Source organism: Alosa sapidissima, chromosome 15 (assembly GCF_018492685.1).
Source record: "Alosa sapidissima isolate fAloSap1 chromosome 15, fAloSap1.pri, whole genome shotgun sequence".
Lineage (NCBI taxonomy): Eukaryota > Metazoa > Chordata > Actinopteri > Clupeiformes > Clupeidae > Alosa > Alosa sapidissima.
The window spans coordinates 20,212,408-20,273,355 of record NC_055971.1 but is presented as its reverse complement, the minus strand read 5'-3'; the positions used below and the strand labels follow the sequence as shown (position 1 = coordinate 20,273,355).

At 42.5% G+C, this 60,948-nt stretch overlaps 2 protein-coding genes and 1 long non-coding RNA gene across 3 annotated transcripts in view; 1 reads left to right on the top strand and 2 right to left on the bottom strand.

Moving 5' to 3' along the window:
* Positions 1–3,681: 3,681 nt before the first annotated feature.
* Positions 3,682–26,165, bottom strand: kcnj5 (potassium inwardly rectifying channel subfamily J member 5). Its single transcript, XM_042064385.1, has 4 exons — positions 25,950–26,165; positions 18,080–18,162; positions 15,104–15,977; positions 3,682–5,910 (listed from the first exon to the last, which is right to left on the bottom strand). Exons 2-4 carry the CDS (start codon positions 18,140–18,142, stop codon positions 5,522–5,524), a joined length of 1,326 nt encoding a protein of 441 aa, XP_041920319.1. The 5' UTR covers positions 18,143–18,162; positions 25,950–26,165; the 3' UTR covers positions 3,682–5,521.
* Positions 26,166–49,494: 23,329 nt separating this feature from the next.
* Positions 49,495–55,855, top strand: LOC121684469 (ATP-sensitive inward rectifier potassium channel 1-like). Its single transcript, XM_042064532.1, has 2 exons — positions 49,495–49,646; positions 54,340–55,855. Exon 2 carries the CDS (start codon positions 54,361–54,363, stop codon positions 55,480–55,482), a length of 1,122 nt encoding a protein of 373 aa, XP_041920466.1. The 5' UTR covers positions 49,495–49,646; positions 54,340–54,360; the 3' UTR covers positions 55,483–55,855.
* Positions 55,437–60,948, bottom strand: part of LOC121684470 — a 9,121-nt gene continuing 3,609 nt past the window's right edge. Inside the window, exon 3 of the long non-coding RNA XR_006023143.1 lies at positions 55,437–55,520. This is a non-coding gene — a long non-coding RNA (uncharacterized LOC121684470). The remainder of the gene's footprint in view (positions 55,521–60,948) is intronic.

The window sequence follows — 60,948 nt, the reverse complement described above, 5'->3', positions numbered from 1 at the left end:
GGCCAACGCATCACCGGTTCCTCACTCCCCTTCATCAAGGCCATCCAGGGCAAGTGATGCTTGCGTAAGGCGCGCAGCATCATCAAAGACTGTTCTCACCTCAACCACAGACTGTTCACCCCACTCCCCTCTGGGAGGCGTTACAGGTCTCTCTGCACCCAAACCAGCAGGTTCAGAGGAAGCTTCTTCCCTGCGGCTGTCACCCTACTGAACTCTAGCTGTGCATCCCGGTGACAACCAACCAACTAAGCCCCCGCCCGATGCCTCCTTGCCTGTGCCTGTTGAGGTGTCCACCATGACCATGGAAACCTTGACGGGGGACACCCACCCCCCGCGGACAATTGCACTACCCTATCCCACCCATAGTGTTCTATTTATTTACAAATGTACATACTGTAATTACCCTTTTACATGGCATTTTCTACTGCTCTTCATACTATTCATCCTGCACATACACGTATTCTTACTACTGTTATGTTACTGTTTCTGCAGTACAGTACTGTTACCACACTGCACATAGCTGTATACTGTACATATATGTCTATATGGTTCATACTGAATATCCATATTTATTCTGCTAATACACTGCACATATTTATACCTAATTTATATTACTCTAAACCACCTTCTGTAAACCAACTGTATACTACTGTTTACACCGCATATTTCTTATCCTGTCTATGCACCACCTGTCTTTGTGTATCACATTGCATTTTTCTGCTTTTTTTGCACTTCTAGTTAGATGCAAACTGCATTTTGTTGTCTTTGTACTTGTACTCTGCAAAATGACAATAAAGTTATCTAATCTAATAGTGCCAACTATTTGTGTATATTCTGCAAGTAAACTTTACTATCCAACATAAAGTACCCTTTACAACTCAAAGTAACGGTAACTCATTTAATAGTAGTAAATACAACTTTGTTTCAAGTAAGCTTTACTTGAGGGCATGAAGTAAACTTTACTAGTTGGAAGTAAGTAACCAGAACTTTAAAGTCTTAAGTAAGGATAACTTCTTCTAAGTAAGCATTACTTGTAGACATCAAGTAAACATAACTTGGAAGAGAAAAGTTTTGTTTACTTAACTTATTTAAGGCAACGAGTTTCCACCCTTTTTTCAAGTAACCATTACTTATTATTTTTTACAGTGCAGGAACTACTCTGGGAGCTTAACGAGCGCAGCTGACTTTAGGCCATTATGACATCACAGCCATTCAAGTCTATGGGGGAAAAATGAGCTTTTTAACATTTTTAATCCCCTATTTCTCAAAAAGTATAAACTTTTAAAAAAATCTGAAATAATAACTCTCTTTTTAAAAAAATCTGAAATAATAACTCTCTTGCCCCCAGACCTTCAGAACGGTTATTTCAACATGTTTGTACGTTAAGCGGTTAGAGTCGCATTCATTCTTGAAAAGGTAAAAAGAAGGTTATAATAATAAGAGGAAGCCAGGAGATTTCAAGATAGTGGATTCCATCCTCTATAATAATTTGGAAACAAAATGTATCACATTTTGCTTCACATGTGTCACTATGAATCCAGCCAATCAGATCCTGGCATCTTTATAATGACCACATGCTGCAGCAAATGTCTATGGTGGCCCTGACTTCCAAACTGAATGGGTTTGCTAGAAGCCATGATTAGGTGTTGTATCAACTGGAGCTCAGAGATCACTCTTGTCTCAGCCCCTTTGTTTTGTCCGTCATTTCAAATGTAACAGTAAGTGCAGTGCAATGACATCAGATATGTGACTCTAATTACACTTAAACTGACTACCGGTATTTATAATATTTTTCTATGACTGCTTTAGAGTGAAATACTTGCATTAGCACTGCTGATAAACGGACAGATCATAAACAGATCACACTGTCCCCAAATGACCAGAGCAAAGGCCAATTTATTGTTCTGGCGACCATGGCAGCACAATGTCAAAGATATGGATGTTGTGGAGCTCGCTGCATACATAAAAAAAACACTTTACTTGACAGTATTGACATAAGAGTGACATGACACTGTCATGAACACATGACACTGTCATGACACATGAACCCTAACCCTAACCCTAATCCTAACCCTAATTTGTTATGACAAAAACCGAATGACACTTAATGACAGAAGCATTATGTCCTACACGTTTATGACTTGTTTATGACACGTTCATGACAGTGTCATGTCACTCATATGTCGATACTGTCAAGTAAAGTGTAACCAAAAATTTAAACCAAAGATTAAAGTGCTATGTGCTAAAATCTTTGTTTGAAACTGCACAGACAGTCACATGCTCTGATTGGATATCAACTCAAAGTACTAGCGGAGTTCTATTATTCTTCTACAGCATGCCTGGCTGCGTTAGCTGCAGTACTTGGTGACGGTACTGTATGTGAAAACTTGCCGGGTTTTAGAGTTAGAGCCACAGTTAGATTAGATGTCCTTGACAGAAAAAATACAGTTTAATGCTTATACACATTTCCATGTGATCTGATTACTAATGTATAAGATTATTAATTCATGATTTAGACCTTTTTTCTACTTCCCTTTATTCTTTTCCTATCCACGTGTTTCCACATTGTATTCAACCTTTCTCTTTCTAAAGTGTGTTCATATGTACTCCGTATCTCTGTGCTTGAGAAACAATGCAGCCCATTATAAATATTTGTTGCTGTTTGCACAGTTTCCAAAAATCTTTGTCTTCTTGACCCTTCATTACCCAGTGTGATTGTTTTCTGCGTGTACTGTATAACTGTGTGTGTGCATGTACTGTATGTGTGTTTTGGTGTCTGTTATTTTTGAGTGTGTGAGGGTGTATGAGTTTGTTTATAATACAGTACACAAAGGTCAGTAGATAGACCCATCACTGCAGTGCTCAAGCCGATAAAATAGAATCCACCCACTCGTTTTTTTCCCTCTTTAGGTTCATTTTTCCTCTTCAACAGGATGTTCTGTTCTCTATGTATTTGTTAAAGACCACTGGGTTTTCTTTTGCTCATCATCAGTATGCATTATTTAAAGGTGAGGGTGAGGAAATTGCATGTCTAGCATCTTTAGGAGTGGTAAGGTAGATACTTCTCTATCGTAAGGTAGATATGATCAGTTTAACCTTCAGTAGCTCTCCATCAGCCCCTTTCTTCACACGCACACACAGATCCAGATTTATCCTCCAACAAGCTTTTCTTTGGGAAGCTTCCTTTACTGCCTTCTGGTGAGGCAGTTTGAGAAATATCCTATACCATACCTGCCTGCCTTGTGCAAGGCCTGCAGATAAAAATGTTGTGTTTTTGACTTTACTCGTTCTTTCATTGCATTTCTCAGAATTTGTGTACAATGCTCACTGCTTAGATCTTTACAAATATACATTGCCATTGTGTACATTGTTAAGAATTTGGTCTCCATCATGTTATTGAAAAATGTGAACTATTTCTTTGATGACTTGTCAAACTTAAAATGTAGGCTAATACATGTTTTTTGTGTTTCAATACTAAGTGCCCTTGCACCAAACAAAAGCAGTTATGAAAGCAGTACTACTGTATTTTTGTCAGTACAGTCCGTTTCTCTCTCATTGTCTTTCTCCCTCCACACACACACACACACACACACACACACACACACACACACCACACCACACACACACAAAGTGTTATTCAACTGAAACATTTAAACCAAAAATAGAATCTTTGGGGCCATTTCAGAGTTTATTTCCATGACAACACAGAAAACGGATAACATACTGGTTATGGCAGATGTTTTATCTAAATATTATGGATCACATAATTTATGCAAATGGCATAAATATTGTGCCATGTTCTCACAGTGAATTAAACGTGTTACAGGAAGAAATGGCTGCCTGTATTGGCATTTAACAGATAGATGAATGGAACTTTGACTTCATTAAAAACAGGTTATAAATAATTGCAAAGACTTTCTATCTTAAATATCGGCAGATTTCTACACAGTAAAGATTTAGGTTGAAGCTTTTGGTTGAAATTAGCATGCCTTAAAAAATACCCTGTATTGAAATTGTACGTGATTTTCTCTGTCAGAATTGCGTCATGCTCATTTAAGACAAACCATTATCTCTGAATAAAGAAGAATAGATGGAATAAGGGGTTGATTGAGACCAGGGGAGTAATGGCATATTAACATTGATTATGCCTTCTCTCTCAAAAGCAAAGGCAACTGCTCAAGCAGTTGCTTGAAAGGAGGTACAGCTTTGGGTCTCATTAAATCCTATTCAGCTATATGTCAATTCAAACTTCTTATCAACCAATATAAGTAATTATCAATAAATAATTCAGTCATGAGTCTGGCTCTGTATTTTTTTTCTAAACCTTTCTCAAATTATTCATAAATAATAATTAGGAAAAATTAAAGCATATTCTGTACTGATAAAAACCTGTGTTAAATTCGTAAAGAAAAGAAAATGTGGCAACACCTTTGAAAATGTGTTCTATGTACACCTTTGAACCGCACCGTTTAAAACAGGATATGTGTGGCGGAACAGAAAAGTATCAACCAGACACAAACCCTGATGCCTGTATTTCTTAAACAATGGGCGAGGGGCGGATGTTGTGCTTCTGTTTACCATCTACTGAGACACTGTATCGACTTGCCATATATTTGGTTAAAATAAGCATGGACTCATTGTGAATAATTCATAGCTCTGCCACATGAGATGGCGCATAAGGTTGTGTGATGGATAAACATACAGTGATGAAAGAAAGAAAGAAAGAAAAAAAAAGTATGAAAGAAAGAAAAACAGAAATAAAGAAGAGAAAAGTTATGGCACAACACCATATGCTTCCACAGTTAACACCAGCATTAAAGCACAATCTCTCTACTGCCTTGCGTTTTTGCAGTGGTGAAGGGTTGATCGAAACTAATGAGTCGAAAGAGCCTGAAACCTTTCCTGCGCTTTCTCAGGGCCACGTAAGGAGATAGGGGTGAGGCGAGGCGAGGGTGGGCTAATGGAAGCTTAAACAAGGGTGCCACCACGACCACAAGTCTCTGAAGAGGAACAACTGCATCATTCGTATGCTGCAATGCTGATATTGGTGGATTATTATGGTGACCTGTTCAGCCTTGTATTTATGGCTACCTGCACACCTCTTTGGGTGTCAAAAATATAGGTGGCTGACTGGTGTAGGAAAAGATCGTCTGACAGAATGCGACTGTGTGTGTGTATGTGTGTGTGGTTATGTGTGAGTGTGAGTGTGTGTGTGTGTGTAAGTCTGTGTTAGTGTTTATCCTGTGTCTGTATGTTGTACTAACTTGTGTGTATATATGTCTGTCTTTGTAAGATTATGTGAATAAGTATAATACCTATGTCTGTATGTGTGTGCATGTGTTGATGTCATTTAAAATGCAGTGTAGCTTTCCATATACATTAGGTAGTCATTCTAGAGACGGGTATTGCATGAATATTGCGGGATCATCTCCACATAATGGGATGGAACAAAGCTTTTGCTGTACGGTCTACAAGTAGCACAAGGTCTCTGAGTCTGTCTGGACTTGGGGCCTGGACGCTCTCAGGCCGTCTCCTCCATGGTGGCGGCCATGCCATTGTTGGTCTCACTCCCTCGCTCCTCCGCCTCGCCCTTCTCCTCCATTTCCGTCGCGGTCGTCGTCTCCTCTTCCTCGGTGGTGACGAGCGGGTCGCGGAGCGAGGCAGGGTTCTGGGAGTGTGGCGGTCGGGGGTCGGGCGAGAGGAGCGAGAGCTGGGGGAACAGCTGGCTGTCCCTGAGGCGGGCGGCCAGCTCCTTAGCGCTGCACGAGGGCGTGCTGGTCTCGTAGATGTCGTGGAAGTTGTTGTAGTCCACCTCGTAGAAGCCCTTCTCGAGCGAGAGCACCGGCGTAAAGCGGTAGCCCCACAGCACCTCCGTGTCCAAGTAGGAGCTACGTGCCTGGCAAGTCATCCCTGAGGAGGAGGGGTCACACACACACACACACACACACACACACACACACACACACACACACACACACACACGGGTAGAGACAGATGGTAAGGGGAGAGAAATGATTAATGCTGGGGGGTTTCTTTACCCGGCTACACGCCTACACCAACAGTTTTATGATTTTGCAGCATCTACAAGAACCCCCTGTCCATCTCTAAGATTCTTAACAACGAGAATTCGTCAGCTCAGCATTTTGAAACATTCATGATCTGTCAGGGTGACTGATTCAAAACAAAGTCAATACTATAACTGGCTCAATTTAAAAAAAAAAAAAGATTAGAGATTAGATTTACAGCAACATGGAAAGGAAAGGAATGATGAGAGCAATTTGCTCCTCATAGAGATAGTGAAAATATCTATAATAGTCTCCTAGTAACAATTGTCCTCCCATTTAAAATGGAATCAATTAAACAGGGAGAACAGAAGCCATTGTGGACTGAGGCATTTGTAGGAGAGGAGCTAAACTAGCAGCCTCTCACAAGTGATTATAAGAGTATGAGCGTTTGTATTGATTATACCAGTATGGGTCTGTAGTAAAAATTATTTGTAAGAACATACTGTATACAAATGTGACTAACTTCATCAGTCTGTCTGCCTCATATTTGCACTAACTGACGATTGTGCCTGGTAAAGACACGCCTCGACCATTTGCAAATCAAGTCTTTTGTCATGTACGACGGCCCAGCTTTTGCCAATTAAGCATGCATATGTCCGGGGAGTTTCTGAACTTTTCCACTGGAGCAGACAAAGAACCTACTAACAGCATAAAAAGCAGTGGCTTACGGCAATCGTGAGGTGACTTGAACAAGGCAACTTATTTCACATTCTCCTCCGAGCCGGCTTGTAATAAACCTGGGAGCGTCTCTCTTTCTTAACACATCTCAGTTCAGTTTTGTTTCCACGTCATTTGTAATTCTCACCACATGTCTATGTGTTGACTAAATCACATTGCAGGCCTGGAAAAGGAATATACTGGATGAAACGTTCCCTGGACAACATCTCAAGACCCTACATGAAATATTAAAAAATCATGTGTTTTATACAATTAGGTGTACTCTTAACTGCCATTTTATGTATGTAAACACATGTATTGTTTTTTGGTTTGTTTGTTTGTTTGTGTTTAATCCAGCGAAGACCTTACATATTCATGGTAATGTCATGGCCGCATGGCAACGTTTACAAATTCTGAATGTCAATGTGCTCACGCTTCATTATGCTTTACACCCTGATATCATTGAGAGTCGGAGCACTCAAGGAATGAGAAAGCCTGACCTACTGTGGATATCACATCCAAGGTCACACGCAAACCCTCAACATTTACACAACAACAAATCGCGACAGTGTCCTGTTTTCAGTCCCAATTCTGAGAATTTTGAAAGCTGGCGAAATAAGCAGCATGGCTGAACATCGAGTTTGCTCTGCGTCTTTAAAACAAAAGCGACATCAGCACCCTCAGTGTTGTGCAGCGTAATGCCTCACTGAGCCCACTCTCACTCTAAAGCCACAAACCTCCCACAACCCAACTACGCACACACACGCGCGCGCACACACACACGTACGCATGCACACACACACGCACATGCACACACACACACATGCACAGACGCACTCACTCACGCACACACACGCACGCACACACACACAACCGAGTTTTGATTAAACAAAAGATAACTACATCACACACACACACTGCAGTTTGAGCAGACCCAGTGACGATAAAATATACTCTGCAGGGCTTCTGAATTGTGCAGTCAAGAACCTGCTCATGAAATTCCACAGCAGTGAAAAATTCAAAAGAGAGTGTTTTTTTTTCCGAGCTTGCAGGAAGACCACTGAGTTTGAAATTAAAATGCTGGAAACAGGTCTTCCCTCGCAGGCAGGCTCAGGTGCTTCTGATAGCAGCCGGCAGAAGTGAAGAACTGTGTGTAGGAGTGTGATGGGGCTATACGGGTCCCTACTTAACATTTTATTTTCCCTGTAAATTACAGCATGTCTATTCAGTGTGTGGGTGTGCGCATATGTGTGTGTGTGTGTGTGTGTGTGTGTGTACTGTACGCGTGTATCTCTGACTGAGTGTGCTCATAAGTATGTGTAGAGTGTGTGTGTGTGTGTGGGTGTGTGTCTGTGTGAGTGTGATTCTCATTGTGTGTCTCTATGTATGTGTGTGCACTGTACGTGTCTATGTGCAATACAGTAGTCTGTGTGTGTGTGTGTGTGTGTGTGTGTGTGTATGTAATTGCATGTATGGAGCCTACTTTACCCTGTAAGCTAGTTAAGCATCTGTACTGGGTGCCGGGTGCTTTTGTCCTTATAAACAGGAGGCAGCACTCGGGGGGCCGAGGTTCCTCTAGCTATTTGTGGAAAGTAGTGGTGACACCGATCCCCAGGAGCCTCTCTGCTGGGAGACATGCTCCCACCCAGACCACCACCACTTTCTCTCCAGGTGGAATGAGCCTCTCACGAGGGGGTGGATGAGAGGAGAAAGTGCCTGCCATTTTAATTTTAAATTTATATGCAAATCAGAGACGGAACAGGATGCTGACACAGAAAGGTGATTTGTCAACTTTTCAGATAAACTTAGCCAGAGAGCCGTTCCAAAGAGCGCTTTGTTCAAAGTACAAAACACAGCAGTCGCATTCAATGAGGTGTTAATCTGAGGGATGCTGGAATCTGTGACAGCTGACTCCTCTCAACCATGCTTGGAAACTTGATGAGACTTTAAAGGACTAGAATTAGCCAAAGCTGCATTTCTTCTGTGGGCTCTTATCAATACGGATTAGTTAATGGCATCAGTCCAGACATTTTATTGTTTATCCTAAGAAATCAAGACCAGATCCCAGATTATGCTGTATAAGAGACTGACTGTAATGTCTTTTCTCATAAAATCGTCCACAGGTCGAGTGTGAATGGGACTTTCAGTACTGACTAATGCCACATTTTATAAACAAGGCCCACCTTTAGTCTTTTTCCTGGATGTGCATTTGAATTCTGCATCTGACTCTCGGCTGCAATTAAATTAAATTAACAATCAGAATCTCTTTCATATAGTAGGCTTCTACTACTAATGACATTTCCCTTTGCACAATCAAATAACTGTAAACCTCTCGAGATCAAATTGTTAGTTAGCCTTTGCAGTGATTCAGTGCAGTGTGGAATTGTCATCTGCGTATTGCCTTGTATGGTATTACTCACACTGCAGGCTGGCTGTCAGACTTTCTACGGCCCCTCCATCAATCTGAATTTAATACCACTCTCTTCGTGGGCGCATAAGCTGTTAGCACAGTGATTACATGGACTTGTAAAAGATGCTTTCCCTCAACATCCAGTAAGCATAATGGAGTGGCAAGCCTCTCTCATCCATTTTTAACCAACAGACAAAACTGTCAAATCAAAATGCACGAGAGCCAGGCGAGAAAAAAAAAGAAAAAAAAATCAATGTCCGTAGGGTGTGTGACCTTATTACGGCTTGAGGTTATTAGCTTACCACCGAACATCGGTACTAAGTCATCACTGCTTCGCAGGAGCAGAATTTTCAAATTGACACCAGTTGTAGTTGCATCATTAATGGCTTAATCCTGGCAAATTGCTCACCAGCCCGGCGTATGAATCCCTTGACGTGACCAGTGGAGTCCTTGTTGGTAATTTACACAAGATGCATGGAATCAATGACATTAGCAGGAGTCGTGCATATTTCCCCCACCCATTGATTTCCAATAGTATGGCCAAACGCCACTTAACTAATTATGACTGGGTGCATCATTTGCATGTGTCTCCCTTTACTGCTAGATGAGACAAGAGTGAGTTTTAGATGGTGGCATGGTTTTAATGTTCTGTGACAGATGAATTGTTGAATACAGGTCTGGAAGGTAAATGCATTATGAGAAATACATTTTCTAGCCTCTGTGGTTCGCAAAAACGCTTCAGACAGTGATGATGGTTGATGACTTGTGAGAGGGGTATGCCACTGATGTGAAGCAAAGTCGTTGCATTGAGGATGAGCAATTAATTAGAAGAATCAATTTTAGACCAAGATTAGTATTAGTATAATCGGACTACTCATCCACTAGCCGAAAGCTCAGTGGATGTGTCACGTGTTGTGATGAGGAGGAGCAATTCTACAATTTTGTGGAAAACTGGGTACTAATAACCCTCACCATGAGAGTGAGTATCATCGCATGCCAGTCACAAAAAAAAGTTTCTGAAAAAATGTATATGGAACAAAGCAGGAACAAGATTCCATTCAGCAGTACTTACCCATTTTCCTTTTCAGCTATTTCCACCTACAAAATAACCAAGCCCATGGTGTGGACCACTCTGACAAGCTACGGATGTTTTTTCGCCTCAACTCACCAGTCAATTTCAGTCTCTCTACAGTGGGAAGGGCTTTGTGAGACCAGATAAGAGCATGGTGAAATTCAAGGGAAGACTTGCTTCAGTACACTGCCCCCCCTCCTCCTCCTCCCAAATCAACAAAATGTGGTGTCATGGCAGAAAGAGCTGGTCACTGGCCATGTCACAAACGTCCACCTCCACAACGGGGCGTAAGAGCACACGCCAGAAAGGTCTGGCTCATCATGTCCTCACAGAGTCTAATCTGCCCAATTTCATGGATTTCGTCTGCAGTGTGGAGTTTTAACTGGACACAAAAGGGACATGGACTGGATGCCTGCAGCACTGTTTGTCAGAAAGGGACTCCAAAAACGCTGAGCACGTAAATGTTGTTGGGCAAATATGAAGTCAAAGTTGTCGCAAAGGATGACCTCACTCTCTGCGTTTGGCAGGACACTGAGGCTGTCATGCTGCTGTGTAATTGTCATTATGCCACTCAGAAAGGGCCAAGAAACATGAGTGCAAACCAAGGTTGCAGTGTCAGGATGCCATTCTGACTACCAAAAACACATGAAAGGCGTGAATCTGCCGGATCAGATGGTTGGGTATTATCAATCCCAGCATTGCTCAAAGAAATGGTGGAGGAGGTTCTTCTTCTTCTCTTTGCTGGTAGTCAGATGCAAAGGTTGCTGGAGGAAAAATTTTTCCAGACTTGAGTACAAGAGAGGCTGGAGGAGCTGGTGCAGCAATGAGAGTGGCAGCCAGGAAAGCTCTTCAGCTAACAGAACCTGAGGGAGCCACACCTGAGCGTGACAGGGTGGATTAAAATCTCACCCTGCTATCAATGTTGCAGGAGTAACTGGGGGTGTGCTAGACACTTGAAGAATGTTATGAACCAATGTCCTGGTTCTCCACATTTTAAAACCTTTCCTCCCCTACCCCTGTCCCCCATCGCCCGCCCCCTTGTCTGCTTTTTGCCCGTGCGCCTGTCCGTGGCTTTGTTCGCTGGTTCCTCTGGTGTTGCTCTATTTCCAATGCCTTCAGCACTAGTATGGTGCCGTATTGCAGAGTTGCATTTGAGCTATGGTACCCACATGTGGAGAATAGCCGCGCTGAACAGCACGGATCGCCTGTATTCTAGACTGTGGGGGGAGGCTCATGTTAGATTGTGTGGCTGGGTGCAAACCAGACTGAATTAGAAATGTACCCCCAAGTTACATGAGCATGTAAGAAACTGTGTAGAATGCAGTGTGTGTGCTGGAAGTGGCACTGATGCTCGTGTCAATGCTACAGTACTGTCTGTGGCGGCAGGCAATGAAACAAGACTGTACACACAGAGAGATGTGGTAAGGACATCCATCAACATCTTCACTTACAACAGATGATAAGTGATTCTGACTTTTTACTAGTCTCACTTTTTACACCACAAATGATGTTGTAGCTTCACTTTTCTTACTGTGCCACAAATGTATTTCTTATATATTTAAGTTCTCAATCACTGGTAATAGACAATTGGGCATTAGCGCAGGCAATAAAGACAAATGGTCAAGTGCTCATTTTGTTCAAGCTTCTATCTGCTCCACAGGCTGAAAAGGGTGGTCTTCTTGCTTTTGGTGATAATGGGTGAATACAGAAGGAAACGATGAAAAGCTCTGCTGTTTGTTTGGTAATGTTTTTGTGGCAAACACACCACCCCGAAGACACCACAACAGCCTGAAGACACATGTCCCAGTGTTGTGTAATCCCAACTTCCAGGCCCACTAGAGTGCTGGCCGAGCTCCCAGCTCAATCAAAAACTTTTTTTGTGCTGCAGATTGAGACCCAGAACCAGAACCAGACTGGGCTCCATTCTGGAGTCACCTGCTACTGTGTCTCAGAGGCATCTTCCCAGACCAAAGAAATGACAATCATGACAACATAAGCAGCCATCAGGCAAAAAACAAACAAACAAAAAACAAAACAAAAACAACAACAACAAAAAACAAACAAATGAATGCAAGAATGGTCTGGCACATGCAAAATAGTGCCAGATCAAATGGCTTGACTGTGATTAGCACGTTCAAAAACAGGATGAAAGCAATCATCCCCTGCTGAATAATATTATGGCGTCCGTTTATTTTTACATTTTTGGCCCAGCATTCATATTCTCTGCAAGTCTACCACGGCTGCAGAATACAGTAATAAGCCAGCCTGTATAATGCCTCATGTTTAGATTAGAGCTGCATAAAGCAGTCCTTGGACAAAAGCCTAACAAACTATTTGAATTGCACATATTTACTTGAATGATCCAGCATACCAAAGGAAGCGTATCAGGTAGAGAATGCATAAGCAATTACTAAAGAGATGTAAGGGCACTAAACGTGGGATTATTTCCTGCTCACATCAAGATGTAGGCAGGTCTCCTATTCAATATTCTGCAAGCAGCTAAATATTAATGCAGTGGAAATAGCTTCCTAGCTCATGAACACAATTCAGCTCACTATTCAAAGTCTTCGTAGCTCCCAAACACTACAAGAGGTTAAGAGTCGCGAGTCTCTAGTATAATTAACTCGGATCAGTTGAGTACTACTACAATTCAATCTAAAACGATAAACAGCGCCACACACAAACCTCTTACAACATTAGCTAGCCTATAGTCCTAGCCCTAGCCATCGTAGCTGCCAAAAATGTAACAATTTCGTAGGCAACCACAACTTCACAAATCAACTCAAGCGACTGAGTGAGCAGGCAGTTCGAGATAACTGGTTAACTTCCTGCAGAGCCGGAAACATTGCAGACTCGCAGACCATGGGACTTGGAGCTGCTGAGTAGCAATCCGGGTTAGTCGGATCAGCCGGCCGGTTAGGCTACGTTGAGTACAAGTCAGTCGAATCAGCCAGCTACGTTGTCATGATGGATCTGTAGACGAGCGAGTAGGCTAGCTCCTTCTCAAGGTGAAAAGCAATTCCACAACAAAAGCCATTCTTTCACTTCTGAAATAACATTCAATGTTCTGTATGTAGCCTAGACATAATTAGATTTGGTGTATAGATATTAAAGCATATTAAAAGGCAATTAGGTCGTGCAGACAGTCCGAACTGCACACTCATGGAGCTGCTTGAGTAGGCTATCTACCCGGGTCAGTCGGATCAGCCGGGCGGGCCGGTTACGTTATGTTGTTATGAGTGCGAGTCAGCCGAATCAGCCGGCTACGTTGTCATGAGTGGATTTGTAGACGAGCGAGTAACTCCTCGTCAAGGTGAAAAGAAAATCCACAACAAAAGCCATGCTTTCACTTCTGAAATAATTATGTTCTGCAAGCATTGCCTACTTTAAAATGCAATTAGGTCGCGAAGACAGTCCGAAACATTGCAAGCTCTGTGTGGAGCTGCTTGAGTAGGCTAGCCTACCTGGGTCAGTCGGATCAGCCGGGCGGGCCGGTTACATTATGTTGTTATGAGTGCGAATCAGCCGGCTACGTTGTCGTGGATCTGTAGACAAGCGAGTAACTCCTCGTCAAGGTGAAAAGCAAATCCACAACAAAAGCCATTCTAAAACCCTTGCCAGCCCTGTCAATCAGTGGGATTGCTTCACTCAGATTTAGTGCTAAAATAGACCCCCCCCCCCCCCACCCCGAGGCTCTGAGAACGGCTGAAACTCTCCTTGTTCGATACTTCTTGGATCACATACTGTAGCGAGGGGAGAGAGAAGTCTTCTCACCTGGTCTCATACCCAGGTCCAGACAAGACCTGCACCCTGACCACAACACCAAAGAGCACATACTCAACCGGACTGACAGCACTTAATCACACATACTGCCTGAAGTTGTGAACCTACATTCGGTGACCCTACAGTTTTTCACTTTTGATTTGACATTATTTTGCAGTGTTTTTACAGAAATTCAATGCAGCGGCAGCTCCTTAGAGGAGGCAAGGGAGGCAATGCCTCCTCGAAATTTAGAGAGAAAAAATGTTATATGTAATGGCATTAAAATGCAATTCAGTATTTGATTCTCTATGTATTTATTCAAAGATTTTTTTTTAATTTTGTTATCGTTTTGCTGCCCTAGACATTAAAACATAACCAATCAGAATGAATTTTGTTTGTGTAGCCTGCTGCTAAAGCTAGTTCACACATAGCTCTGGTGCATGAGAGCTAAACGATGAAGGGGGAAATACTTCAATATCTACTTATTATATATTATTATATTATATATAATAAGTTAGGAAGTTGAGATTTGAACACCACCTACAAAGAAAGAAAACCATTTATAAAAAAAAAAAATCTAAAAAAGAACGGAAGACCAACTCGAAAACTGAACTTAACCAATACGACAGCTGGATGCAGGATCGTGCAGTTTCAATGAGAATTCCTACTCACGAATAGTAGTAGGCTAGCAGGCCCAGTTGCACTGAGAAAACGTTATTTTGTTGGCCATGCAAAACGACATCATTTTTGTCAAGTAATAATCGTTGAAATTTTTCAAACGGATTTGATGACCTGAAGAATTTGTCATGAGCAAGCGAAAGACATGGTAAGGTAATTTGTAAATTGCTATAGCCTAAATAACAGGCCTACAGCAATACGGGCAAAAACAAAACCGGAATTAAAAACTGTTTACCATGCATACTGGCTTGCTGTTGAAGGGGTTTTAAAAGCTGTTTACCATGCATACTGGCTTGCTGTTGAAGGGGTTTTAAAAACTGTTTACCATGCATACTGGCTTGCTGTTGAAGGGGTTTGTGGGTTTTATAATCCTCTCCCTAACTTTACCTCTCGTCTGTGAAATTGATCTGCGGCCACTACTTGGAAACTTAAATGGTGTGCCAGTGAGTGTAAGCTTACCTGTGGCCTCCACCATACCCTCCAGAATGACCACAATTTCAAACTCCTCTTTCTCGATTTGTGCCCTCGACATCTCCCAAAAGGGGCTCTTCTCGTTGATCTCATGGGAGATGATGAGTGGCGACACCAGAAAGAGACGGTCATCGCCCGTGTCAAAGCCGATGTTGATATCGGTCTGGTTGAGGGGTATGAACTCGCCCTCCTTGGTCTGCTGCGAGCGGATGAGCTTGGCGCGGATCGACGCCTCCACGATATGCGAGTTGCGGAGATCGCCCACACGGAACATCAGACACAGCTTGTTGTCGCGCACGGAGATGACGGCCTTGTGCGAGAACATGAGCGTCTCTGCGCGGTTCTTGGGCTGTGAGATCTTGACAAACATGCAGCCCACCATCATAGCATTGACGATGGAGCCCAGGATGGCCTGGACGCAGAGCAGGACAATGCCCTCAGGGCACTTCTCGGTGATGACGCGGAAGCCATAGCCGATAGTCGTCTCTGTCTCGATGGAGAAGAGGAACGCCGAGACAAAGCTGTTGAGGTTCTCAACGCAGGGGGTCCAGCCCTCCTCGTCAGAGTGCCACAGGTCGCCGCGCACAAGCGCGATCAGCCACCACAGGAAGCCAAAGAACAGCCAATTGACCACGTAGACCAGTGTGAAGATGAAGAAACTCAGGCGCCAGCGCAGGTCCACCAGTGTGGTGAACAGATCGCTCAGGTAGCGGTAGGTCTCCTTCACGTTGCCGTGATGCACGTTGCACTTGCCATCCTTCTGCACGTAGCGCTGCCGCACTCTCTTGGCCGGGTCGGTGATCAAGTGTGTGCGGTCGGTGGGGATCTGTGCCTCCCGCAGGTGCTTGGGAAGCTTCTTCACCTGCAGATAAAGCAGGAGGTGGGGAATTAAAAAAATGGAACACGACTTAAAGGAGACTGAAAGAGCTGCCAAATGTCTTACAGCAGCATGTTATTTTTTGCGAGATATACCTTGCAGTTACACATAGAGATCTCCAATCTGAAAGACATTGACTCTAATGTGCAATCATTCCATTGCATGTCAGCAGCATGTTATTTTTTGCGAGATATACCTTGCAGTTACACATAGAGATCTCCAATCTGAAAGACATTGACTCTAATGTGCAATCATCAATACATTGCATGTCACCTGTGACAGTAGATTTCCTTAGCATGTTTTAATAACTTTTTGCAATCTGCCTCCCTCCCTGACTCTTTCCAATTGCACCCCTCATTGACCACCCGTATGCTATATCCCATTAGCTATGCAGTGGGCCTCCTGCAACACTGCTAGCGCAAGGGGAATTTAATGTTTCCTTAGATCTGCCACAATAACTCAAGAGAGGGCTTGATGGCTAGTAGAGCAGTGGGGCTAACACTGTCGCAGTGCCTTTCGTTTCCCCTGTACGTGTGTGTGTGCGTGTGTGTGTGTGTGTGTGTGCGTGTGTGTATGTGTACGCGTGCGTGTGGCAGAGGTGATGCAAGGACGTTGGGGGCTCCTATTCCACAGGCTGGCTTGAGTCCAGTCAAGAGATGTGACTCCACATCTGCTGGTAAGCTCCTCCTAACTCACCCCCCCACCCCCCCTCCCCGCACCCCCTTCATGCCCGTGTGTGTGACACACAGGCAGGCTCAGACAGGATGGCTCTGGACCCGTCCCCGATCGCCATGCCCTCCACACAGCCCAAGGACACCCTGACATTTGGTGCCCGTGCTGAAGACAGCTTGCTAAACTGCTAATTGAAACGCTGTATTGTGTTGCGAGGAGCGCCCCTGCCTGAGTGCAGGTAGCCTCTTAAAAAGTGTGAATCGGACACCTGTATCCTCCAATCCCCTTGGGCCGGGCATACACCTGAGACCTATTTGTTCACTGGGGCTACAGCTCGGTAAATAACAGAGATCCACATGAATCTATGGCTCCATAAAAGCTCAAACACAGTCTGCATTTTTCCTTCCAGTACTAATGCTGTTAGCCTTCTTGTACAGAAACCTCTGAAAGTGAGAAAGCAATCAATTGTCTACAATGATACATAAATCAAGTGGCAATGCACATAGACAGATTTCTGACAAAGGATAGTTATTAGAGGGTGTTTCCTAGAACACTGCATGATAAAACACTAAAGAACTATGTGGCTAACATCATTTCTTATTATACAACGTATTATTATACAACTCAAATATTTTTCTGAAGACCTATTGGAATATGAAGGTCAGAGGTCCAACACCAAAGAGGTGCATTCTGATGTCGTGCATTCTGGTCTGAGTGGCTTGGACTAAAAGTGTTTTAGGGTCTCAATAACACTGACATAATATGTTGCCTTGTGTTTTGTACATACACTATATTCCAATATGTTGATCAGTTTATTGATTGCAGAATTGATCGCTAGGTTCTGAAGTACTAATGAGTATTTTGACTGTGATGAATTGGTGTATTAAAAGACAGTGGTAAATGTGAAAAGTAAAATCAATTCATTGACCTGTGGTTCACTTATTGACATTAAGGCTTTGTTTGCAGTTTAATTACATACACCTCTCTCTAGATGAACATATGTCCAGAGATACTCGGTTATAGAAAAATCACAAAGAGTTCACGACCCTCACAACCCCTTTTAATGTCTGAAAAGAACCAACATCATTTGATTGAAATAGAATGTCCTTTTGGGAGAAAGAGGCTGACTTGATAATTAAAACTCTTGACTTCATAATTACATTATCTGGATAGATGTGTGGTCCTCCCTTCTGCTAAATCTGCTAAACAGGTTGTGTTTCTCCCTTGATATATCTACCTGAGCAGTATTTACAGAAAGTGGGAGGCGTATTGATTGCACAATGCAGTCCCCACTGTGAACACAATTACTCTGGTTTCTTGTGTGGTTAGTAAGGAAGAGCTCTGTAATTGTGTTGGTGATGTTTGTATCGAAGGGGGGATTGCCTGGAAAAAGGAAGCTGGGGTTCAGTTCTGACCTCGTTGGGTGTCACTCCTATCTCCATGTCGTGGTCCATGTGGACTCGAGAATCCCCTGCCATCCTCAGCTGCGGCAGTGTGCCTGTGTGGCATGAGAGAGAGAGAGAGAGAGAGAGACAGAAATAGAAATCAACAAATCATCAGTGAGAAGTTTGACACCACTTAGATTAGGATAGAATCGAGCACACGTTCCTCATTCCAAGGATTCAATACTGACAGTTCACGCTCAATCCATTATCTCCAATCACACAGTGATGAAATACAAACGTTTTCAAAATATCAGCTCGGTCGATAGTTCATTAACTGTTTATATCCATCTCAATTGGAAATGCATATTTATCATGTGAAATGGGCCTGAAAATTCAAATCGACCCAGGGAGATGCATAAATTGGCAAACAGGGAGTGGGAGGAGACAGTAAATGACAGACAATGATTAGCAAATTTGGTACAACACTAATATCATGCCCTGGCAAGATACGACATGCTCCATACACCTTTTACACTTCCACGTTGAGAACATCAGCATACTAATCTGTTGGTTTTTTAGCAGACTTGCCAATTGGGACGCGTCTGTCCAACTGCGCAGGAACTGTTTGTTAACACCGCGTACTTCTAAAAACAAGCAGCCTCAGCTGTGCCTGGCCACTGCATGCCTGTCCCAGAGGAGACGGCGGCACATCAGTGCCAACCTAGCATAAGCTCCACGTTTACCGACACGCTCGACAGCAGGGCGCTCTGACAGGAGAGGAGATGAGGAGGAACAGTGATGGCGTTTTATCTGTGAATTGTCGGCGGATATGTTCACCTTCTGAATGTTTATTTTTTTCCCTCTCTTCCTTCTTCTTCTCAAAATACACTGAAGATTGAAGATAGGTCTTGGCAAGCCTTTTTATATCATTTTATTTATTTTACTTTTTTCTGGAGCGTTTTGATGAAAAACAAAACAAAAAAAACATGTCACTCCACATTGTATCTCAGATGTTGCATTTCATACTGACTGGGGCATTTTCAGTCTACCTCTCCTTGGTAGCAAATGGACTGTTTGTTCCAGTCTAATTTGATTACTCTTAGGTTTAACTTTATGATGCTGTGACAGGATATATTATTCAGAAATTCAATTTTCAATCCGTTTTCCCCCTACTGTGCACCTGCGTTCTCAAAGAAACCTGACAAAATGTTATTCATGGACATGAATACAAAAGGCTCCAGCCATGCAAACGTTGTTTGTTTGGCCATTTCCTATCTGTCATTTTCGATGGTTGGCCACTAATATGGATGCTGGATATGTATGCTGATAGGCCCTTTGTTTACAACAATCATTAAGAGACCATAGACACTATACTAATGCTGCTTATCAAGAAATCTACTTTTGTTGTCATGCAGCAAGGCTCCAAATTGAGACATTGATCTGGCCGGAAATCAAATCAATGGTAACGGTATGGAAACACATCTAACCCCGCACAAATTAAACTGATTGCCGGACGTGGTGATGGCAACAACACCCCCCCCCCCCCCCCCCCACACACACACCAAACACACACACACACACACACACACACAAACACACCTTCCCCCTTTTAACATCTCATCCATTTGTAACACCCGCAGTCAGAATACACAGACGGCAAGCAGGGGCACAGGAAATGCAAAGAGGGCCCGCGATGCCGAGGAGACATATCGCGCACAGCGTCCACCCAGGAATAGTGTGTTGACATTGATGGGTCTCCTGCAAAGGGCAAGGCGACGACGTGACAAGCATCCGCTTCCGAAGGCACACACAGCAGAGCGCTGGGCCAATAAAATCTGGAAAAACCATAGGCCTTTGAATACATTAGGAGCCGCGCGCCACTCTCCGCTCTTGAAGCGAGCGCTCGGGGTGCGGAGGGTCTCATGTATAAATCATGCTGATGACGCGCGGGTGACCCCGCAACCCTTTAACGTCTCCGATAGCTGCACTTAGAGAGAGCCGACAGCTCTGTGCAAGTGGGGAAAGCTGGAGTGGGGGAGGGTGGGTTGGTGGGCTCTTTGTGCGGCGTTAACTCCAGTGCCAACCGCTTATCTCGTCGTCCTGAGAGGGAAGCATGTGTTTTTATCGGGCAGCTTTTAGGCTGACAGGGTGTTTGTGGTTGAGTCGGGTTTCAGGACAAGCGGGGGGGGGGGGGGGGGGGGGGTTGACTGGGGGGCGGCAGGCGGCAGGGCTCGATCCTGGCCCATTGGGAGTGCTGTGGGCATGAACCAGCCAGGCGAGCACAAACAGGGCTTCACATATCCAAAAGCAAGCCTGGAGAGCAAAACCCAGGGTGACGAGAGAGAGAGGGCGAGAGAGAGGAAATGGCTGTTTGCCTGTAGCTACCGTTAAAAGGCGATCTCTCAGGTGACCCTGATTATGTGTTTGTAATGGGGTCTTTGATGGCATGTGTGTGTGTGTGTCTGTGTGTGTGTGTGTTTTGGGCTAGATGTGCTCGCACATATTTCGTCGACGTCAGCATTCTCTGTGTTTGTGAAAGGTGAGAACTTGCCGCGGGCCATGCCAAGTGTGTTCGTGTATCAATACTAATTAGCGTTTCAATAACACTGTCGGGGGATGGCTTAAACTGCCTTGAGAGGGCCACAGTCCAACAGCTCTCGCAGATTACTACCTAAATCATTATGCTATGACAAAGAACTCCTTACATTAAGACAGCAGGGATCATTTGCCAGCTGACCTTTCACTTTTTTATCAGCCACAGGGAATAACAAAGCATCACAGTGAAGGCCAGGTCGGGACACATTGTTCCGCGGTCCCATACACCATACATGCATGCCTCTGATCTCCTTCTCCATCTTGAACTCTCTGTCTGGATCACTGGAAGCAATTCATAAATCCTGTGAACAGCCAACACAGCAGTTATTCGTAGTTTACCATTAAGATGTAATGTTTGCAGCTAGTCATTCATCCTTTAGCACAGACCTTGCAGGAGGAGTGTGGAGAAAAAGCAATTTTGAGGAGTCATCGAAATAAAATGCACAAGTCAGAGTTTGACGGAAGAGGGTACGTCGCAGGTAGAGGGAGGATATTACACACACACACACACACACAGACACACACACTCCCTTTGGCCATTAAGAGGCATCAGTATTTGGAATTTGCCACCAGTTTTTCCTCTCGTCATACTGGGAGGAGAGATGGATGTGTACGGGAGACAGCTCGGTCCCTCCCGTCGCTCCGTTGTGACACTTGGAGGTCGGCCGGGCCAAGCCGCTTACTGGATCCCTGGGGCCAATGGTAACCATCTTGGCTAGGAGCCCAGAGAACTCTTTTCTTGTTTGTGTGTGTGTCAGAGGTGTGTGTGTGTGTGTGTGTGTGTGTGTGTGTTGTGTGTATTCCTATGTACATGTGTGGATTGCATGTGTGTGCAAGCGTGCACGTGTGTGATCCCAAGACTCCCCATCACCTTCCATGGATCCCGTTCTCCCTGTTGGCTCCGCCTGGTGCCAGATGTCCCTGTCCAAACCGAGGACAATTAGCCTAATGAAATGACAATGTCCTCCCACTCCTCTCACCCCCACCCACACTCCCACCTCACAACCCCCCAGTCAACCTCCACCTAAAAAAATACAGCCTGCTCCGAGCCAAGAATAGCCTCCGCAAGTTGAGACTGCACTCCTCCACCCATCCCACCCCAGCCACCACTCCAATCTTCCTAGCTCGCACCCCGGCGCCAAGAGGCTGGGCTTTGAAAGCTATGCCCCTTCTGTGATGAGTGAGAATGGATGGGAGAGCCATGGTAAACCAGCTGCCAACCACCCCACAAGGCATCCTCCTCCAGTATGACCTGTGTGTGTGTGTGTGTGTGTGTGTGTGTGTGTTTCACGGTCTTCGTGAATGAGTGCATGTGAGTGTGTAATGTGCACAGTATCTGTGTGTTTGTGTGAGTGGTGTTCAGGAATGAGTGGTTGATAGCTATTTGTGTATGTGCAAAATGATCTATGCAAGTGTGTATCTAAGAATGTGTGTGTGTTTGTGTGTGAGTCGTTGCTGGATATTTGTGTGCGTGTGTCTGTGGGCGTCGGTGTCTGTGAGACTGTGCTGAGAGTCTGTTTGTGTGTGTGTATGTCTGAGAATGTGCGTGTGTTTGTGTGTGAGTGTTTGCTGGGTATTTGTATGTATGTGCGTATATGTTTGTGCAGTGTGTATGTTTGTGTATGTGTATGCGTGTATGTGTGTGTGTCTGCATGAGTGGTTTTAAAGTAAAACCAAGTGCTGCAACACTCCTTCCCCGCTCTATCGGAGTGCTCGGCAGCTCGTTATCACTGACTCCCTGGCGTGGCTGAGGGGAGAGGGGTTGTGCTTGGAGACGTGTCAGACTCACAGGAGGGATGGACGGCAGGGGTGACACAGTCCCGGCAGGGAACCGTAACACAGAAGGACAAATGGCTGCTTGTGACTTAATACGCAATCAAATATCCATAGCTATCTGAAATCCATTGTGCCTATCTGCAAGCTTGACCTATCCGTTAAAAGCGTAGGGGTATTGATTAGAAAGGTGTGGAATTTAAGCACAGCAATCCAGGCCCCAATGTCAGATGAAAAGGAAAATATGTTTTAAACACTTGCAATTTCAACAGAGTGGAACAGTGTAAGACAACAGCGGGGTGTGTTACTGTGTTGTGGTTTTCCACAGATTTCCCCTATTTGTTGATTATTACGGACACAAATTGTGTACGATGCATTCGAGCAATACACCATTGACCAATGACACCTTAAACATCCTCGTCATCATCCCTTTCCTGCTATTCTCAGAATTTCTGTGGATCTGGCACAATGCATGACATCTATTGATCCATCAAGCGGCTTGCTGTTGTGACCTTTCGGTGTGGCCAGGCTGAGGTTGTGCGTGACCCACTGCACCCTGCTCTCTGCACCCTCCACCACCATGTGTCACAATAAGGCACAGAAAAGGTCTGAAGGAATGGGCACCCAGCTCCTACATCTACTCGGCAGCCATTCCTACCCACCGCACTGCCTGGAGCCACGGCAAGAGGATAATGGCTCAGCCATGCCGATAATGACCAATTAGCCCGGCCAACAAGTTCCTCTGTCCCTACTCCTCAGAGCCGCCGTGTCAGCAGGCAGACGACGAGTGCCTGACACAACATGAGCCAGGGGGGCCGAGGGGGGAGGTGTTGGAGGGCTAGCGGATTCAGAAGGGTGGATGTATGTGTGCGTGTGTACTCGTGTGCGTATTTGTCTGTGTGTGAGCAACAGAGAAGGATGCATGCTGTGCGTGCGTGCGTGTGTGGATGTGTGTATGGTGCTAGTTGTGGTATATGAGAATCCTCTGGTGTTTTACGACACACACTTTTTTTACAGGACACAGCGGTGGTGGCATCCGCTTTTTTTATCTTCCATGCATCACGTTTATATATGACAGAGAGCAGTATGAAATATTCCTCCTCTCAGTCTCTCTCTCTCTCTCTCTCTCAGTCTCTCACTCTCTCTCTCTCCCACTGTCCCTTTCTCCCTCCCTTCTCCCCTCCCGGCTAACAGTGCTAGCAGATAAACCCAGCACTCCTCTGTTGCACTCGCCCCTAAATCACATGCATAAATGTGCAGGTTGTCACTTTTAAATTGCGCGAACACAGTCCACGACGATACTTTTTATGCACAAAAGAGATTGGACTGTTTACAACGGGAGCTGAAATAATTGAGCTTCCTATTTGCTCTGCTGGTGAGTTTTATGTTGTCTTACTCCAGGCCACTAAACTGATGTTCCACAGAGGGCCTCAGCAAAGACCACCCCACGTTAAGGAAATGGACCATGCACACACAGCATTGTTTTAGCCCTTCTCTCTCTCTTTCTCTTTCTCTCTCTCTCTTTCTCCCTCCATCCCCTCTCTTTCCCTTTCTTTCTTTCTAAACCCCAGAGGCGAAATGAAATATCCACAAAGGAGAGCACTGCATCAAAGATCAGTCAGAGTTCGCAATGGAAGATCTCTCTCTCTCACTCACTAGGAACTGTTTTACACTTTCTTTGGCCTTTGAAACAAATGCTTTTGCTGCAATAGAAGCCAGGGCTGCATTTTAAGTATGTTTTATACACACCCTTGAGATGCTTTCACAGCTAAATAAATGCTTGCAATTAATAATTCAAACACTAATATAATTTGAACTGCTTTTTAAATCCAGTCCGCAAAAAAAAAGAAACTAGCCTATACGCCTGCAAGGGGAACCGGATGAGGTAGATGAAGAAAATGACTGGCTCTGCAACTGATAGCGGCGACACCCCAGTGTATTAAAAGGTCAGAGGTCATCACACCGAAGGGCAATTTCATCCTGTTCAAGACTGGTGAGTCTCTGCTGTGCTTTAGTCGTTCAGTCTCTCCGTTATGTTTACAGTACACGTCATGGGCTGAACTCACATCAAGGCCCTTCAAAAATCACATGCGAAAAAGCTAAGTGCGCTGGTGCCTTGGGAAAATTTTTTAGATTGCACATGAATAAAATAAAAAGAAATAAACACACAATCGGTACATTGTCATTTTTTCCACATTCTCTTGTTGGTTTGTCACACACCTTTTCCACCAACTCGGCAGAACCCCCCCCCCCCCCCGCAAAGTCCTGTCAATCTGTACCTCAGGATGTCTCCTGGGTAACGCATGAAAATGCATAAAAAGCTGCATGAAACACCACGTGGCACTTATATACATCGCGCATACAGTACGTGCGTCACTGTTGCTGCTTGTGCACTGTTCCCATGGTGGGTCCTGCCTGAGCTGAAGCTGCATAGTCTGGTTCGCCGTTACGCAACTTTCAGTCAGAATGTCTGAATGTGAGGCGGCGTGCGTGGCTGTGCCACAGCAGCGAGTGACTGAGCGCAGGGCTTCAGAGCCTCTGCCCTTGGGCAGAGCAGCTTCATTTCCAACCGTGCCTAGTAGGTGGGTGAGTGTGAGGGTGGGGGGAGTTCTGGTGAAGGGGGGTCGATGTAAACCGTTCAGTTGCACTTTTTCTCCCCCTCCTTTTCTGCTACTTAAGGAAGGATGCTATAAGCAAGACCGCACAACTAGTCCAATGTGCTTATCTCTCTCTCTCTCTCTCTCTCTCTTGCCCTCTCACACTTTTTTCTCTCTGTCTGTCTTTAGCGTACATAAAAGCATGAAAAACAAGACACTTACACTAAACATTTTATTTCTCCCAATACACACACATATACGCATGCACATCCACCCACTGGGCTGTGTGTTTCTATGCTAATTAAATCCAAGCTGGCAATAACACGCTCGTAAAAAAAACTCCTGTAATGCACGGGGAGACCTAAAGCATCACTGACATTCGCTTTAAGCACGCACACACAAACACACACACATACATGCACAAGACAAGCAGCTACAAGACACATAGGATATCTCCGTTTCAGCAGGTCACCCATGACTGCTGTGTCTGTACATAAACAAGATTGAGCGCCCGTCACCTCAATGACATTTGCTAATTAGACACAGATGCTCGCAATCTCGGATGGGACAGAGATCTCTCTACCGTATCCCAGCAGCAATCAGATGCTCGCGTATTCCAGCGCACTTCTCCTCCAGCACCACACACTCTCTGCATTTTACAAGCCATGCACAATAAAAAATGCCTGATCTGAAGAGTGTAAGGACACGAGTGAGGGGGGGGGGGGGGGGGGAGGATGCTACAGTGTAATGAATGGTGATCAGAAAAGAGATGGCAGACAATAAGGATGCTGCAGCATGGGACATGAGAAGAGGGGTATAGCTCCCCTCGCAACGTAGCATCTCTCCACCTCTCTCTCGCTCTCTTTCTCTCGCTCACTCATTCGCACTCTCTCCCGTCTCCCGTTCCTTGCTCTCCACCGCATGCTCGTCCTTACCTTCAGTTGGCCACAGAAGTAGCTGGCAGGCACTCGTCGAGGCATCTCAAGAGCTACGGCGTGTGCACGTGTGTGTCCCTGTGTGTACTCCAGCACGGTCTCTCCGGCTTTGTTCAGGATCCGTCCTGCCTCCCCGCTCTACCTCCTCGCTTCTGCATGCGTGCGTGTGTGTGTGTGTGTGTGTGAGTGAGTGGGTGGGTGAGAGAGGGAGGGAGAGAGAGAGAGCAGGAGAGAGTGAGTGTGTGTGTGGGTGTGTGTGTGTGTGTATGCAGAAGAGCTTCCTCCCCCAACCATCGCCTCTTACACTTCTCCCTCTCTTCCAGAGGTCTTGTCTCTGAGGATTTGTCCTTTGTGTGTGTGTGTGCTTGTGTATGTGTGTGTGTGTGTGTGCTTGTGTATGTGTGTGTGTGTGTGCTTGTGTATGTGTGTATGTGTGAAATAGAGAGGAAGAGAGAGAGAGAGAAACTGACAACGAGATGGAGTGTGATGTGAAAAGGAGCACAAGAGAGGAAGAGTTAATTGAGAGATAATTTGTTCGTGACCTTGTGGTTATGTGTGTGGTTTTATGTCTCTCTCTCTCTCTCTCTCTTTCTGTGTATGTGTGAGTGAGTGAGTGAGTGAGTGAGTGAGTGTGTGTGTGAAAGAGAAAGAGAGAGAGAAAGATAAAGACAGGGAGAGAGTGAGTGCCACATGGCCCTTCTGTGGGCAAAAGCACTGAGGAATGTGCAGGGGGAGAGAAAAGTACAGCTACAAGCCACGGAGAGGTATGCTGGATAATCAATTGCTCTAATACTGCAGCTGAGCAAAGGCCCTAGGGCTGAGAGAGAGAAGGAGAGACAGCAGAAAAGAGTGAGAGAGGGAAAGAGAAAGACAGTGGGAGCGAGAGAGGAGAGGGAGAGAGAGAAGAGATAATCGTAAAGACAGAGAGATGGAGAGAGAGAGAGGAAGGGGAGGAAGCGATGTCAGGATGGTGAGCTGCAAGAAAGTAAACATGAAGAGGAGGAGCAATGCACAACACTATTGTTTTTTATTCCTAGTGTATGTGTGTGTGTGTGTGTGTGTGTGAGAGAGAGAGAGTGAGTGTGTGTGTGTGTGTGTTTCTCGTTCTCTCTCCACAGCAAGGTCAAGAGAGCTGAGCGCTCTCCTCCAGAGCTGCGAGGAGCATGCCAGGCTGGGTTAAGCAGGAAGGCTAGGTATGCAGACGGGCGCTTTGCGCATCTTCCCGTCTTCACAGGCTTTTCACATGGAAATCAGCCGGAGATTTATGGCTCTGCAGCGCCTTTTGTTACCGAGCAGCATCGCACTCCGCTCATGCAGGGCGAGTTGAGATTTTCTGTCCAAGTGAGCATCACTGGATTGAGAGAGAGAGAGGGAGAGAGAGAGAGTGTCAGAGAGACCGGAATCAGACAACGTGCCTAATAAGATGAGTGGAGGTGGTGTGTGTGTGAGTATGTGTGTGTATGAGTATGTGTGTGTGTGCGTGTGTGTGTGTGTGTCAGTGTGTGTGTGTGTATGTGTGCGTGAATGTCATGTGAAGCACAGTCACAGTCCCTCCTAGTTTGTAATCAGGGTCCAAGGCACGAATATTGATCTCACCCAAGGCATCTTTATGGCTGTTTATCCACACTGCTTTGTTGGGATGGGGATGAAAATGCGGGAATGAATCTGTTTAAGGGCTCATTTTTACAGCAAACTCTACTTACAATGCTGTACTGGGGAGTGGAGTGTTGCAGTGTGTGAGTGGGCATGTCCAGAACACAGTGAGGGTATCATCTCATCTGCATCCATCAGGTCTATCACCTTCACAAAATCAATGGCCATGTTACTTACATTATGAATGGTTCACTGTATCAATAAACCAACCATTCAAATTAGATGAGGGACCACTGGGAATATGGATAGAATGACACAAATGCACACGAACACTTGCACACGAACACTTACACACACGCACACACACTTCACAGATTAATTGTTCATCAGGGACCAACTTTGACCTGGAGCTTTGAATAATTAATTTGAGCACAGTGGAAAAAAAATGCAGAAGTACATTTATTTTACTTAGGCTTTAAGGTCTATAACATTACTTACTGTACATCTAGCTATGGCTGGGTAAGCAAAGTGCCTTTACTGAGACAAAGCTTTTCATTAATGCAATTTACCGGTGTCCTTTGAAGCAAGTTAATTCTGTGGGACTTTTTGGCCATAAATACGTCAATGATAGATTCCAATATATTGATTGATAGATGTACCATACATATGAATCTATTCAAATATACTCTAATTAGATTATTTCATAAAGCAGCAGGAATAGGAGAGTGAAACATTAATGTCTCTATTCAAATTAATGTAAAGTCATTAATGTAAATTCAAAGCATCCATATTCCATTATAATGTTCTGATGAATTGTCTGTTTGTATCTCTGTTTTGTTGAGGGTCAGTGTGCTTATGATTTATGCCCAGTATGTTTTTCCTGATGTGTTGGTGTCTAGTCAGCCTTTGCCCACTGATTTTTGCCCACATAGAAGCCAGTGCCAAGCTGCCCAATGCATCAGTGTCAGAATACTTGTGCCAGTGTCCATAACAGACGGCAAAGAGCCAAAGATACAACCACTCTGTGAGATCGCAACACTATGAAATATGGCACAGAGGGTCAGTAGCTTACTAGTCTAGTCTGTGACCCCCGCCCCCCCCCCCCCCCCCCCCCCCCGTTCTTCTCCCTCACCCCCCCTCACTCTCTTTGACTTTGTGCAGGGTTCATTAGTTCTGATTGATCCTCCTGTCCAGGCGCATGACGCCTCAATGAACAGAAATGTTACACACACCCAGAAACAAGCAGGACAAGGCCTCAGAAACCAGTGTACCAAGGACCAACCAACCAGTATAATCTAGTCACGTAAGAGGCCTACGTGCCACATGAAAAAAAAGACCAAAAGGAAATGAAACAGAGAGAGAGAGAGAGAGAGAGAGAGAGAAAGAGAGAGAGAGAGAGTATGTGTGTGTGTGAGAGAGAGACTTAAGATATGGCTTTTGTCTCATAGAAAGTGTGTCACTTAATTCATTTTGTTCAGTTTGCTAATTATACTCTCCACTGGCTTCAAGAGGCTTCTAAAAAGGAAAGCGAGCCTTTCAGACATCCTCCTCCATTTAAGTCCATATTCAGCACAATAATGCAGTACTGGAGTAGCGCCAATAGTCTGGGAACTGGCATAAGACATAAACAGTCCAGGAAGGTAAATCTGGGTCAAAAAGATACTTCTCATCCTCCTAGCGATACACATTCCATAAAGATTCAAAACAGCATTCAGGAGAAAACACATCTGACTACAGCAGATGTTTGTCTTAATTAGTAGCCAGAACATGGGTACATATCTGTTCAACTGGAATAGGCCTGGTCAAAATTTAGAGAGACACATAACTGGTCACTGCATATTTAAATGAACACAATTTAAATACGCTTACTTCCATTTGTTTATCATTTTCATAATTTATTCAGGAACTTTTTAGGCATTATGGAACTTATAGGTTAGAACAATATGTTAATGTCTAATGCTGGTAAATTATAAATTAAGTTCCTTCTTCATGTAAATGCATTATACAACACAGAACCTACTGTAGTGAATCTGCACCATCCTCTATGAACCATAACATAAAGTTCACATGACGCACCAAGAGCAGCAAGGTAGTCTTGAACACAGTATCTAATGAGCAATACAGTCATTTTAGAACAAACCAAAATCCAATTCTGCTTTACAGTAGGTAGCGCATTAGTCAATAGATATCTCACTCATATATGAATGCATCTGAAATGTATAAACCAGAAGCTCCCTACCGAATTACCTTGCACTACTGTCTTCAATTCACCGACATTAGTCTCTTTCTGTGCTCAGATCAATCATGCTCCTCTACGTCAGAGCTGTATGGGCGTCACACCAGAGTCCTGCAACGGGTCAGGTATCCGCGGGTACCCGACCGGTACCCGCAGAAAAGTTGCTAAAACGGGTAAATTATGATGTCTCTAAAATTTACGGGCGGGTATGCAGGCGGGAAAAGAACTCCTTGCGGGCGGATACGATGAGAACCAAAACAGTATACTGTAGAAATAAAACATCATTGAAAAATATGTGAAATATTTGTATATCTAAATTACCATTACCACATCGCAAATATGTGTTTTAGTCAACGATAAGACACTTGACCCATCACATCAGTAGGCTACTGCGACTTTTGAATTAATTGTTTGATGCATCTATATGTGAAAACATTAAACAATATAACCGTCTCGTAGTTGGAGCGCAAGAGAGTAGGCTACAATGGATGAAGTCAAGGTAAAGTTGGCTAGTGGCAGGCTCAGGTTGTTTTTTTCTTGTTCTCTTTGTTTCATTAACAGGTCCATTTTATGTAGAATAATGTTCTGATGCAGCAAGGTTTGGGCTATGTTTCGTTGTTGTAAGGTTTATCCCTGACGCAAAATGTAAAAAAAAAAAGGTCGCCCTTTACGTGCTTCAATTGTGCAAGGAAAAAAAATAAAGCACATTCATTTGAATGATTTTAGCTTGTACGTGATTTATCGCGGGCACGGGTCGGGTAACGGGCAAAATATTAACGGGTCCGGGCGGGTGCGGATTTAATTTTAATATCACCACAGGTGACGGGTCGGTTCTGGTGCTGAACTTCTCAGGTGCGGGCGGGGGCGGGTCTAAAAAATGGACCCGTGCAGGACTCTGCGTCACACAGTGCTGAAGAAAGCTGGGGAAAATGGAGAAGCTTCTTCTTATTCCCTTTTATCCAGTGCAGCCATACAATACATTACAACACTGGAGGTGTGGCCTGTGACACAGGTAATGTTTAAGGTTCTTATATAGCACCCTGTCTGTTAGGAATGAACCCTGTATGGTCTGGGTTAATCAACAAAATGATATGTTTTTGAACTCTTAAATACTTTTAAATACTTAAAGCAACACCAAAGAACTTTCCCTCTGTCGCACGCACGCTATTTGTTTATCCAGCACCGGCTTTGCAAATAACAATGTCCACAGACAAGGTAGAATATGTTGCACGATTTATGAAAGTACGATGTATTGCGACATCAGATGCAAGTCAAATTTGTAGTTTCTTATGTCTCATTCCATCGAACTACAGATCCGCTACCCAATCTGGCAAACTTACATAGTGCGGTTATAGCCGATAGAGGGCCGCAAAGCGAATGCAGAAGTGCCGTTCACCCTGTTACAAGTTGATGAACCACTGAAACGATTTTAGAAACATTATTTTAAGGTACAAAAAACTCTTTGGTGTTGCTTTAATAATTTAAATACTCTTCAATAATTTCTGATCATTGGCTCATTACATATCAGACTAATAGGTCTGTATCTCTCACAGTGTTGGATCTTTTCCTTCTTTTTGAATCACAGATATAATGGCCTGTGATCATGTCTCAAGAGGATTATTCTTGGAGAGAGATGATCTAAACACTCTAGTTCAGTGGTTCTCAAACTGTGATACGGGTACCACTGGTGGTATGCGGACTCCTTCTAGTGGTACTCTAGCCTGGGTGCCATTCCGAACTTAGTCCCGCCCACAACATTTGAGGTCGGGAAGTTCGGTCTGGCATTGCTCCATTGTGGAGCAAGTATGCTCGCCCTAGATCGGGTGGACCAATCAAATTGGGCTCTACGATGATGGACAGGTGAGCAACAGCGCCTGGTCTATCATGTCATCTGAGCACGCTTAGATTAGGCTTATGTTTGAAACAAAAACGCTGTAGCTAGAAGGATACATGGCTTTTAAGAGCCCTTTTGGAAAATGCATATTATTTAATGAGGTTTTATCACTGAAAACGATTATTTCTGAAAACTTTGGCCAAAGTTGAGATGTGGGAAAACTCGTGGTTTCACTTTCATCAAGGGAAAACAGCGCTGTTGCATTGCGACATGTTCCCTCGTTCATTTGAAATCTCTGATTGACCACCTGTTCGAGGGATTTGTGACAGCTTTTCCCAGTTGTTTAACATGTTTGTAGCATATCAGTGTTCAACAGAATTATTTTTAAAAACGGAGGGGATATAGGTTTATATCGGATATATATCTACTGTATATATATATATATAGGATATATCAGTTTTTTCCTAATAGCCTACCCTAGGCCTACTACGTATCTCTTAGATTTCGCTAATGAGTGTTGTAGGCTAGGAGTTATTGACGGCACTAACTTTTACAAAAGACCAGAAAACAATGTTAAGGCATTTGTGGAGAAGAAGGATGGTTCGTGTGTTTTCTTCCTACACCTCACGGTAAGCTATTTCGTTGCTCTGATTGGTTAGGTCTATCCAATTGAGTGCAGAGGCATTCCCCACCTGTATCGGTTGAAACTAAGGTTGCCAACCGTCCCGAATTGTGCGGGACATCCCGTGTTTTGGGTGATTTTGATTTGTCCCGTCAGGGACAGCTCCAGTCCCGATTTTCAGTCATAGCTCAGCAGCTTTGTTACTGTAACTAGGCTACTGTAAACGCACAAAGTGTCCAGTGCCGCCGCAAACACGCGCATCTCGCACTGTGCGCACGACACCAAGGGACAGAGGGGCACCACAATTTACCAAGAGAAGCTTTACTGCAAACTGCTTTTCACTCTTGATTACAATGTCAAAATGCAGCAACAGCATCTTACATAACAATGATACCTTTTGGGTCCTCTCAGTCCATTATAGTCCGGTTGACAGCCCATAGAGCCCCATTGTGGACCCGGAAATGTTGAGTACACCAAAGTTTTATGATGGAAATATATATTATGGGTTCCCAGCATGCAGAAACTGCCGGATGCTAATTTGCATATGTTGGGCAATTTGTGTAATTGAGCTAATTAGCATAAATTAGCATAATCGCCTATATTGATCATATTATAAGAGCTGCTTGGTCTCTGACTTGCAAAGTCTCTGGCACTGCCACACAGCAGGTGGGGTGCACACCGCAAGAGCCCTACTCACCCCGGGGAACCACAACCACAAGCAGTCAGCTGGCCTGTCGCCGCTCATCCCCAGCTCCCTTCAGAGAACGCCCTCAGGTCGCACTTTCGCAGTGTGCACCACCGCGACGTTCCTCCAACACCTGGCGGGGCCTAGCCTCCACTGCCACAGACTCCCCGGCGCTGAGCACCGTAACTGGCACCGCACCTCCGACACTCCACTCCGTCGTCTCGCCAGTCGGGGCAGCAGACTCCAGCTCCATCACAGCCGGACCACGCTGCGCAATCAGGCTACAGCTACCGAAGTTGGTGTCCCTCCTCTGCTGCCTTGTCACAGAGATGTCCTCCACTGTTCCGGCCACTCCACTCCGCCACTGTCGCGCCAAGGCCTAGACCTTCTCTCTGGCTCGTACCATCGGATTTCACACAACAAACTTTTTTCCCCCCTAATTTTTCTAAAGAGCGCCGGCGAACAGCAGCCAGGGCCACCGGCAACTCCAGCCTAAAGCCGCCCCGCGGGGTCAGGGGCTCCAGGTCTTCTCTCGGTGAAGTCAGCGCCCAGGCCAGCGTCACCACCTCATCTTCCAAGGCCGCTTCCTCAGGCCGCTCTCCCGGTTGCGTGAAGTCCTTCTCCGCTGTGGCCACTGCATCGAGACCCTCTTCAGGCAAGCATTTCTCCCGTAGCCAGGCCCAGGTCCCTGGCTCCTCCAGCACTGAAGACACTGTCTCCTACAGAACGCAACTTGCTCCTCCATGGAAAATGTGCCCATCTACAGGTGCTGCTTTGGAAAGCAGCAGACCGTCCTGATCCACCGGCTGTGAATATCAACGCGTTTGGATGGAGTAAGAAGACAGGTATGAAGAAAGTAGAGGAACTTGCCCACCCTCGATTCAAGTCCTGTTGCTCCTCCTGATTTGTTAGATGTTATCAGCTGTAACTGCAAAGCTGGGTTAAAACTCTGTATACATGTATCTGGAAAGTGCAGCTGCAAGCCTGGCCTGTACTAATTATTGTTTCTGCAAAGGCAGTGATGTTACATGTGACAATATATTTACACAGCAAAAAGAGCAGAAGGACAGGGATGAAAAGTCTGGAGAAGATGGCGACAGGACAACGGATGAGGACAGTGAGGAGTAGTAGAGGCTAGTTCTTCCCTTTGTTACTCAATTGTGAGCCACAGCAAAGGGCCAGTGAATAGCTATTTCCAAAATTATTGTGGAATTCAGAAATAACTTGAGGATCCAAATTATTCCTAAACACTGAACATTTTTATCCTCCAAAAATCTGTCTAAATAACCCCCAAAAACTCAGCAAAATCAGCTGAATGAGAGTAAGAACGTGACCAAACCATGTTTAAATAGTGATTTTGAATCCTGAAAATGTCAGATATGGACTCAGCATCTCCAGTAACCCCTAAAAACATATTAACATTGTCAATTTTGGCCAAGCAGCTCCTATAATATGATCAATATAGGTGATTTGCTAATTTATGCTAATTATCTTAATTACACAAATTGCCCAACATATGCAAATTAGCATCCGGCAGTTTCTGCATGCTGGGGACCCATAATATATATTTCTATCATAAAACTTTGGTGTACTCAACATTTCCGGGTTCACCTTTCTGTCAACTGGACTGTTAGCCTATGCACCAGATCTAACTTGAACGTTATGCTACTCGTTTTAATTGGGAGCGAGCGGGAAAGAGGGTGGAAGTTTCCAGCTGGCTTGTCATTGTTGGTAATTGATTTCACCTTTTTAATATAAGAAACTTTTAAAAGGAAATCATGAGAACAACAAAAACAACGCGAGGAGATTGCGGAGTTATCCGGTTCACACTAGGCTACTGACCATTTATAAAATGTGAGGGCACTTTGACATAGTCTGCAGGCACTGTGATTTGGTCTGTGATAGGATATGAAGAGTGGTCTTTGCCTTTGTGTAATGGAATTGAATTGGTGAGTCTTGAAGTCTTCAGTAATCCGTTTCCCTTAAACTAAGCATTTACATAAATAGGCTATGCTAAATGAAACACTTTCCACTCAGATAGCTAGATGGCTATCGGTTCATTTCACTTTTAATTGCGAACAGAAAATATTAAGCTAGCATCATTACATGCTTCTATTTCCACAGGAATGATGGTTGTTTATACCAACTTAATATACTTATCATTGTTAATAAATGTGGCACAAACATTGTTAGAGTTTGCGGACAACTAGCCATAGGCTATATTTGAATGGAGCTGGCAAAATATTATGAATACCGTGTAGACAATGCTCTTAAAGTGACAATGCACCATCAGCATCAAATCGGTAGTATTTCTTAAGAAGTGTATAAAATAAAAACAAAATTACTTTGTCATTATTACCATTTGAATTATATATATATATATATATATCTATATATATATATATATATATATATATATATTGGGGGGGGTCCCGCATTGGAAGTGAAGTGTCCCTCATTTGGGGTTGAGGAAGTTGGCAACCCTAGTTGAAACACGCCCCATAATTACGTCCCAATGGAGCAGTATCAGACTCATATTCTGACCAGAATTGAGTATGACTGCGTCAGGCTAGTGGTACTCCAGGAGTCTCCAAGATTTATTTTTTTATAAAAATCACATAGTAACTTAAAACAGAGCTGCCAACCCTCACGCATTTGATTGGTGTAAAAGCGTGTTGAGCCAATCAAATGAATGAATCTCACTCTCAATGTGTGAGAGTTGGCAGCTCTGTTAAAATTATATCAATATAATTCAAAATCCTTAACCACACAATCACTGAAGTTAAATTGAAACTATTTTTATTCTTTCATGGCAAAAGTAGCCTATTTTCCTTTTTATATCCGTCAGTAGGAGCCAGTAGGCCTACTAGGCTAGTTTAACTCTATGGAGTATTAGCAAATGGTTGACAAGCTAAGCTGTGATGGCAAGCAATATACAATGTGAAATTGGCTATTAACTATTTAAATTTCAATACCATGACTCGCCATAACGTAATGTATCGTCTTGTAAAGTATGCTGAGTCTTGTCCTTATAATTTTAACTCTGCTCACAGTCAAAAGTTGTTTTGTTTGTTGTACTGTACCACTTTCACCATGGAGAAAGCTCTTCAGATCCGTGTTTATCATTAAGTTCACTCTGTTTAAAGCCTCTGTCCAGTTGTCTCGTAAAAGTTCCGCCTGGAGCATCTCCCGTTTGTCTCGTTGGACTTGGATGCATCTCTTTGAGTCCATCTGCAAAGGTCGCAAAGGTCTTTGTTCCGAATTCCAGGTGGATTTTCAGCTTGGCAAGAAATGGTGATTGAGCTTTTACATTCTTCTCTTTCAGCTGCTTTATCACATCTCTTACTTGCTTATATGTCTTCTGAATATCTGATGTGTAGTCTTGGTCAAAGAAGATCTTTTATGGGTCACTCCTCTCCGGTGTTTCCATGCCTCTTGAATGACCGTTTATTTCATTCTGTAGTCCAGGAATTTGATGATAACAGATCTGGTCAGAGAACAGTGCTCTCACTATATTCAAGTTCTATCAGAAAGACTCAGGGAGTCCATCAAAGGATATATAAAAGACATAAACAACAATAAGATAGTCTTTGGCATAGGCCTCGTCCTCGGTCCAGGTCACTGAGTGTGCAGACCCTTGCAGATACTGCCGGAATGAGACGGCAGGAGGCGGAGCCTACCCCCTGGACGTCTGGACAAGGCCAAACTGGTGGTGGTTAGGGAGGGAGAGTGGGAACATCGAAAATCGGCACCTGAAAGCACAGGTAGGTGCAAAGTCATGTCATTATAAAGACTGATGCAGACTGGTGATTGTTTGGAAGTAATGAATGAATGAGTTACTAATTAAGTCTTCCTGACAGAACTTAACGCTGACGCTTCCATTTCAACTCAGTGTCAGTAAAATTCAGATGAGATTGGTTATGAAGCTCACCATGTTGCTTTTTCATCCACCTTCACTCCATACATACAGAGGTCATTTTGGCTCGCTCTGGATTCTAGGTCTTCACATTTTGCTAATAAGCTAGCATCTCGTTGTAACAGAGCTTTCTCATTTTGCTGTCTTATCTTCTGCATTACTCAGTCTCTGTTCGTAATCTGTCATGCATTACTCAGTCTCTGTTCGTAATCTGTCATGCATTACTCAAGTTTTGTACCCTGGAAATCCAGAGTTCTTGCGAGAGCACAATTTGAATTTGCTCAGCGAGTCACTCTGGCAATCAGTAATGATGCTCATTACCCATGCCGGTAACACTTTATATTAAGACACGCATATTCACCATTAATTAGCCTCTTACTAACATGTATATTAGTAGCATACTAGCATTTGTTAGTCATTATAAGTCACTAAGTAATACCTTATTCTGCAAGACCTTATCCTACCCTTACTAGACCCTTAATTAAGAATTTCCCCTATGTAAGCTCCTAATTACCCCTTATTAATAGTTTTTAAATAAGTTGCTGCATATGAATTATGACCTAAATATGCGTGGCTCAGTATGGGGCTTGTAAGGTGGTAGTACCACAAGAACAGTTATTCACTCCTATTAATACTTATCAAAGATGCTGTTTTCAAATGGAACTAGGCACTAAACCACAAGTGCTAATAGTGTACAAATAACTCCTAATTAAGTCTTTGTAATGCATAATATATGTTCCCTATTCTAAAGTTGGATCTTTGTTCACAATTCACAATTAATTTGGCACTTATTAACCCCCATGTGTTCCCTACACTAAAGTTGCCTTCTATTCACACTTTTTAAGTGTATTACAGCGCACACAACTTTAGAATAGGGAACATATTCTAACATACAAAAAAAGGTGGTCCTCCTAGGCCCTAAGGTTCTCGAGATATTCACAGAAAACTGTGTCCGGCCACCTACAGGCCAGTTGGTGTACAGTAAGTAAGGGATAATGGACGACACTCCATTAGATTATCCAAAAATAAACGCATGTTCGAGGTTGTAATGCGGCCACGACGCGCAGCGGAGTTAAACCTCGTAGTGCGTTTATTTTGCGGATAATCTAACGGAGTGAAGTCCATTATCCCGCTTATTCTACTGTTAACAACATGTTAAATATTAAGTTAATTTTACATTTTTTTCGAAGGAATCAAAATAAGGCATGGAGACATGGAGAACGGCATATCAAAAGATGTTGAGCTAAGCGCACTCCTTTGGTCATTTGGAGTTGCCGCGGGTGACTTTTTTCCTGGACAGTTGATCCCGTGAGGGAAATTTGGTCTCTGCATTTATCCCAATCCGTGAATTAGTGAAACACACTCAGCACACAGTGAACACACATTGAGGTGAAGCACACACGAATCCTGGCGCAGTGAGCTGCCTGCAACAACAGCGGCGCTCAAGGAGCAGTGAGGGGTTAGGTGCCTTGCTTAAGGGCACTTCAGCTGTTCCTACTGGTCAGGGTTCGAACCAGAATGGTCAGAATGATCCTACACTTCCAATTTTGTGCAGTTTTAACCATGTTAGGTCACAGATACCTGCGATACCTCATTTTTACTTTTTCGTTTTTAACTAGGTGGTACAGGTACACACATGAAATGAGTGGTTATGGAATAAGTTGACATGGCCCCTTAAGATCAACATACAAAAAAAAGGTGGTCCTCCTAAACCCTACGGTTCTCGAGATATTCACAGAATATTCGCTGCGCGGCGGTCATAATTAGTGACTTATAATGACTAACAAATGGCTATTATACTACTAATATACATGTTAGTAAGCAGCTAATTAATGGTGAATATGTGTGTCTTAATATAAAGTGTTACCCCCATGCTGTTGGAGCCGAGCACCAATCACATCGGTGTATCTGATATAGGCGGGCCAGAGGCGAGCTAAGCAGATGACGATGATATTTTCAAATGCATGCTTGGTGCTGCCCCTAGAGTTGGGCCATTTTCATTACTCATAGCCAGGCCCTAAATCTTTCTAAATTTGGGTCTGGATTTCCAGGCTACAAGTTTTTATGGTTCTTTCAGCTATTTGGCTGAGAGCAGATTCTACCCTGTGCTTAAGAGTTTTTCTTTCTTTAGAGGCTTCAGTGTGTTCCTTTCTTAATGTGTGCAACTCGGCTAGCACTGTCTCTTCGTTGAGTCCTGCGTCATTTTGACTTTGTTGGTTGTCACTTTTTTAATAGTTTTGTTCTTCTTTTCCATGTTTTTTTGAGCGGAGGTTATTGCGGTTGTTTGATGTGAATAGTTTATGCCAAAATAAAAGGCATAATTAAAGTTTGGCTATTTTTTTTAAAATATAGATTCTATGAATGATGCACTGACTGGAGAGCACTTTAAATTCTGTTGTACCTGTGACAATGACAATAAAGATCTATTCTATTCTAAGTCTTAAGTAACTATACGGATTGTAAATATTTCCTATGTAAATATAACCAAATGCATGTCTGGGATTCCTCTTCTTCACAGAGAATGGATGAGTTCAATGCTGACTCTCTCCTGCTTAAAATGAGCAGCATAATAGCAGATAGGTCAAGGAGGCCCAGGTCTTATAACTCAGGAGCTGCAGCAGAGGCACGGAACAAGGCAGAGGAACATGCTGCTGACACTGTGTGGAGAGCTCACGATACAAGCAGAGGAACATGCTGCTGACACTGTGTGGAAAGCACAAGAACAGCAATGTGCTGGTACAATACAAAACACACTGCACCATCTATTTACTGCCTGTCTTACAGCACTGTTCCCATGCCTTGGCTCGTCAGACATTTTTGTTAAAGAATCATTTTGACAGTCTGGTCGACATTCAGGTTTTCTGTTATGCAGATACAAATAACATAATTTGACAGGCAAAGGGCAAAGTCTAAAGTTTATTAAAGCTAATTTAAAAACTACACATATCGAGTCACTATTTTAACCTTGGAAGTACAAACATTAAGGACAAACATTGGGGCGGCATGGCTTAATTCTTTCACCACATGATAGTTTTTGTTTATGCACAATACATTTTGCATCAGTTGGTTATTTGCTTATGTCTGCAGTCGGTTTTCTATGCGTGTTGGAGCCAGATACTGTAGTTGTGGTCAGTCAATATAAACAGTATCAATGGACTTCTGTTGGCTTTATGCCAATGTTGTTGGCCTCTCACCAATGTCCTATGGTTGTGTGAAAGTCATTATGCCTGTGGAGAAGTACTGCATCTTCCTTCCATAGAAATGGGTCACCAGCAAGAACTATTTAAATACAGATGAAAAGCAAGAAAATCAATTTGAATCCTCATGTTTTAGTACTGTGATCATGTTGCAGATATTTCTTTAATGAGTTTAACAACATCCTGCACGTTAAAGTGAATGATCTTAAGCGGGACAACGGGCCATTCAAGTGTAGTGCTTCTGGCAGACAATATCGTTCCCTTGTCCCCTTAAAAAAAGATGTGCAAGGTGTCACAAAAGACACACACACACACACACACACACACACACACACACACACACACACACACACACAACACAGCTTGTTTACAGGGTGCTCTGTCACATGAAACCAGGTAGGATCAAATGAGTGAAGAACAATGAAAAAACATCATGTACTCTCAGCCCTTCAGTACTAAGCCTTCTCTCTAAAACCAGCCAGTGCACTATACAGTCTTATTATACGGCTCTTCACAATGCAAGTAGAACGCTCCACTGATTTTAATGGGATTTCCCAAAGTTCAACCGGTCATTATTTTCGTCTAAGGACCTCTAAATAATGATCACTGTCAATAGCAATGGATCTTCATTCAAAAGTGAAGCTGTGTTCTAAAGAACGTTTGATTCAAGTTCAGCGTGTGTAGTGAACTATTTGTTTCTCAGCAAAAGCCGAAAAAACCAAACGGTAACAAATAAATGTAAAGAGACATATCGTGGAGTTTATTTTTTCGTTTTGGCAAGTAGCCGTATAATAAGCGGGATAATGTATAGAACGCCGGCCGCCGGCCATCCGCTGGTGCGTTGGGGTCTGGTTCGCCCTGTCGGAACTCATTTTCCCAATAATGACCAGTGCTCTATACATTATCCCTTACATGAGGGAGAGGGCAGCCGTGGCCCACTGGTTAGCACGCTGGACTTGTAACCGGAGGGTTGCCGGTTTGAGCCCCGACCAGTGGGCCGCGGCTGAAGTGCCCTTGAGAAAGGCACCTAACCCCTCACTGCTCCCCGAGTGCCGCCATTGTAGCAGGCAGCTCACTGTGCCGGCATTAGTGTGTGCTTCACTTCACTGTGTGCTGTTTGTGTTTCACTAATTCACCGATTGGGTTAAATGCAGAGACCAAATTTCCCTCACGGGATCAAAAAAGTATATATACTTATACATAAAAACACAGTAATAGTCCAGATGAATTAATTTATGACCCAGGTTGAGAGGGGAGGGAGAAAAATGAAGAGGTCAGTTTTAAATATCTAAACAATCATATCTCTTTACTGCATTGATATTTGATCCATTACAGTAGTTTTCTGTTGCTTGTCTATATGGATGTGCAGCTGTCAGACACTAGAAAACATAACAAATAATAATAAAATGAACTCACAGGCCATTAATTGCCATACAAAACAGTAAATCCAAATATTTTTCCATTTAAAAAAACAAACAAACAGAAATATTTAAAACATGTTAGACATAAAAATGTTAGACCAAGTCTGAGGGTGAGACGTAGGCAGATGCTACTAGTTGATATTCTGCATTTTTCATGGAACAGCAGCACTTGTTTCTGCCCTTTAAGCGCACCCTGGTGCACTGGGAACCAAGGGACTCTGCAGCCTGTACCCAGAAATAAGACCAGGCCTGGAGGGGCACAATGAGAGCCTCCGGGCATGTTCAGGCCAGCCGCTACATTTCACTGGAACTTAATTTCTCATTAACATTCCAGCACCACACCTGACGAGTGCATCTGGCACAGGTGAATTAGAATGACAAAGGAGGGCACTTTCTGTCTCCTTCTGTCCCTTGTTGCAGGTAGGCACAGATGCTTTCAAAAGTCTCAGAGAAAGCGTATGCAAACTGTCTGAAACCTTTCATTTTGGACCACCCCGACCCCCCTCTCACTCTCTCTCTCTCTCACATTCACACACACACACACACACACACACACACACACACACACACACACTTTACACATTAGTGTTATTACGAGTATGCTGGTGACTCACGCCACTGCTGTCATGTCTTGTGTTTTATGTACTCATCATATCTATCATTCCTTTTATTTTTTACTTTTTATTATTTGCAAACTTGTTTGTAATGTCTTTATGTCTGTGTTACAGGTACGCTGGCAAGTCACGCCGCTCCATTATCTGTTAATTTGCTTATGTAAAGTGTACTGAGACCATGTTCCATGGTGATACTGCACTATAAACAATAGATTGATTGACATACATACACTGTAATGTAAGATAATTTCCATATTCTCGTATGACTGCTGATTGATTGATTGTAATGTATTTATATCTGTGCCAAGTTACGGGCATGCTGGTGAGTCAAGCCGCTCCATCTGGCGGTTTTTGTTTGCCCCCCCATCCCCCATTATCTGTTAATTTGCTTGTGTAAAGTGCATTGAAACCATGTTCCATGGTGATACTGCACTATAAACAACTAGATGTACCGCAGAACGGTACAAAATATGACCGCCGCCAAGTCCAGCACATTTTTTCCACAAAAATAAACCACGCTGAAAGGCATATATGATTATGTCTCACTAAATTGCATTATGCACACTCAATTCTCACTGGTATCTGCTAGACAACAAGTACCAAAACATGATTAGTTCATAGATTTCACATGTAAAATTCATTTTATACAACCCCACCCCCATCTTGCCTGTTCATAATTCTGAGAAATTCTTGAATTGTGTGCATGTCTGCGTGTACATGTGTGTGTGTGTGTGTGCCTGTGTACTGTATGTGCCTGTGTGTGTGCATGTGCATGCATGCGTACATATGTCTACTGTTTGAGTATGTGTCATACATATGATTACTGTGAATGTATGTGTGTGCGTGTGTATCTGTTTATACACATGTGTGCATACGGAATGGGTTAACATGACCCCTGGAGGAAAACATACGAAACAATTGGTCATCCTAGGCCCTACGGTTCTCAAGATATTCACAGAAAACTCTGTTGGTGTACGGTCACTAAATGTACACATAAATTATTTTACGGAGTGTCTATTCGTACCCCTGGTACGAATAGCCTTGGCCACACACTGGGCTATTCACACCCTGTTACATAACAACAAAAACATGTTGCTCGCGTGCCCAAAAAACATGGCCGACAGTCGTTTTTTCGTCATTAGAAAGTGAAGAATTCTGAACAGTTTCAGCACTAATATCTGTTCAAATTAAATATGTGATGGAAAAGTTGTGTTTTATTTTCATCTAATCTTTGTTCAGTGAACACATACAACCGTCATTTTGTTAGCTAACAGAAATTTCGTGAATATGACGTTCAGGCCTATAAACTATAAGTTTACCTGCAAACCAGTTGTGTGTGAGTGAGTGCATGTGTACCAACGTCTCTAGAGAAAAGGCGCTCAATTTGAACAAGAAATCGGTTCTCAAACGGAAGTTTTGATTGCAACAATTAGCTAGTTCTTGCACCAGGGTGTAAATAACATGCAGTACTATAAACACCAGGCTACGAATAGCATCCACTTCTAACTGTACATTGATGCAAACAGCATACCTTATTCAGTCTATTACACAGCTGAGCTATTCACACTCTGTTATGTAACAACAAAAAAAAACATGTTGCTTGTTTTTAAAAAAAAAAAAATATATTATTACATTGTACAGTTTTTTTCAGTCGCTAACAAGCGTTTGTCCAACCAGTTGTCACATTTTCAAAACTCTAAATACAATTAGCACAGCATCGGTCTTTTGTGGCCATACCATTCACACATTTCATGTCGTTTTCACACGATATGCAGTCAGTGAACACATTTCCACAATGCTTACATTTTCTTAACAAACAAGCTATACCTCCCAACAAAATTATGGATTGTTTTTGCAGTATTTACGAATGTTAACACACAACATCCCACAATAGCAAAGACAATATTCCAAACCTTAGATACAGTATAAAAACCTCTGCTTCTGCAATGATATCAGTTCAAAAACAATATATCTCAGCTGATAATAAACAAACAATTGAATAATTGACACACAACTGATTTATGTTGGGTAAATTGGGCCAACCACAGCTGATTCCAGTCTGGCTTAGACTCAGTGGCAGGGGTTATTTTTTCTATTACATTGACACTTACAGTTTTTTTCAGTCGCTAACAAGCGTTTGTCTAACCAGTTGTCACATTTTCAAAACTCTAAACACAATTAGCACAGCATCTGTCTTTTGTGGTAATACCATTCACACATTTTTTGTCGTTTTCACACTATGCAGTCCAATATGACAATATGCAGTCAGTAAACACATTTCCACAATGCTTTCATTTTCTTAACAGACAAGCTATACCTCCCAACAAAACAATGGATTGTTTTTGTAGTATTTATGAATGTTAACACACAACATCCCACAATAGCAAACAAAATATTCCAAACCTTAGATACAGTATAAAAACCTCTGCTTCTGCTCTGCTTCTGCTACCAAATGGTTTTATCCCAGGTACATCGCCTTGGATAATATCAGATGTGATGATGAAAACATGTGGCCTAACTCTGAAGATAGCTGAGATTAGATACAGTAATTGTGTGCTTTTTTTAGTTCCCCCCTTTTTATCTGGGCTTTTTGCTGTTGTTTTTTGTTCAGAATGCTATTGTGTGTTTCATGGATATTTTGTTCACTGTAAGCAATACTGTAAAACTTTTCCTGTTCTATCATACTGTAAACAGTATTTCTACTGTACCTCCTGTAGTAAACAGTAAAGGGAAAAAAACTGATTTGCTTTTTACTGGAATGCTTTTGAATGTGAACATTGCATGTGGACATACAGTTCCCAACCAAGAAATTTAGCGTAAAAACGGTGGATAGCATGTTTTGCATGCAAATACCTGTAAGCCATAAAAGTCTATGCAGTTTTTGTAATGTCAACAATAGCCAGTATTTTGAAACCTGGTGTACTTGATTGACTGCATGTACCTTGTGAAGTGAAAACAAGTGTTATTCTTTGACAGAATAATTTCATTTTGAGTCAGATTTCCAGTGTTTTGGTAAAGTTAGTGTGTGCAGAGAAAGATGTGTTCTGTTTTGAAATGAAGAGTTAGTATATATTTAACAAAATGTGTTTTTGAGAAGAAAATTATCCATTTGGCCAATTGTGTTTTGTAGGTGTGAGTCTGTGTTAAGAGTTTAGAAAAATTATCTGAAGTATGGGTAAGCGCTTGTTAGCGATTGAAAAAAACTGTATACAGTAAAAGGAGGACTTTGAGGTAGAAACAGAAAAAGAAAAAGACAAACACTGTAATGTCTGGACGAGGAAGAGGAAGAGCAAGGGGCCCAGGGAGAAGAGCAGGCCCAGTGAGAGGTGCAGTTAGAGGTGCAGGAGCAGTGAGAGATGCAGGGTCAGGGAGAAGAGCAGGCCCAAAGAGAGGGCAAGGTAGAGGTGTAAGAATGCGTGGTGGTGGCATTCCAAAGGCTGCAAGAACAGTTATCAGTAATGAAATTCGTGCCACTATCATTGACCATGTAATCAATGCGATGTTGATGAAAACATGTGGCCTAACCCTGAAGATCGCAGAGATTAGATACAGTAATTTTGTGCTTTTTTTTTAGTTCCCCCCCTTTTATCTGGCTTTTTTGCTGTTGTTTTTTTTTTTCAGAATGCTCTTGTGTGTTTCATGGATATTTTGTTCACTGTAAGCAATACTGTAAAACCTTTTCTGTTCTATCATACTGTAAACAGTATTTCTACTGTACCTCCTGTAGTAAACAGTATAAAGGGAAAAAAACCTGATTTGCTTTTTACTGGAATGCTTTTGAATGTGAACATAACATGTAGACATACAGTTCCCAACAAAGAAATTTAGTGTAAAAATGGCATGCAAATACCTGTAAAACTGAAACATAAAAGTCTATGCAGTTTTTGTAATGTCAACAATAGCCAGTATTTTGAAACCTGGTGTACTTTGATTGACTGCATGTACCTTTTGAAGTGAAAACAAGTGTTATTTTTTGACAGAATAATTTCATTTTGAGTCAGATTTCCAGTGTTTTGGTAAAGTTAGTGTGTGCAGAGAAAGATGTGTTAGTAATATATTTAACAAAATGTGTTTTTGAGAAGAAAATTATCCATTTGGCCAATTGTGTTTTGTAGGTGCGAGTCTGTGTTAAGAGTTTAGAAAAAGTATCTGAAGTATGGGTAAGCGCTTGTTAGCGATTGAAAAAAACTGTAATATGCCAGATTAAATGCACAGGGGTGCAAATAGCATACACTGATATTTGTACCAGACGGGGTACTAATAGGACACATTGCTATGTGCACCGGGGTACGAATAGCATACATTGATATTTGTACCAGACGGGGTACGAATAGCATACACTGCTAATTGTACCAGGGGTGCAAATAGCCTTACCCATTATTTTATTGTAAGGCCCCCCATGAACGAAAGTTCACGAAACTTGGCATGCATTCGGAGGGTGTCATAATTTTAATTTAATTTCATATTTATTATACAGGAAAGTATTAAAAGTAACAAAGTTACAGTTTAAAACGGGCCTGACTCAGTAAAAAACTGATTTTCAGCAGGTTCCTGTTCTGCAGCACATATAACAAGTAACAGGGACAGGGCACATCACACATCATATTTACATACAACACAAAGCAAACATAAGACTTAGCACAGACAGTGATGGATAGAGGTCAGTGTTAGCAAGTGTATGTATTGAGGAGTAGCAGTTCATAGTTTTTTTTAAACTGTGTGCTGGATTGTAATTCTCTGATGTGTTGAGGAATGCCATTCCAAACTCTGGTAGCCGTATGTATGAAGGACCTCTGGCCAAAGCCATTGTTGTATGAGGGCACTGGGTGGAGGGCCGTGGAGACTGACCTGGTGACACGCACTTGAGGCATTTTATGTGTCGATAGGAGAGAGATGAGTGTTCGTGAAGTGCTGTGTTGGAGTTGAAAGTAAAAAGAAATAGCATGACTGTAAATAAAATTTAGAAAATACAGAGCATGTGATTGAGTGAGTGCAGTGCAGTGGTGTGGTGTGTCCATTTGGGAAGATTACTGTGGATTTTCAAAGCTCGGTAATATAACCGTGCGATGGGTTCAGTAACTTCCTTTGTGGTGAGGGACCATATTGGTAGACAGTATGAGATGGTTGAGAATATGATTGCTTGCAGATAGGTTTTGGAGACAGTAGAGGATAGGTATAATCTGATCTTGTTGTATACATATAGTTTCTGATTTAACTTTTTAGCTAGCTTGGAAGCGTGTTCACGGTATGTAAGGTGTGAGTCAAGTAGTACTCCCAAATACTTATATGATTTGGTGATGACGAGTTTGATTTGAAAAGATTACAGGACTAGTGATGGATAGATGCTTTCTGTGTGAGTGGAAATACATGCATTCAGTTTTTTTAACATTGATGGTTAAGTGATTGTCATTCAACCACTTATGTACAAATTGAAGGTCAGATGACAGTTTGGAGTTTATCATATCAGAGTTGGGGTCAGATAGAAAGAGCACAGTGTCATCAGCATACATTAGGCATTTAGAGTATTTACACACAGCTGGGCAGCTAGCACACTATCAACACTGTACTTTCCCTTAGGGGATGAATAAAGTATATCTATCTATCTATCTATCTATCAATGCACATTATCAATTTTGCGCCAGTGGGCTACACAACTATTATAAAATACATATAAGGACTGCTGCTGCCTATGAGCTGCAGACTGGAGCTGGCTGCAGGACGACTCAACCGCCATGAACAGTTTTTAATGTTCAATTAGACAATAACTACTCAAGACTCTGCACAAGTATAATTTTCGGGACAATTAGGGCAGGATTTGGGATTCGGGACAAGTGCTTGGATTTTGGGACTGTCCTGAATTGTATGTTTTTGCTAGTTTGCCACTCTTGCACTGGCGCTATAAGCATTGTTAGCTGTAGAGTACTTGTCAAAAAGAAAGACAAACACCCAAAAAGAAAGATACTGTACCTAGGTCTAGACAGAGGGCTTGAAATCCGGGCCCTAGAAAAACAATGGCATTAGGTAACGCTATTGCTGTGGCTAACTACCTTTAGCTATTGTCAGTATGGTCAGAACATTTATGGGATGACAGTCATAAGAGAAAATGATGGTGCTCGGTATAACCGCGTTTCACAAATACACCATCAACCAAGTTAGCCTCCACCACTCAACTAATGCTAACATTATTTTACTGTCGGGCGTAATGTTAAGCTGGAAAGACAAAACTGGAAATTTAGAAGAAGGATCAGTGTTTGGCTTTCACTTACTTAAAGGTTCTCTATGTCTTGTTAACGCTGTTTCTAAGCTAGAACATCTTTTGTCACATACAGCAAACATCTCATGAATCGTTAGCTGCCTGTCCCCTGACTATGCTGTAAAAATCACTGTCCACCGCCTGGACCATGAAACATAAACGGTTCCAGTCAATCACTGACGAGATGCACCTTGATGACAGTTCCAGTGACACGGGAGGGAGGGGTGAACTCATAAACAGAAGTGGCGTCTCCCCACCATGCTTAGAGAACCTTTCATTTAAAAATAATTATCGCCGTTATAAATGCTGATATCGATAGATTGGCAAATGGCTAAGCTGTCACTGTGAACTCCAGATTTGCCACTTTGTTTTGAAAAGTTATGTCCCTGATATAGTTGTCATTTTTAGGATTTGTTTTGAACACAAATAACTAAACAAGAAAAACATAATAATCTATTTTCATGGTACCATTATCTTTCTCAGTATATTCTCTCTGTTCTTAGAATATGATCTTTATATATCTTTTTTTTACAATAGTTCCACGCAAGAAAGATAAGTTACAAGTCTGGATGATGTCCAGAGAAAACAAGTAAGTAGCTCTCTGTTTGGCTGACCTCCTGTTTGGAATTATATTATACTTCACAGTGGCACAGGAGGAAATGATATTGTATATTCCATTCCATGCACACCTCACTTTAAAACTATTCCAACAGATGGTCAAAGCCAAGAGTTTTATAATTTATGGGCCCCAGTGACCAGGTTAAGGAGGTTTCAGGGGACACAGCGAGTAACTAGCTTTGACCTTGAGCGTCCATCAGACCACGAAAAAAAAAATGTCATGGGTTCATGGCTATCAGTCTCGTGACTGGATTGAATCTGGGCCTCCCTTAACCGGGATATTGCACCATGAGATGCTATCAGGGCCCTGTTGTCAGTAGCCATCATAAACAGCATGTGTCAATGCTAAACAGTTGGCGTGTGCTTCAATCAGCATCGTGAAAGGAGGCAACACAGACAATGACATGTAGCATTGTTGAGGGGTAAACAAACAGATTTTTGGGTGTCAACATCACCCAAATGTCTCTGCCCCCCACCCCCCACCCCCCACCTCTCCTGCAGGAGCCATACAAAAGAGAGGCACAGTGTCACCCAAGAGAGACACACCCTTTATAGCCAAATGAATTGTGCCGGTGTCTCTAAACAGCTGCAATAGAGACAGAGAGCAAGAGTTAGGGAAGGAAGTAAAGTTAAAGATACTCTATACAAAGCAAGAGAGGAAAAGGAGGACACACATTTTGAAACTGGATGTTCAACAAGGACTGACAGGTAAACCCTTTCTATTCTTTGTGTTAAACTTTCAACCTGTGAAAAGGAGTTATGGTGGTAACTTTGCTGTGTACTGTACCTTGGGGGGACAAGTCCCCTGTTCATGCTTTTACGAATGTTGTTTTATCTGGTATACAACTAGATGTACCGCAGAGTGGTACAAAATATGACCACTGCCCAGTCCAGCACATTTTTTCCACAAAAATAAGTCACGCTTGTCAAATTGTGTTCATTTCCTACTTTGTTCCTTTTGTGTGTGTTTGTAATTGAGTGTGTGCAGAGTGTGTGGTTGTTTTTGTGTATATGTGTTTTGTGTGTGTTTTGTGTGTGTGCTTGTGTTTGTGTATGTAGGTGTGTTTGTATGGGTGCGTGTGTGTGTGTGTGTGTATGTGTGTTTGTGTTTGTGTGCGTGTGTGTGCATGTGTAGTGTGTGTGTGTGTTTACGTGTCTTTGTGTGTGTGTGTGTTTTTATGTCAAGTCAGTTTTTTGCCTTGCACTACTCCACTTGCACTACTCCACTTGTACACTTTGCAACTTGTTGTTGTTGTCCTGTTGTCCTGAAAACACAACACTTCTGCTGCTCTTACATAACTTGCACCACTATGCCACTTGCTTACTTAGTCAAACAGAACTACCTCAGCCATTTATTGGCCTGACTTTGCACTATTATATTGACTGTCTATGCACAATTGCACAATTTCAACCCAATTTTGCTGCTCTTATTTCTTCATTGTATGTGCCTTCTTATTTAATGTTTATTGTTTACTTGAATGTTATGTTTGTCTGTGGACTTAATTGGTAAAATATGTCTTGTCTTCACCGTGGGATAGTGAGAAACATAATTTCGATCTCTTTGTATGTCTTGGCATGTGAAGAAATTGACAATAAAGCAGACTTTGACTTTGACTTGACTTTGACTTTATTTGTATAGCGCATTTAACATGCACAGAGTGCAACCCAAAGCGCTCCACATATAAGACATTGTCATTGACACATAGACTAACAAAGACAATAGCGGACGGAGTGGCGTAGTCGCCAGCGTACCCGTGACACCAAGACATAGAACTACATTTAAGAAATAACAAACGCAAAAGATGCCGGACGGAGCGGCGTAGTCGCCAGCGTACCCGTGACACCAAGACATACAAGACAGACAACAAACAAATTAATAAATAAAATAAATAAAAAATAAAAATAAAATGAGTCCAATTTCCAACCGGCTGAAAATGTGTGTGTGTCTCCTGTGTTCAAATTCCTGCATGGCATCCAATTCAAGGCTCACATTGAATCCCAATTTGTTCGACAAAGAAACACCTTTTTTGCCTTTACTTTATTCATGGCAATGCAGTAAAAAGTTGTAGAGAACCATGAGTGCAGAACGCTAACACGTAAACTCGGGTCAAGTCAGGTCAGATCCGATCAGTTCCTGTTACAGATATGGAGCGCAGAAAGGTCATTTTTAATCACTAAATAAAAAAATGGCATTTATTTCTGGAAGGTGCACACGACATATGTCTGTAAATTGCTTAGCCCCAGAGAATCCTTCCACCATGGCAATGATATTGCCAGATTCAGGACAGTCTGCCCTACACACACATGAAATGCATGTAGAGCTATGAGCTTGCTGTGGTCAGATACATGTCGAAATATACGAATTTTTATAATATGCTTTTTATATTTTAATTCTTTAAAAATCAAATATATAATATGTGTGTGTGGCACTTACAATGACCAGAATAAATCCTTATGAATAAAGGTAGCGAAAATGCCCAAAAAACAGCTTAGGGTTCTAAGGGGTAAGTGATTGATCTGAAAGTTTACAAACATTTTGGATATCATTATTGTGATGATATTCACATGTGTAATTTCCATGCCTAACATAGCACCACCATCTGGCCTATCAAAAAGTGTATCAGAAATGTTCTTTGCTTAAAATGAATGATCTGAAATTTCTCAGGTTAATATATATGTGACCAGGCATGGGAAAACAAGGCTCAAGTCGCAGAGACGCAAGTAGCGAAAAACGACTTTCAGGAAGTAAACCAGCGTTTGAATTGGGCGTGACTATTAGTGCTCTTTTGTTCTGTCGGCCAATCAGCTGTATGCTAGAAGTAACCTCATGGCTACTTACTGAACCAGCATGCTGTTTGTTTTAAATTGGAATGGAGATGGACAAAGCACAGCGAATTGCAGATGAGCTGAATCTGATGATGAAGGCGACTGCATTACATTGGAGAACATCCCTAATCTAGAGCTGACCTAGCCGAAGATAATTACAACGAGGAAGAATCTCTCGGTCTGGCTGCAGAGGAGATCGTAAGATATCAGATGCTATCTCCACAGTTACATTTGACGGGGATAAAGTTTGTGTGTTAGAAACTTTATCCATTGCTATTAGCTAGCGTAGCTGACAGATCAGTGACTGTGACAGGGGGAGGGTTGATCTTAATGTCATGCAAATGAGGACCATTGTGATCCCCTCCCATGGATTCAGGGAGAAAGTAGGCAAACTTTCTTGCATGATTTCTCAGCTTGTAGCTTTGAGATGTGTATACTTTAAAATGTTTTCAGATTTCCATGTGTAAGACATTGTTAGAAAGCTTAAAACCTACACTTTCAGAATCTGTGAATAACTCAAAATGCCTCAAAACGCACTTGTGACCCTCAATTCCATGCCTGGTCACATATAATGATTATGATGACACCCAATGGGCCTGCCTTGCATTGCACCCCCACCTGGCCTAGCAAGTAAATGTGGCAGGAAATAAAATACAAAAACAAATAGCACACGCATCAAATATGTACATTTCACAAACGCACCACGTCGGTGCTTTGTTGGATTCCGACATGTCACAGGTTGCGGCCCGCAGGTGCTCGGGCCCGCCATTGGCGCTTGCGGCTATATTTATGTTTGCAACTTTAATGCCATTTAACAGTCTGGTTAAATGCACACTGTATGTGCACACTTTAATGCTATTTGTTACTTGATGTCACAAGTGTCAACAGTATTTCTATTTTCACTTGGATGTATGTGCGGGACTATGCAGAAAAGAGTTTCAGGTTTACAAAACAGAGCAAACAGATTCAGACCAGTCCAACAGTGGAAGGTGTGTAAGGAAAAGGGACAGTTACCTAACAAGCTCATGGGCTATCTCAATGCTACATGATCATGTAGTTGAGGGACACTGAGCCTCACCCTGCCAATCGATGTTATAAATATATTACATCAGAAGTATTCTTCTGTGGACATCCTGTGGATAGGATGGGACTGAATCAATGAGTAAAACTTTAAACAATGACTAAGTACATTTCACTGAGGTGCCAAATAAAGCTTAAGCTATGTTTGACATTGATAACCTCCAACTATTTTTACACTGAGGTGGAAAGCCAGGAAGTAAAATGGTTACAGAAAAAGTGATGACCTACTTGTGATAAATCTGCTGATCATACATTCTGGAGGTTGTAATAGGGTCTTGAATGGAAGGCTTTAATGTTTTAATGGACCCAAAGAAGCAAACAGTTCAGTTTTAATGGACCCAAAGAAGCAAACAGTTCAGGTAATGACCCTGGCTGGCAGAATGATGGCCTTTTGGCCTTGGAGTTCCATGGTTCACTGTGTGTTATTAGTGGGTAGACAAAGGGAGCTTTGGTTTAGTTGGAAAGTTTGGAGATGCCAGCAGGTATAAGTTTTTCAATTGATTAATAAACAGGTTGTGTGATTGAACTAGGCTAATCATTGGTTGGATTCACTACTTTAGTTTATCATATTTTAGTTTTTGTCATTGGAAGAATTTGAATTCAGTTTCTTTGCTACGATGAACTGAACCCATGTCTACTGGAATAAAAAAGAATCTTTTGAAACCTGTGGGGCATCTGCATGAAATGACTTATTGGAAGGCACCAATCCACCATCTAGATAGATAGATAGATAGATAGATACTTTATTGATCCCCAGGGGAAATTCAAGACATCCTGTGGATATTTTCCCTGGGAATCAATAAAGTATCTATCTATCTATCTAAAGTATCTATCTATCTACCACACAGAGCATTAGGGTTCATTTACCATGAATGTGCACGCATGCATAAAGAATAACTACCACTCTTTGACTATCTATATACTTACTGATTCTTATATCACTGTTAATGTCTATGTACTTAGAGAGATTCACACTGAGGGGTTAAGGGTCCTTATTAAGTGTGATTTTCCTAATTAGTTTCTTTAAGTGATGCATTCATTCAACATTTGACTTGTGTTGTCAGAATAAAATCTGTTGGGAAATTGTGGGAATTCCTGCCATTGGCATGCACGTACGGAAATGACAAGTTTTACGCATCTTTTTGTAGCTGCTGTTCAGTATTGAAAAGGTCTTACCGGTAATTACCTTAGAGAGCACAATTAAAAAAAAAGTGTACGCTTTGGCTTGATATTATTTCTTTCTTGTTTTTTTTTTTTAAGGACTGCCTAATTCCAATTAAATTGACCTCCGCACTTTAGTGAACTTGGGAATGATCCCATACTGAGATGTAAAACATCGGAATGATCTGAATTTAGGGTCCTGCTACCATGACAACAGAATTTGCAAGGTTTATTTATCTCTAAATATTTATGCCCGGCTAGAGTGTCTAGTGTCTGAACTATGAGTCTGTGTTTGAGTTTTCATCTTCTCACTTACTCTCTGTTGTATCCCCAGGTGAAATCCCACATTTGGAAAATGGTCCGTTCTTTACAGAGGTGGCTCAGTGACTACCTGGCAGAGCGCCGGCTTTGCAAAAGCCGTTTGGTGACCAAAGATGGGCACTGCAACATTGAGTATGGAAACATTAAATATCAGAACCATTTAGCCTATGTTCTCGATCTCTGGACAACAATTGTGGAAATTCGTTGGCGTTTCATTCTCATTTTATATGTGGCTTCCTTCTCAATGAGCTGGTTCATTTTTGGTTTGATATGGTACTGGATTGCCCGAGACAATGGAGATCTGACATGGCAGAACCCACCAAATGGCCACATACCATGTGTGGACAACGTCTATGGTATGACCTCGGCGTTCCTCTACTCGCTAGAGACCCAGACCACCATAGGGTATGGAGTACGTTCCATCACTCCACTGTGTCCAGGCGCTGTTGCCCTCCTCATCATACAGTCCATCATAGGTGGACTTATCAGCTGCTTTTGGTGTGGTGTTGTCATGACCAAGATCGCTCTTCCCAAGAAGAGGGCCAAAACCATCAACTTCAGTGAGGCAGCTGTCATTTGTCCTAAGAATGGTACACTGTGTCTTCAAATCCGTGTGGCTAACCTTCGCAAGACCCTCATGATTGGTAGCCAGATCTACGGCAAGTTGCTGCGGACAACCATAACCCCTGAAGGGGAGGCCATTATTTTAGACCAGGTCAATATCGATTTCATGGTTGAGTCTGGAAAAGACAATCTGTTTTTTGTCTGTCCCTTAACTCTTTATCATGTCATTGACAAGTCCAGCCCATTCTTTGAAATGGCGGTGGATACATTACATCAGCAGGACTTTGAGCTGGTTGTCTTCTTGGATGCCACAGCAGAGTCCACCAGCTCCTCTTGTCAGGTCAGAACTTCATATATCCCACAGGAGATCATGTGGGGCTACAAGTTCCAATCCATTATCTCCCGGAGGAAGGATGGGAGATACCATGTAGACTTCTCCAACTTTTCCAAGGTTGTGCCTGTGCCAACTCCACACTGTGGCTACTGCTTTCACAATGAAAAGGGCCACCATCACCATAACAGGAATTGGACTGAAACCCCGGGATTTGAGGTCATTGACATCAATGAACTAGATCAAGGCACCAAAATGTGAACTTAATATACATATGTCTAATGGAGTTGTATCAATTACTGGACTCATTTGACTTCTACAAAACTGGACTCATTTGACTTCTACAAAACTGGACACATTTGACTTCTACAAAACTAGAAATCCATTTGAGGCCAATAAGGCCTTTCTTTATGTCATTTGCAGTGTTTCTGAAATTTGTTTCACAATGTCAGATTTTCCTTAATGTACAGATTTTACAATCAATGGTCTCCTACATGATAAATCAATATGTGCTTTTCAAGAAAATGAAAAAGGGTGCTTCTTTCATTTAAAACTGTGGTGTGAACTGATGTATTTATACTTTCAACTCTTTGTAAAAATTGTACATACTAAATAAATATATTGTTTCATTCAACATTCATTGGTTGATCAGTGATCAGTAAAAGTATTGTAGGCAAGATGCCTTTGGCTTGCATTCTGTGAAGCCGGTATAAAACATGCACTTAACAGTTCATCTACACATCAAGTAAAGCATATTTTTTACCGTCAGACATGTATTGGAATCATTAAAGATGCCTCATCATACCTGGATAACATTAGGTCTGCACGATTTGGGAAAAAATCTAATTGTGATTTTTTTGACAATATTGAGATATGCTTTGCGATGTAATTTCTGAAAGCCAAGCTTCTGCTCTCTCTCTCTTGGTGAGCATGCCTAGTGCATGAGAAGCACAGCACTCCAGTAAGGGGAGCTTCACTGTGAAATTACTTGCAGCCTTTGCGATGAGCTAATAGCATTAATTAAATTGCGATTTCGATTAAAAATCTATAAATTGTGCAGCCCTAGATAATAGCATTAGTGTTAGAGACAAAGTCAGGCGAACAAGGTATAGCCTTGGTTCAACCCCTTTATCCTGGTTCTACTGCCCACTGCCTGGACATATTTTGTTGGTGACAGCCAACACAATAATTCACAATTGTCCTGTAGTTTGTTGGGACAGGGCAGGGAAACAGCTTGCAGGAGGCATTTATAAAGCTATGTCCTCAAGTGTATGAAATGTGTTCTGAGCTATTTGACCTGACAAGTCACATTTCATGTTAACTCAAGTGAAGCATAACACCACTGGAATTGTGGACTATGTGGAACACTACTGTACCTACACAGATGCAACAACATGACAACTGAAGGCAGAGACTAAATATACTAACACAATCATACATTTTTGCCATCTCCAGATTAACATAAATGCTCAGGTTCAGTGAATCACAGTGGCAACCTAGAATAACCTAGTTTGCACAGTCACAGCAGAAATATGATATTGACTAGGCTGCTACTATTATTCAATTTGACACCTGTGATAACAGAATGCAAATGAGTCAGAACCCTAAGCTGTTTTTAGGGCATTTTCACTACCTTTATTCATAAGGATTTATTCTGGTCATTGTAAGTGCCACACACACATATTATATATTGTTTTTTTCAGCAGAGACTAGGCTATCCAGATCTGCCATTATTTCATTTCAGAGACTAGGCTTTCATTTCAGAGACTAGGCTTTCATTTCAGAGACTAGGCTATCCAGATCTGCCATCATTTCATGTATTAGTACTAGCATTGATTTTATTTTGATTTTTAAAGAATTAAAATATAAAAAGTGTATTATAAAAATTCTTATATTTCAACATGTATCTCACCACAGCAAGCTAGCTCTACATGCATTTCACGTGTGTGTAGGGCAGACTGTCCTGAATCGGGCAATATAATTGCCATGTTGCTGGGATACTCTGGGGCTGAGCAATTTACAGAAATATGTGTTGTGTGATTTAAGGAAATAAATGCCATTTTTTATTTAGTGATAAAAAAAATACCTTTCTGCGCTGCATATCTGTGACACGAACTGATCTGACCTGACTTGACCCAAGTTTGCGTGTTAACATGTGTGGTGTGCACTCATAATGATTCTCAACTTTTTACTGCATTGCCATGAACAAAGTAAAGGCAAAAAAGGTGTTTCTTTGTTGTTGAACAAATTGGGATGCAATGTGAGCCTTGAATTGAATGCCATGCAGGAATTTGCTAGGATCTCAAAACCGGATTATGAACATGCTTTGCCATAGAGAAACACACGATAGCGTTGGATTATAAACATGCTTTGCCACAAAAACAGACAAAAACGTGGGGTAAGTCCAGCTATATGAAGTTATTATTTTGCTGTCACTTCGTCTGTTTTATAACCCAGAAGGATGTAGTTGGTATCAAATGATATCTCTGTGTCTCCTCTTTCCTCTGACATACGTGGCATATCTATCCGATCACGGGTCCGCGAGTAATTCAAACGAGAGTAATGGGTGTGCAGCGTTGGTTTGTGTACATGACGTTAATATTTTGTAGTCACTTCGTCTGTTTTTATAAGCCAGAAGGATCGATATCCATGGTACCAATGGATAGCCTTGTGTCTCCTCTTTCATCTGATATGCTTGCCATATCTATGCGATCACGGGTTCGCGAGTAATTCAAACGAGAGTAATGGGTGCGCATGTGAACGCAGAGAAGTATAGACTGTAAATATGATGCAATTTGATTTAATTTCATGATTTTTAAAAAATGTCATACTCGATCGTACAGCCAAGTGCGTAGTCTCTTTGGAAAGCCCCACTTCTTCTCTGTCATGCAATAAAGGTTTAATCTCGCTGCGATGAACAGTCGCGGAGCAATGTAACAGAGAAGAAATGGTGTGTTTTTTGACGCACTTTGCGTCAATCGGGTTCTAAGGGTTAAAACATTTGTGTATGGCTATTTATTTTGTGAAGCTGTACAGCATGCACAATATTTGCACTGTTAACGTGGTCATTTTGTTATGTAAGGTCTCATGGCATGAAAATGTCACTTTATGAGTTTTTTTTTACATTTCTAAAAGAGCATGTCATGGGACCTTTAATTGGGGTGACCAGACGTCCAGGTTTAACCGGGACAGTCCCGATTTTGAGATGCGTGTCCCGAGTCCCGACAAAAGCCTGTCGGGAAGCAAAATTGTCCCAGTTTACACCAACCACTATTAAAGTGTCCCGGTTGTCAGAGATTACATAGCCGATATGGTCTTATTTTGACCGCCGCACAGCGGTCATATAGGTTTAGTCAGATTTTTTTTTTCCGTCAAGGATTCCCGGGACACTGTAAGACCGGGGTACACGAAACTTGGTGGGCATGTAACCCCACATGGATAGCATGGAACCTCCTTTTTTCGTTTTGATCTGTAGTTCCGTTCATGGGGGGCCACACAATAAATTAATTTATGTTACTATACACCAACTGGCCTGTAGGTGGCCGGAGACAGTTTTCTGTGAATATCTCAAGAACCATAGGGCCTAGGAGCTCCACCTTTTTTTTGTATGTTGGTCTTAAGGGGGCATGTCAACCTATCACATTACCACTTATTTCATGTATAGCGCCACCTAGTTAAAAATTAAAAAGCAAAACATTAGGTGTTTTCATCACAATATCTCTGGCTGACACGGTCAAAACTGCACGAAATTGAAAGTGTAGCATCATTATGACACCCTCCGAATGCATGCCAAGTTTCGTGGACTTTTATTCATGGGGGGCCTTACAATAAAATAATTTATTTGTACATTTAGTGACCGTACACCAACAAGGATTCCCGGGACACTGAAAGACCAGGGTACACGAAACTTGGTGGGCATGTAACCCCACATGGATAGCATGGAACCATCGTTTTTCGTTTTGATCTGTAGCCCCCCTGCTGGACTGGACCCCCCGAAAGGAGGGTAGGGCAGACACAGTTTTCTGTGAATATCTTGAGAACCGTAGGGCCTAGGATGACCAATTTTGCGTATGTTTGCCTCCAGGGGTCATGTAAACCCATTCCAAATGCACACATGTGCATAAACAGATACACACGCACACACATACATTCACAGTAATCCTACGTATGACACATAGTAGTACTCACACAGTAGACATATATACGCATGCATGCACATGCACACACACATGCACATGCACGCACACACACCCACCCACCCACACACACACACACACACACACATAAACATAAACATGTACACGCACACATGCACACAATTCAAGAATTTCTCAGAATTATGAACAGGCAAGATGGGGGTGGGGTTGTATAAAATGTATTTTACATGTGAAATCTATGAACTAATCATGTTTTGGTACTTGTTGTCTAGCAGATACCAGTGAGAATTGAGTGTGCATAATGCAATTCAGTGAGACAGTTAGAATCATACAGTATATGCCTTTCAGCGTGACTTATTTTTGTGGAAAACATGTGCTGGACTGGGCGGCGGTCATATTTTGTACCGCTCTGCGGTACATCTAGTTATAGCCTGCCCTGATCATTAACTAAACCCATGTAGAAAGACTGTAGCCTAAAGCGTCCGGCGTATGATTTTGATAATGTGTTCATGCGTGTGTCAGTCAATCGTAGCAGTCTGCATAATCTTTGCAAACAATGTCACAATGTATCCGTAAACATTGTTGCTATGCCTCTTCATACCTTGTTTTAACGGTTAGGCTACGCTACGACAATGTTGAAGAGAAAGTCATCATTCTCAAAATGGCTGTGAGTTAAATGTTTTCATGCATGTCTGGATAACGGGTGAGCAATGTTTAGGAGACAAACAAATGACTTTGCACTCGTGTTTAGGCATAGCACAGGCCCCTTTTCTCTGACTGAAAGTGCACAGAACTTGCGTTTACAAAACAACATTTAATAAATTTTCTCAGGGGTGACACCCCCCAACCCCCTATAACTTTTGGCCTTTGAAATGTCTGTGTCTGTCTGAGCTGCCACATGTTCACATTAAACGCGGTCACGCACAAAGTGTTTGTTGATGTTGATGCTGCTAAGAACTATTTACACATCTATGGCCACCACAGCACACCCTAGTGGCAACAGCTACAATAGAATGGAAGCAGTTTCACATAATGTGTAGTGCTTATCACTTCTGTTACAGAAAATATTCAAGCAGAAAGTCAGTTCTAACCAAGCTAAAATGCCTCAATGCCTTTCTAATGGGCATATTAATTTGGTGCTGATCCTGATGAGGATGATTCATGGAGTCAATGTCATACTCAATTTTATATCTATAGAATACATATGATATGCTTCTATATAACAGCTGATTTTTGACATAATAATCACTATATGTTTGCCGACTGTATGGTATGACATCTCATTCCACTGGCTGACATGTTTTAAAGAGTGTTTTTTTCCAGAGCTTCTTCCAAGCAAGACAATACAAATGGCTTTGAAATACAGTACCAAACTAGGCCTAGGCATGCCTTACACACCCATTTGCAGGAGTGGAGGTGTGACAAGGCAGAGGTCAGAAGAAAGCCGTGCTCTGCTACAGAGCATTCAGTAACATGAGATCTAGCTGACCAAGTGAGTGAACAATAATGATTCTGTGTAGTTAACACCCCTCCTAATTCATTGGTGTTAAATTGCTTTATTTTATGACAA

Excerpts from the sequence above, each read along its gene's own strand:
- kcnj5 (XM_042064385.1), bottom strand. The coding sequence starts at position 18,142 with ATGGCAGGGGATTCTCGAGTCCACATGGACCACGACATGGAGATAGGA. Across the intron at positions 15,978-18,079 it reads TAGGAGTGACACCCAACGAG|GTGAAGAAGCTTCCCAAGCA; the intron begins GTCAGAACTGAA and ends CTTTATCTGCAG. Across the intron at positions 5,911-15,103 it reads GGGTATGGTGGAGGCCACAG|GGATGACTTGCCAGGCACGT; the intron begins GTAAGCTTACAC and ends CCTCCTCCTCAG.
- LOC121684469 (XM_042064532.1), top strand. The coding sequence starts at position 54,361 with ATGGTCCGTTCTTTACAGAGGTGGCTCAGTGACTACCTGGCAGAGCGC.